The 72089-nt window shown below is 37.5% G+C and overlaps 3 protein-coding genes and 1 pseudogene across 9 annotated transcripts; 3 read left to right on the top strand and 1 right to left on the bottom strand.

The window, feature by feature from the left end:
• The first annotated feature begins 4525 nt into the window (after positions 1-4525).
• Positions 4526-29487, top strand: Znf317 (zinc finger protein 317). 7 transcript variants are annotated; one of them, XM_029481612.1, is made up of 11 exons: positions 4526-4703; positions 6842-6908; positions 8496-8596; positions 9130-9261; positions 11655-11831; positions 17486-17674; positions 18382-18521; positions 19023-19149; positions 20045-20143; positions 22120-22202; positions 23583-29486. In XM_029481612.1, exons 6-11 carry the CDS (start codon positions 17644-17646, stop codon positions 24924-24926), a joined length of 1824 nt encoding a protein of 607 aa, XP_029337472.1. In that variant the 5' UTR covers positions 4526-4703; positions 6842-6908; positions 8496-8596; positions 9130-9261; positions 11655-11831; positions 17486-17643; the 3' UTR covers positions 24927-29486. The 7 variants fall into 7 exon arrangements, with proteins under 7 accessions (XP_029337472.1, XP_029337476.1, XP_029337471.1 ...); XM_029481616.1 differs by lacking the exon at positions 9130-9261 and having other exon boundaries at positions 22120-22193; positions 23583-29487; XM_029481611.1 differs by lacking the exon at positions 9130-9261.
• A 3643-nt stretch (positions 29488-33130) lies between these two features.
• LOC110301454 (olfactory receptor 7D4-like) lies at positions 33131-34207 on the bottom strand. The gene has a single exon (XM_021171918.2). It carries the CDS (start codon positions 34202-34204, stop codon positions 33263-33265), a length of 942 nt encoding a protein of 313 aa, XP_021027577.1. The 5' UTR covers positions 34205-34207; the 3' UTR covers positions 33131-33262.
• Positions 34208-59554: 25347 nt separating this feature from the next.
• Positions 59555-60502, top strand: LOC110302467 (annotated as a pseudogene).
• Positions 60503-71045: 10543 nt separating this feature from the next.
• On the top strand, positions 71046-72017 carry LOC110302090 (olfactory receptor 7E24-like). Its single transcript, XM_021172867.1, has one exon. The coding sequence runs from the start codon at positions 71046-71048 to the stop codon at positions 72015-72017; it is 972 nt and encodes a 323-aa protein (XP_021028526.1).
• The last annotated feature ends 72 nt before the right edge of the window (positions 72018-72089 follow it).

Here is a 72089-nt window from a genome sequence, read left to right on the forward strand (position 1 = left end):
TTTTCATCTTCACTGATGCATAATAAATAAATATTCATACTGTCAGAAGAAATGGTTAATGGTAAATTATAAAACAAAATAATTTCTAAATTAGTATCTTTAAATTAAACAGTTCTGAACAGTAAGGGTTGATATAATTGTATGAAACGAAATATTTAAAAGGATGAATGAATGATGAATGTGGGCAGATACAGTTGCCATTGGAAACACTGGAGAGTTGTGGAAACAGTTCAGTAAAAACTTCTTAGAATTATGAGGGTAATGGTAGTGAGAACTCCTAGTAATGAAGGATACATAGTCTGAGGTAGCCGTTGTTTGTAGACAGCCAAGGCTACCCATGATAGGTTTGGTTACATTTGGTTGAGAAGGTTACTATCTAAAAACTGATGGTGAGGCCTCATGCTGAGAACAATATCCACACATCTCATTAAATGTTTAGAGGTCAAGCTGGTGTAGTCATGGACATTTCCCTATGTTCTAGTCTCTTTGTCATGAGAAGGTACTCTGCAGCCTATGGGGGAAAAAAAAAAAAACATGGACCCAAACCTTCCACCTACAATCTGTTCGGCCTGCAAAAGGTACTGGAGCAATGGTTGCTGCAGAACTCTTGGGAGTAGCCAACCAGTGTTTGGTTAACTCGAGGCCCACACCCATGCCCTACATCGCATAAATGACCAGGAACCAGAGACTGGGCATCTCAGAGATCTACAGTAGAACCAAACAAATCTTCCCACCTCCCAAATATCAATGAAATAATTCCTAATGATAGTATTCTATACTCACAGATCAGTGTCTTGCACAGTAGTTATCAGAGAGGCGTCCTCTAGCTGTGGGTGGGAGTGGCAATCTTGAGTGTGTACCACATTCTCTTTGTATATGCAATGACTGTTGACTTGTGGGTTTGTGGCGGCTCATAACTGTAGGAGCGAGTGAATCTCTGACTCCTGCCTGCACTTGGTACTTGTTTCCATCTATTGTGTTGTCTTTTCCAACCTCCTTCTAAGCACTTTTGCCTTATCTTATTGTACCTTTTTCATCCTGTTTGGCTGCTGTCTCTTAGAGGTCTACTCTTTTCTGAAAGGAAATGACAGGAGAGTAATCTAGAGTAGAAGAGAGCTTGGGGAGTTTGGAGGAGGGAGGAGTAGAAGGAGGGGAATCAGTGCCAATATTGCACTAGCACGTTTTTTTGTTTGTTTGTTTGTTTGTTTGTTTTGTTTTTTGTTTTTGGTCTTTTGAGACAGGGTTTCTCTGTATAACCCTGGCTGTCCTGGAACTCACTTTGTAGACCAGGCTGGCCTCGAACTCAGAAATCTGCCTGCCTCTGCCTCCCAAGTGCTGGGATTATAGGCTTGTGCCACCACCGCCCGGCCAGCACTAGCACATCTTGCAGGCAGGTCATTATTGTACATCAAAGGGCTTACAGCTTGGTTGGTGTTTCCCTTTCTCCTTTAGTAATGTGCAGACTACCTACCAGCCACAAGAGCACTAGTCAATAGGGATGAAGTCTCTAGGTAGGTACTGGTTTGACATTTCTGTGTTCAATGAATTGTGTAGGTGTTGTCTTCAGCAATTGGACCTTACCATCAGTTCATTAACACCCACCAATAACCTTGACAATAACCTTGGTTGTTTAGGGGTTCCAATGGGCCCCTATGGCTAAGAACAAGATTAAATGTAACCTATACACCAAAATAGAGGCTTGATTTGATGATGAAAGGTGTCTCATTGGGCCTCTATCTTTTGTTTTTATGGCAATTTCATTTACATGGCATATATATATGGAAGCCTTTACTATATGTTCCTTCAAATGGCACTTGGTTTTAGCTGTACTTCTCTTTTTTTCCATACTCACTTTATTCCCCTCTCTGAGTTTGAATCTCCTATTCCAAACCCCACCCCCACCCCCACCCCCCATCCTCATCCATGTACAATAGTGTATCTATCTCCTAGGGAGAACCATCTCTCCTTGCTTGACCCTTACTCTGTACCTATTCCCTGTGATCATATGAATTGTAGTCTGCTGACATCCATATATAAGGGAATATGTAATACATTTATTTTTGGTGGGTTGGGTTGTCTCATGTAGGATGATTAGCTCTAGCTCATTCATTTGCCTGTAAAATAATGAATGCATATTTTTAAACAGTGGAGTAGTATCCCATAGTATAAATGTACCACATTTTCTTTATCCATTCTTCTATCAAGGGACATTTATGCTATTTTCAACTTCTGGATATTATGAATAGATCATCAATAAATATGAATATAGTAGGATAAAGAATCCTTTGGATATATGTGCAAGTATGTTATAGCTAGGTCTTGAGCTAGCTCAATTCTCATCTTTCTGAGAAAATGGTACATTGAATTTCCACAATGGCTGTACAAGTTAGCATTGCCACCAGAAATGGAGGAGTGATTACCATACTCCACAGTTTTTATATTATAAACTTTGATTTGTTTCATCGACCTTAGCTATTCAGACAGGTGTAAGATGAAATTTCAAAATAGTTTTGATTTGCATTTCTCCGATTACTAAGGATGTTGAACATTGCTTTTTAATTTTTTCAGCCATTCATTCTTCCTTGTTTTTTAAATTCTCTGTTTAGAATTACTTTACCCACACTTTAATTGGGTATATAAGTTCTTGATGTTCAGAGTTTTCTCATTTTTAGTTTTATTTACTTATATAGTTCATATATGAGCCCACCATTGGATGTTTAAATAGCTAAATGATTTCCCATTCTATAATCTTCAACTTTCTCCAAATTATGTTCCTTGGCAATACAGAAGGTTTTCGGTTTCATGAGGTTCATTTATTAGTTGTTCTTATTGCTTGTGCTATGGTTGTTCTGTTCAGAAGTGTTCTCCCATATCAATGAATTCAAGAATAGTCTCAACTTTCTCTTCTGTCAGAGTCAGTGCATATGGACTTATATGCAGATCTTTAGTCTATTTGAAGTCAAGTTTTACACGTGGTTATATGTATGGATCTATTTGGCTTGTTCTACATACAGTCATCAAGTTTGACTAGCACCATTTGATGTGTCTTTTATCCAATGTGTATTTCTTTTTTCCTTACAAAAAGCCAGTTTTCCATAGTAGTGTGGATTTATGACTGAGTCTTGAGTTACATCCATCAATGTCGCTGGTTTTGTGCCAATTTCATGCTGTTTTTATTACTAGAGCTCTGTAGTATAATTGGAGTTTAGTGGTCATGATGCCAGCAGTTCTTTTACCATTCAGGGTTGTTTTTGCTGTAACAATTGTGTGTGTGTGTGTGTGTGTGTGTGTGTGTGTGTGTGTGTTTAAATGAAGCTGAAAATTGTCCTTTCAAATTTTGTGAAGAATTTGTTTAAAATTTGATGTGAATTTTACATTGAATCTAAAGTTTGTTTTTGGTAGGACTGTTATTTTTACACAGTTCTATTTGTTACTTACCTTAGTGTTGTGACAACATAAATAACAAGAAGTAACTTAAAATTAAAGAGTTATTTGGGCTTATAGTTTGAGAGGATACAGTCCATTCTGGTTGGGAAATCCTGGCAGTAGAGGATAAAGCAGCTTGTCGTATTGCATCTGCTGTTAAGCACTGAGCGAATACTATCAAAAATCAAATTAACTTAGGCAATTTTCAATATCCTCAGTTCATTTCATTGCCCATCCCTATATCTGTCTGAACAACCTTTATGAAATTCTTTAACATATATTATTAAGACATGAATAATCTCAATCAATCCTAAAAACTAACAATGCTATCAGATAGCAACACAGATACACAGCAGAGTTTTTGTCCTGCTTTTCTGCACGATATTAATCTATCACCCATCATATTTATTAAATGTCTTGATCTTTCACTCTTTTCATTCTACAACTAATAAAATCCCATGTGTGCAGTTCCATGGTAAAAATTTGTCTTTTGTCACACCCTCAGTTGGTGTTTCTGGGTCATGATCTTTGGTATTTGTTTGAGAACAAATTTGTCTGCGGCAAGAGTAGTTTTGTGTTGACATTGATTTTGAAATGAACAAGTTGATAAAGCTGCTATATTTGAGGTTAGGTTGGGTGTGTTTTCAGTATTTAAATACGTGTCTAAATATGTAAGTAAGGCAGTGTAGTTTTGGGGGTATAGGTATGGGTTATGGGTTATAGCGATTGCATACAGTATTTAAAGTAGGAAGAGTGATTGCTTACAGGTTGAAGATTTTAGAAAGAACAAGCTGACGACAGGCCCATAAGATGATGTGGGGCAATTAGAACTTGGAAAAAACCATTATGTATGTAGTCTACTTGAGCATCCTTGTCAAGGCGGTCCAACTTAAAAACTACATTTCCCATAAACCATTTCAATTGTAATTCTCATTTAGAAGCAATTAATTGGTTTCGCGAGAGTTCCTAGTTCACCAAGAATGCCCGGCTCATTAAGGTTATCAAACTCCATTTCCCAAGATGCACGCCGTGAAGGGTTCACGTTTTAAATGGCTTATGAAGTTTCGCGAGATTTCGAAGATGGACGTGAAATAGAAGCCATTACTTCGGGGAGCTAGTGGAAGTCACATGTGCGAAAGGATAGTTGGGGTTCCCTCTGTGTTTGGACCCTTCTGTTCCCCAAAGCGTTCTGAAGCATTCCGGGGCCTTGCGTGAACTTCTAGTTCTTCCGCCTTAGCCGCGGAGACTTCCGCTTCCTGGATTCCACCCTCAGTCTGGTAAGCCGGTGGTTCGTCACTTAACCCGTTAGCTCCTGGAAGCGGAGAGCTGTGGCCCGGATGAGGCCACCAGAAACCTTAGGAGGCGTGCCTTGAAGTTCCAATCCTGGCGCCCGAGGAGAGCTTGGATTGGAACACTTCGTTGGTGACAAAGGGGGGTTCTGCTGACCTGGTTTTAAAATATGTAGACCAGGATGTTCATGGGTGTCGGAATGACAGTGATTGCTCTTAGCATAGGTTTCTTTTTAAAACTGTCATTGATATGTGCACACTTTTTTCTTTTTGTTATTGTGAAACTTGCCTAATACCTTTTCTATTATGTTAAATCATCAGTTGCTTTATGCGTTTGTTGGCTGACAATCCTCATGTGAATAAATTACTTGTAAAAATAGTTGTAGTTTAATTTGAAAGTTAATCTAATTAAAAACTGCATTGGCTAATGTTCTACCTTGAACTTTTCCCATAATATTTTTCCATGCTTTTATATAAAGGCCACAACTTCAATAAACATATAATTAAAGATAGCAATAGCTATGTTTTTTTGCAGAGGCCAAATTTTTGTTTGTAGTCTACAAGGTGACATTGGTATCTGTAAATAATAAACATGACTTTAGAAGTTAGTGATGATGGTTACACAATAATGAGCATGCTAGGTGCCAGGGAAATTGTACACTTACATTTTAAATAAAATGGCAATTTTTATATTATGAAAAATATTAAAAAGATGACCATTTAGTGAATTTATAAGCTAGATTATGATGGGGATCATTCAAGGCTTGTGTGCTCTTGTTATAGTACATATTTTCTCTCCCCTATAGTGAAATATATGGATTTTACTGTTCCCCAAATACTATTATGTATTTTAATAAAATCATTTTCTACTGATACAAGTATCCCATCACATCAAGTATCTTAAACTCAAAGGGTAGTCACTTTACAGTAGTGTCACACCTTATATTTTAAAATGAGATGTAAAACCCAGGTGTTGCATTTCTCTCTCCAAGGTGTGTTGGATCTGTATTTTAGTCTTTAGAATATTGACATTTTTATGCCATTAAATTTATAGTTAATCTGCTTATATATCTGAGAACTTTGATTTTAAGTGTATTTTCTTTTTTTTTTTTCCTCTCAACCTTTTTTCTACTTTTTTAAAAAAAAATTATTAGGTATTTTCTTCATTTACATTTCAAATGCTATCCCAAAAGTCCCCTATACCCTCCCCTGCCCTGCTCCCCTACCCACCCACTCCCATTTCTTGGCTCTGGCGTTCCCCTGTACTGAGTCTTATAAAGTTTGAAAGACCAAGAGGCCTCTCTTCCCAATGCTGGCTGACTAGGCCATCTTGTGCTACATATGCAACTAGAGACACGAGCTCTGGGGGTACTGGTTAGTTCATATTGTTGTTCCTTACGTGTGTTTTCAATTACATTTTCTTCAAGCTGTTATACTTTATGAATTTGAGATCAAGATTATTTCTAAAATATATATTTCTACTAATTTATAATTTAGAACAGTATTTGGATGTTGTTCATAGGCAGTTCTGTCACCTGACTAAAATAAGTAAATATACTTCCTTTTAATTATACACATTTGTTGTATCCTGGTTTGGATGGAGACTTGAAATATCGGTAGTGAGTTTATCTAGCACAATCATAGATATCCCTGCTTTCCTTCTGACTCTAAGTAAAATTGGCTTCCCATATGCTGGAATTTTTTCTATTTTTATGTCAAGGAACTTGTCTTTTTCTGGAGGTGTTTTGTTTTTTGTTTGTTGTTTTTAATTTTGTTCATCTGTTTGTTTTTATCCTACTTTTCTTTTCCTTCTGTATTGCTGTAGCTGTACTCTTCTACTGTGTTTTCTTTTTTTTTCTGCTCTTTTTTCCCTGCTGTATTTCAGGTACTGATGAATTGAAATATCTTGTGCTTGACCAATATAATGCTGGTATATCGAGTGAATAAGCAAATAATGGAGTTTTGGTTTTTTGTTTTTTTTTCAAGCATAATGGAATTAGGACAATTGACTTTTCAATAGTAACTAAGTTTAGAAAGGACACATTCTCTTGACATTAGGAACTTCTTGCTGCGTTTGCTTTGTGTGTGTGTGTGTTTTACTGTTAAATTTTCCTTTTCTATTTCAGGCTCATGCCAGCCATCTTCCCAAAACATGTCAGAGGCTTTTTCCCTCTAAATTCTGGAATATTTTGGGTAAGGATATCACTGGACATGTTGGTAGACTCCTACAATTTCAGCACTTAGGAAGTAGATGTAGGAGAATCAGAAGTTCAAGGACAGGGTGTACTGTATGCATGTCTAGTTATAGGCCAACTTGGGATGCATAAGACCCTATCTGATAAGAACTAAAAAGGGGTCCATTAAGATGGCTCAGTGGATGAAATCATTTACAGAGCAGGTGTGACTTACCACTTGAGTACACACGTCAAATCCCATCACTCCTTTAAGGAAAATGGAAGGCTCACACAGTAGAATATGGATGAGAAGCAGGTGTATATGGGGGCGTGCAACTGTTCTAGAAAGCACAACATGGCAGAAATAACAGAGACCCTAAATCAACATGGTGGATATACAGACCTTGTTCTCAGTGGTTGCAACTTTGGATGGTCCTAGAACTTACTGTATAGACCTGGCTGGCCTCAAACTTAAAGATATCCCTGTGTGTCCCTCCCCACTGCCTCACCATGCTCAGTAAAGTATAGTTTGCCATATGATTATCATATATTATGGCTCCTTTGATATGTGTATTAATATAGAGGTTTCTTTTGACTGTCATTCCTCAACATCTTGTTGGAAGTAAATATCACCTACTAGCCCCTGAGACATGGCCTAGGTAGCAGAGGTGTATTGAAATATTTATATTGATTTACTGAGAATGCAACTCATGTTGTTTATAGCTAATAATGAAGAGAGAAATGGATCTAAATAGTAGTGGAATTGCAGAAGCTGTAATATATATTGCTTTGTATATGTTTGTATCCTGAGTTGAAATGAGTCCTACAAGGGCAAGCTCAATTAAAATGCTGCTTTGCTTGTAATAGTTGCAATTACATATGAATGCCCTGCCTGTCACTATGTTGTGAAGTCATATATGGAAATAAAGTTGAACATTGGAAGAATTCTAACACAGAAAAGGTGTTCCCAATAGACACTTTTGACACACAAAAACAAATTTGAATCATAAACTTGACAACTGAGGCATAACTTCTGCCCTTGTGAGAAGGAAGGCAGGGACTAGCATAAGTTCTACTGTGTTCCAGGTGCCAGTTCAGGGAAGCCCTTCTTAGGGCCAACACATGATACCTCCATGTCTATTTGGGTTAAGCACTCTAGTGCAAGGAACCTTAGTTGAACTTAATGGCCTCCTCATTCTGTTGCTCTCCAGCTGGGATAGTAGCGACTACTCCTTGCTAGCCAGTTGTTTTTCCATAGTCTGAATCCTAATGAGGAGAAGAATGTTTCTGAATACTAGGGGTATTGAGGAGACAAAATGCAGTGGGATAGTATTCACTGTGTTTCAAAGGTGAGTGCCGTAGAATCCAACATCTGGTTCCTCTGAAAACTGCATCCCACTTCATCAATGGTGCTGTCCCTCTGATTACCACTGTTTTATATTGTGTATCTTGCAGAAAACTTCAGAATTAGTATTCTTTATAGCTATTTCTAGATGTGCTTCCCACAGTTAGTCTTTGCTGCATCTGTATGTGAGACCACCAGTTTATCCAAAACTAATAGTCTCTGCACTGCATCTGCATACCTCTTGCTTTTCTGTTACTACAGAACACTGGACATATTCCACAGGTCTAACTTGGACATAGGGGCATCCTTTCAGCTTGAACTACCCGGGAAATTTGCGCCATGAAGTAAATGAGAGGCTTAAGGTACTGCACTACACTGTAAGGCTGTCTTAGCACCATGGTTGTTGTTCAAATCACAGAACCTTTGAGAATATTTCCAACCCTTCGAATTCTTTTTAGGTCTTTTCTGTGTAATGCTTGTGAGGCACTTGCTTCATAGACGCTATCTTGCTGTAAGAGTAAATGTGTATTGATTTCAGTTCATTTGTTACTTAACTCTCTGTTTACTTTTCTGTTATAAATTATCATTCCAACTTAAGGACAGTGAACAGAGCAGAGAAATTGAAGCCTTACTTGGAGTGTATCGCATGGTTAGAAACGTAGAAAAAGAACTAACCAAGTAAACTGGGTAGTTTGTGGAGGTATGACATCATGCTTTCATTTCTGTTGCTGTGACAAATTAACAAAAAGCCTCATAAAGGAAGAAAGACTTTGCAGGGAAGACACAAATGCAGCAGTGCAAGGCAGCTAGCCACGTGATATTGAGCTGAAAGAAATGAATGGATCCATGTTGCCTGCTTCCTATAACTCAGCAAATTTCTTATACCCTTACACAGCCCATGGCCCAGTCCATGAAGTCGTATTGTCACAGTGACCTGTGTCAATTAACACTTGAGCTAGTTTCCCTGTGCGTGACCACAGGCCTGTCTGGACTAGACAACTCTATTTCAATCGAGACTCTCTCCCAGGTAACTATTAGTTGTGGAAAGGTGACATTTTAAATTAGCCATTGTAGACAGTAATGTCTACTGGCCATTTTTTATGGATACTTGGAGTATCAGTAGCAAGAGGCTAGCTCTGACCACTTTTCTGTGAGCATTTGTAGGCAAAAGCATAGAAGAAAGAATGCATTGTTCCCCAAGTGCTCAAAATATGCATAGGTTTAAGTGATTCAGGAACCAAAATATATTTCTGGACAACTCAAATTGTTCCTTACTGTAGCAGATTGAATTTGAAATAATGTTGCTGGAATTAGGGTCAGACCCTGGATCTTACCAGCTTTGGCGGAGTAGGTTTGATCACTATTCTGAATAAGGCAATTAAAAGATGAAAGTGAAAATTAGGAAAAGGATATTCATTCAGGGAGTCCACAGTGGAAAAGTGTTGTAATGATTCTCCAAGTCCATGTGCTGGTGCTGACATTGAGGTTTCTGCTTAAGCAGAGGGGGAAAGTATATATAATTAGCAGTTCCAGTGAATGTGTGGTGTCTCCTGCAATATAGTCTGATAAATTATCATAAGCCTCAGAGTGACATGAGACTTCAACCTATTCTTTACCCAGTGAGATTCCTGGGTATATTTTATTTTCTGGATTGAATTGTTTCAGCAGTCTGGTAGCAAAGCGAAGGATATTGGCGGCCCTTTAGGCTATCTTCATTTCTGTGAGGATAATAACAGCAAGAATTGCAAGACTTTGTTTCATCCCTTCCTCTTTCTACCCATCCCTCCTCTTTATTGGGTGATTTTGAGGCTCAAACCCAGACCCACAGTCTGCTAGGCAAACATTCTGCTACTAAGCTCTATTGCTACCTTTAAATTCTGCTTTATTGATTATTCAGGTCCACATTTATCTACTTGTCATAAAATATAGCCTGTTATAATTTAGTAAGTGTATTAAGTGAATGTGTATGTGTGTGTGTGTGTGTAGTAGTAGTAGTAGTAGTAGATGAAAAAAGGCAAGGGTTTGCATAGTAATTGGAGTAGATAGTAATATTTCAAAAGTTTTAAATTTTAATAAAAATCCTAAAGAGAAGAGCCACCCAGACACAGATTGTAGGGAAGAACTTTGGAAGCAAGAGACAGCAAATGCCAAGACCCTAAGTTGTGTGCATTTCAGGGGTATGGAGCTCAGTGAAGTCATTGTGCATTAGCATAAGTGAATGACTGAGTAAGAGACTTAATTCTTGAGGAAAATTTGACACTTTCAGCATGTTTTCAGCAAAGATTTGATGTTACATATATTTTATAAACAAAGTTCATGGCAGCAAAGAATTTAGGAGCTTGATTTTGATTTAGGAAATTTAGGTTGATTAAGTGAGGGGTGATGTCTGTGATCAAAGCAATTATAATATAGATGCTGAGGAATAGCCAGAACTTTGAGTGTGTGAAGTGACAGGATTTGCCCATATGGATGGATGGAAAATGTAGGAAAGAAAGAGGAGGGGCAAGGTTGGTTATGCAATTTAAATAGCTCCATTTTTTCCTTTTCCTTTTTTTCCCCCTTTTTCCTCCTATGGCTATGTACATATGTGCACATGTCTGTGTATGGGTGTACTCATTCATATGTGTTTTAGGCAATAGGTTGCTGTTGGGTGTCAGCCAATTTGAGATAGGGTCTGGTATTAAATCCAGAGCTTGCTGTTTTGGCTAGACTGTCTGGCCAATAAGACTGTAAGATCCCAATATAGTCCTCTCTTCTTTTTTTCCTGTGATATGGTCATGGACTTGAGTTGCCATTGCCAGTGTTTTATTTGAGTAGTGAGATTTGAAATCATTTCCTTATGTGTGCATGGCAGGCATTTTACCCATTGTACCAGCCATTTATTTTAGAGTGCTGAAGATTAAAGCTAAAGCCTTTACTCATTCCAGGAAAGTTCCCTATCCTTGAATTACACCTTCTTATTTTTCATATTAGTAGGCTAGATATACAACTCTGTTCTGCTTTTAACCATCTATGACTCCAAAACTGTAATTTATCACCTTGGCAAGTCAAGTATTTTCCCTCAGGTGTAAGAAATACGTGCATAAGTAAAGGAGCTGCAAATCAAATGATTACAGAAGATAATTTCCCAACACTTAACCAAAGACTTAAACGTGTTTATAAATATTGGTCAAGCATCTTACTATCTAGAAATTCATTCAGTGGGGAAAAAAGTTATAGAATTTTAGCTGTAAGAAATTATTGGAGGTGTAGTTTTTCTATTTGTGAAAATAGAAGAGGGAAGAGGAGCTGTTGGGTAGTGTGGGGATGAGTAGATCCAAATTCTCAATTAATAAAATGTTACTAAAAATGAGAACCATCAAGGAAGTTTTATTTTATAAATACTTTTGTTGATTCTAATACTGCTCTGTTGCCTTTCAGACAAGATTGGGATCCAGTTACCAGTTATCCTTGTTGAGGAACCAAATCGGAGTTTCTACGAAGTTGCCTATGGCTGCTGGAGACAGGGGATTCTGTTAGACAGTAAGGAGGCAGATGTGCAATTGGTCACAGAGGGTTCCAGTCAGAATTCCTGAAGATCCTTCACAATGGTCACAGGTAGAGAGGCTCACAGTAGGTTCTGACAGCAAATGGGGATGCCATAGTCCCGGGGAAACTGCTGTTCAGGGGCAGCTTCGCATAATAACTCTTGTCCTTTGGTCCATGTACTGAGGTGCTATGTCATACTCCATACAGAAAAGAAAGGCTTGCTGGGTTTCTCCTCTGCCTCACTCCAAGTGTATATTGTGCCTCACTCCAAGTGTGTATATTGTTGGGTTTTCTTGAGAGTGCACATACACAAATACATCTTTGAGATTGCTCTCATTTGTCCTTCCATTTATTTGTTTAAAAATTTTCATTGATTCTTTGTGAATTTCACATCATTCACCCATATCCCACTCATGTCCCCAACCCTCTCTTGCACCCACCCTTACAAAGGAAAACAAAAGATAAAAAAATTAAGAGAAGAAAACTCTCTGGACGCTTCTGTGTGTCACTAGGTGTACCTTTTTGCCCAAATATCTTTACTTGCAAATGCTCACAGCAGTGACTCATTGTTCTGGTTCGAGGGCTCTGGCTTCTGCTATTCCATCAATACTAGAGATTCACAGGGCTCCTCTCAGATATCCTGCTGTTGCCTTGTGTCAGGGATCCTGCAGCTTTGGTTCTATAGGACTGGCCCCCTTCCTGTGCTCCAGTAGTTCATAGATGGAGTAGATGTTGGAGTGGCCCAACTCAAAAGTCCTGGATCTGGGCCTGGGTGGTGGCTGTGTTGTTCAGCCCACCAGCTCTCCTGAGCCTGTGTCACCAAGATCAACTCTCCAGCAGTACCCAGAAGAGAGGTAACCATCCTCCAACTCCCACCCCACCCTGCCCAGTGCTTCAGCTTGTGAGAGGCAGGGCTCCCTAAGTCACCAGGGTCATTTCTACTGTATTGTGCTCCTCAGGAGAGTTGCAGGGGGCCTGTTCTCCAGAGAGCGCGCTCTCTCTCTTTCTCTCTTTCTCTTTCTCTCTCTCTCTCTCTCTCTCTCTCCCTCCCTCCCTCCCACACACACAGTGTGTGTGTGTGTGTATACATGTGTTTATGTATTTATATGTACATATACATAGATATACATTTAACCATTACAGTAGATGTATATTAATTGGTACTCAGAACTCAATATTATGTCTGCCATATTTATTCTTGGTTACTCATTTACAATAGTTTTTATTTGTTTCTTTGTGTGTTTTAAGATGTCTCATTATAAGGTGGTTTGCAGTTCTCAATCCTCAAGCCTTCTGTGTATGAGGGGTTATTGGAATGTATTACCAAGCTTGGCTTCCTTGCTAAGTATTGATTGCCACTTAATGAATTATTGGAGAGTCCATGCATAATACTTTCTTTAATTTGTAAATATTGGCAAGTAATTTTTACAAGAAAATTTCTACAAAGAATCCAAACTACAATGCAATTTCCATAGCACACAAAAGCTACTAAGTATGAATGTGTTCCTTTTTATAATATCCTAAGATGAATCATATATGTGTGTGTATGTGTGTGTATGTGTGTGTGTATACACACATACACATACATATATGGTAGTAAATAGTGTGATTATGGATATGTAGATAATGGAGTACAATATATACTTTATGTATTTGTTAATATTAGGATTTACTCTTTTAAGTATTTCTTCCCATTTCTAGCTCATATCTTCAGATCTTCAACTATTCTTAAGTTTATACCTCTCTGTGTTTATCACTTTCTCCTCGGGGAATTGCAAGTGTTTACCCTTTAGGTAGATACTCCTCTCTGTCTCTATAAAGTATCAGAGTGAAATAAAGTTTACAATGATTACACAGGTATTGGGGGTAGGTGATGCTTCTCATGAATATGTGTAAAATTTTAAAAATCATATGTTTAGTGTGGGTGCCTTATAAAAAAAATAACAGGTTAATCTAGATTTATTTATTTATTTATTTATTGCCACTGTGGTATCAAATCAGTTAAGAAAGAATTAATGAAATTTAGGAAAATTTGATGGCAATGAGGTAGCTCAGGAGGTTAGGTAACTTGCATATGCCTGAAGATCTGAGTTGGATTCCTAGTGTCCACATGGAGGAAGGAAAAAACTACAATCCATATAATGAATAATATAGATAGATAGATAGATAGATAGATAGATAGATAGATAGATAGATGTAGTAAAAAGAAAGTACAAAAAGATTAAGTGTTTAAGCAAAGTAATTTGGTTGGCTTTTGCTCTGTTTTGATATATAGGTCCCAAAAAGAGGCCATAAATTTGAAAGAAAAATGGAGATTTAATAGGAGGAAATGTAGGGAGGGGGAAATGATACAAATACATTAATATTTCAAAAGAAATGAGCCAGGCGAGGTGGCGCACGTCTTTAATCCCAGCACTTGGGAGGCAGAGGCAGGCAGATTTCTGAGTTCCAGGACAGCCAGGGCTATACAGAGAAACCCTGTCTCTAAAAAACAAACAACAACAACAAACTAATATTTCAAAAAATTAAATTTAAATTCTAATACTCAATTACAATTGGACATATCATCAGATTAGCATGGTATATATCCAGAGGGAATGAATTCATGCTTAAGTCAGTATTTCTTGCAACATTTGTAGTAATTCTGAAAATGTCTAAAAGTTTTCCTTTTAGGTTTTGTAATGTGCAATCTTTTTTTTTTTCCCCCTGCTATGTCTAATTATTTTCCTGTGTACAGTAAACTGTAACACTTTGAACTACTGAGATAAAATGAGTAACTGGAGGTATATAGCTCAGCAGTAGAAACACTGGGCATTGCAGAGGAGTTTTGTTTGGCTCACAGCATCCTTGTGGCAGCTCACAGTTGTTTCTCCATTTCTAGAGGATATGACATTGTCTTTTGATCTCTACGTGCACCAGGAACACATATGATGCATACACATACACAGAGAAGACATAAAAATCAATCATTTTTTTAATTGAGATGAAATAAAACAAAACTTAGCCTTTAATGATCCTTCAGTGATGATCCATACATTCACAGTGCCCTTCATTACCCCTGTGTAACTCCTGAAGTTTTCTATAACTTCAAACTGAAGCTGAAAATCCCTTGAAGAATAACTCTTCAGTTATTTCCTCCATAGCCCCTGGCAGAAGCATTCTGCTTTTTGCCTCATGAATGACTTCTTGGACCTCATGGAAGTGAAATCACATACCTGCCCTTCTTCGTTTTGCTAATGTCTTTGAGCGCAATGTCTTCATTGTTTATTTATATGTATTGTAGCATATACCAGAACTTCATTCCTTTTAAGGCTGACTAAAATTCCATACATTTCTTTATCCATACTTGCTAACGTCTATCAGCTGTTTTCCCCTCCCTCTGTTTTCCTCTCAGTCCCTGCCCCTTCCTCTGTCTCTTTCCTTATCTGACTTGCTTTCTCTCCCTTCTCCTGCCTGCACTTCCTCAATATCTGGGACTACACACACAGTTACCTAAACCCTTGAAGGCTGTTGAAGTTAATGTTTATGTTAGTATTCTTGATATCTAATTCATCCATAAAGGTATTTTGATTTGTTTGTTGTTATTGATGATGTTGTTGTTGTTTTAACTTAAGACCATTTTTTGTGTCTATAATGAAAATAAAGATCAACTTACATTTTAAATTAAGAGTTTTAAAACCGTGATCATAATGGTTCTTTAATACTGAACTGTTTTGTGCCCTTATTGAAAATTGTTTTTCTACCCATACCAGATTTCTCCCTAGCTCTTTGTTTTGACTTTCCTGTGTATACTTTAGTCATTTTTCATACTGTGGAAGTCTGGAATTGTGACTTTGTGTGTGTATGTGTGTGTGTGTGTATGTGTGTGTGACTCAAATTTTAAGTTTGCTCACTTTTAAGCATTGTTCTTAGAGTTCTTAATATTTTGCAATCAATCTCAATCTCTCTCTCTCTCTCTCTCTCTCTCTCTCTCTCTCTCTCTCTCTTTCTCTCTCTCTCTCTACTAATAATTGTTAACTTTTTTCTCCTTTTTTTTCCCCCCATTTAGTGTTTGGTCATCTACTGCTAAGGTCTACCCTTAAGAGTAGTTTGTTTTTTCAGTGAGATACGATTGGAGAAAACTAATTTTCATATGTATGCAGTTACCAGTTGAAGATAGCTTCTGGGTTAGGGATTGGACTTATGTACACTTTCCCTTCCAGTTCTGTTTCCAGTTTATGGCTATTATGAATAGAGCAGCAGTGAACATGGTTGAACAAGTGTCTCTGTAGTAGGATGAAGCATCTTTTGGGTATAGATGGATCTCAAGATAGGTCTACTCCTAGCTTCCTGAGGAACCACCACATTGATTTCCATCATTGCTATACATGCTTGCATTCCCCCTGAGCAATGGTTGGGTCTTCCCCTTACTCACAACCTCGCCAGCATAAGCATTCATTTGTTTTATTGATCTTGGGCATTCTAGCTGGTGAATGGTGAAATCTTCAAGTAGTTTTGATTTACATTTCCCTGTTGACTAACAATGTTGAAAATTCTTTAAGTGCTTCTCAGCCATTTGTGTGTCCTCTTTTGAGAATTCTCTGTTTAGATCTGTACCCTACTTTTAAATTAGGTTGTTTTCTTGATGTCTGGGTTTTTTAAGTTCTTTATATAGTTTAGATATTAGCTCTCTATCAGAAATATAGTTGGCAAAAATTTTTTCCTATTCTGTGGCCTGCTCTTTTCTCCAAATGATGGTGTCCTTTGCCATAGAAACTTTTCAATTTCATGAGGTTCCATTGTTCTTTCTGGGTCTTCAATTCAATTCCATTGATCAGTCTGTCTATTATTGCTCTGTTATTGTTGTGTTCAGAAAGTTTTTTCTTATGCCAGTAAATTCAAACTATTCCCTATGTTCTCTTCCAGCAGATCTAGCCTTATGTCCAGGTCTTTGATCCATTTAGAGTTGAGTTTAGTATCTACCTGTTTGCCTTCTTCATGCAGCCATCAGGTTTGATCAGCACCATTAATTGAAGGCGCTATCTTTTTTCCTGATTTTTTTTTTTCCAAAAGATTAATTGCCCATTGGTGTATGGACTTATGACCGTATGTTAAATGTGATTTCATTTTTCAGCGTGCCTCTTGTAGCTATATTTCTGTAATACAAACTTGAGCATGGTAATACTTCCAGCAGTTTATTTTTCAGGATATTTTATATTCATAATCCAAATATACATACACATATGTGTGTGTGTGTGTGTGTGTATATATATTCAGAAACATGTGTGTGTGTGTATTTGGATATATATGTGTGTGTGTATATATGTATATATATATGTATATATATATATATATATATATTCAGAATCGTGTGTGTGTGTGTGTGTATGCTATTGTAGAAGATAACTGCTTTCCTCATTTCTTTCACAGACCATTAGTATTCTTGTATATAAAGGCTACTGATTTTTGTGTAGTGATTCTGTATCCTACTATTTTACTAAAAGTGTATATCAGCTGTAGGAGTTTCCTAATGGAGTTTTCAGGATCACTTACATATATAATCATAATATCTGTGATTAAAAATCCATAAACTCTTTTTCTGTATATATTCCTTTGTTCTCCATCAATTGTATTATTGTTCTATCTAAAACTTCAAGTACTATATTGAATAGGTTTGGATACAGTGACCAGTTTTGCCTTGTTCCTAATGTTAGTGGAAATGCTTTGTGTCTCTTTTCCTTTAGGTTGATAACCTGTCTGATTATGAGTCAAGAGGAAATGTCAGGAAACAAAATTCAGTGTTCTCCTCACTAAGTAAAAGACATAGCCTTTGAGGAATACCTTGTGGCAATTGTCCACTTAGGAATGCAGTGCTTCTTCAAGTACTCCCAGTGCCCCACAGATGGCTACCATCAGTCTATCTCCCACGTTTGGTAAGTTCTTATGTTCTTGCTGATAATAAATGAGCTTGTATGTTTCCTACCACTCGTAAGAAAAAGGAGATACATATACGTAAGCTGATGAGCCAGGATGAGTGAGCTGAACAGTGGTAGACTGTGTTATTGACTAAGGGCATGTGTGAGTTTGAGACAAAGAAGAGGATGTGTATAGCTGGCGTATATAGTGAAGAAGGTAAAGGTGAAGGCTAACCCTGGGTGATCTGTTGTTTTCATAAATTTGAGAAAGGCGCTTTACCTCTGAGGACTTCAGTTTCCTCACTCTGAAACAGGAAGTGTATAGAAGTTGAATATCCCTTATCTGAAATCAAAATCTGAAACTATGAGGCTAGCCATGATACCACTTGAGGAAAATTTTAAACTTTACATCCTAAAGACAGGTTAGTCAAAGTAACTATGTTATAAAAGTACCTAAAATGATCTTCAGCTAGGCGTGTTAACTGTGAAGCATAAATGAATCTTGTGTTTAAACATCAATATCATCCCTTAGATACAAAGATTCCACAACTTAATGGATCTAAGCAAGTTGTGTGTAGGATATATTGCTGCTCATGGTTGTGTGTCACCACCTGTCACTGTTCTTGTTTGTGAATATGGAGACGCTTGTGTGAGTGTTGGCACTTATCTGAGTATGCTTCCTGAGTGGGTAGATGGATCTCAAGGACTGTCTTTTCTTGCCTTAGCTCTGTCCTCCCTGGACTCTGCGGATAACCAGGAATCAGAATTCTCTCTTCCATCAAAATGTGATTCTTGTCAGCAGGATTTGGGTTTGTTTGCTTGCCATGCTCCAGAGCCTGATACACCAGCTCCTGTTTGTTCTCAGGTACATAAGATCACATGGCCCAAGGGTGGGACAAGTACGTTTTAGGACATCACCACCACCACTGTGTGTTAGAATTCTTGTAGATATTTATCCAGGTCAGTGAATGCCTGGTCAAGGAGCAGCACACCAAGGAAAGTCAGATGGCACTAATCATTATTACGGAAGTTAGAGGTTATTTGTGTAACAAGTGCTTCTTTGATGTTTGCATAGTGCTCAGAATCAACTTGTCGAGACAGAAAGGAAGTAAGGCTACAAGCTCTCAGCCACCCTAGACTTGGAAAGAAATTTTCTTCTTGTCGGTATTGTATTTGAAACAATGAGACAGGTTAAGGTCAACTCAGAAGAGACACTGTCTGGAATATCCTTCTAACACATATACAGAAACCTTCAGCAGACCATATCTGGAAAAAACCACATCATATCCCTTGTGTCCATATTCTGCCTCTGTTGTCTTCCTATGAGCTGATTTCTCATTGGCCTCAAATGTGTATGTTATTCCAGGAGTCTGTGACATTTCAAGATATTGCTGTGGACTTTACTGAGAAAGAGTGGCCCCTGCTAGATTCTTCCCAGAGAAAACTGTACAAAGATGTAATGCTGGAGAATTATAGCAATCTAAGTTCACTGGGTAAGGCTATCATTTTTCTCTCATCTATTCTGGGATAAAATGTTTTATATAGTAGTACTTGCTGTGACCCAAACCTAGATGGGGTTTGTACCAAATTTGAGAACAAGTAGAATTGGTACCTACCCTCATAGATTCTCTGGTAGTCCTGCCCATTTCTTTCAGCTCAGAGGCTTTTTTAAGTGTGTGACTGAGCTTAAACCATGATTGTCTGAAATAAAAGGTCCCCATTCTTGTCTACAGGGAATGCTCTGTGAAGTTACTGTAAAAGTATTATAACCAAAGGTCAAAGTCGTAGCAGTCACATGCAAAGGTGGATGTTGTTGTAGATAGCATGTGATATCCAAGCAATATGGGAGGTGGAAATAGGATAAGTGCTGGAGATTGTTAGACAACAGCCTGGCTCCAAGTTCAAGGAGAGACTTTTTCTCCAGGGAATAAAGTAGAGTTATAGATCAGGATGCCTGGTGACCACACATGCATACACACACACACACACACACACACACACACACAGAGAGAGAGAGAGAGAGAGAGAGAGAGATTTTATTAAAATTAATTTATTTAAAAAGTTTTCATTCATGTCTTGGAGGTGTAGCTCAGTCAGTAGTAGAGTGCTGTTCTAGATAACGCAAGGCCTTGACTTTCATTCCTAGCACTTAAAAAAAAAAAATCCAAATTCTTTTGGATGGCAAAATTGTGGGTTTGGTTTTTTTTGTTTTGTTTTGTTTTGTTTTTTAAGACTGTGTTCCTTAGAAAAGTGGCACTGCCATTTTCCTGCTCCTAAGTCCGCCTTAACCACGTACAGAAAACCCTGAAGACCAAATTGTTGACCGCAGTCTAATGGAAGGCTTGTTCTCTGCATGGTCCTCTTTCAACATGTGCCTTTTCCTATAAGTAGGTTATCAGGTTGGCAAACCCCGCCTCATCTCACACCTAGAGCAAGAAGAGGATCTGAGAATGGAGGAGAGAGGAATTCAGCAGGGTCCTTCTCCAGGTGAGTGAGCACTAGGCACAAAAGGGTAATTTGGGCTATCAGGTCTTTTTCAGTGATTTGAGTAGGGCTATACATTGCTACTTTCCTGTTTCTGTTACAAAATAACTTTGGTGTATATTTAGCCCACATTTGTATCAGTTCAAAGGGATTGGTGCCATTTTTCTGGTGTAGGCTGTGTCATAACATAACAGGTTGCATTTGTATAGTAGGTATAAAGTAACTTAAGGGAGAAAGAGTTTAGTTACATTTTCAAGCTAAAGTTCATCATGGCAGGAAAGACCTGGCAACAGGTAGGTAAAGTGACTGATAACTTGGTATGTGTCTTCCTGATGGAGAGAGAGAGAGAGAGAGAGACACAAATGCTGTACTCAGCTCACTTGTCCTTTATATTCAACATATGCCCCCATGTCCACCTACTCCATGGGATGCTGCAGCCTACATTTAGGATGGGTTTCCTGGGTCCAGCATGGCCTTCGTAGGGGTGGAATGACGTTGTTTCCACCCCTGGAACAGGGCTCACAGGACATAGGCCTCCAGAAGTATCAATGTCTGCAGTGGGTGTAAGGCTTCTTTGTATAATAATGTACGTATTTTCACGTTCCTTCAAGAGCTGTCCTCTCTGTTAATGTTTATGACTTCATGATAATCAGAGACAGCATGAGTCCAGGAGATGAAGGTGTGGCTAATGTCTCAGCAAAGTGGGAAATGTTGGGACCTTCAGGACAGCCCTTAAGGCTATGGGAAAGAACTCTAAATGAGTTTGAAAATACATAATTGCTCAACAATGCAAAAAATAAGAATGCAATATGAATTATATGAGGGGCTTCACAAGTCTAAAGGAACAAAGGCAGCTATACTATGAGCCAGTTTGTGAGAAAGATACAAAGACAGGCAGATTCCTGAGTTCAAAGTTAGCCTAGGACAACAAGGTTAGGCCCAAGTGTGGTAGAAGTAGTAATTTCAGGGCAGGTTCCCACCCAACTAGCTTTAAAAAGTGCTTAACAAAAGCAGACTGATCTCTGAATTCTTTTCAATGTCAAGAAAAATAATGTGTTCTTGCTGTCTCCTAAGAATCAAAGGACTGGGGTCATGGGATGCTGATTCATAAGGTAATAAAAAAGAAAACCTGGAGTAAATGACTGGATAGATACGTAAAATGGAAGACTGGACCTGTGTGCTGTAGGAGATGAGCTGTCCAGAGAATTTTTTTAGGACAGAGAGAACTGACACACGCACAAGCAAGCAGGGCATGGACAGTAACATCTTTTAAAATAGCAAGCAAGCAGAATATAGACAGAGAAATCTCCAGAGAGAAAACAGACTGGAAAAGCTGTATCAAGTAGAACACAGGTTATCAGCATAGATTTGACATCGTCATTCTTTTCTTCTCTCCTAGACATCCATTCTTTCAGAACCCTTCTTCAAGCTAAGGCTGGTCCTTGGCACTTCACAATAAGTCCCACCCCTTTAAAAGTTCTGCCACGTCACTGTCACTGGACCAGTTCTTTAGCATGTGGATTCTTTTTTTTTTTTTTTTNTTGGTTTTTCGAGACAGGGTTTCTCTGTGTAGCCCTGGCTGTCCTGGAACTCACTTTGTAGACCAGGCTGACCTCGAACTCAGAAATCCACCTGCTTCTGCCTCCCGAGTGCTGGGATTAAAGGCGTGCGCCACCACGCCCGGCTAGCATGTGGATTCTTGAATAAATACATTCAGTACATTAATATGGAAATATATCTGATAGCACTTGGAAATGAAGTGTTCTTTGTCTTACTATCCATCTGTTGTTTCAAAAACCCTTTAATCAGTAGATTTCATCTCTGTTAACTTAAATTTGACATTTACATTATTCATTTGTATGTTCCTTCTGCCTTGCATTTTCTTGCGAATCATGAGAATTTACATAGAAATTTACTTTTCATCCCCATCATCTTACTTTCTTTTGAATGTGTCAGATTTTCCAGTTTTTTTCTTTCAGATTGGGGAACTACATCTAAAGTCAAGTGGTCTATTCTTCTGGAAGATATTTTTGGGAAGGAAGCATCTGATGATGTAAGACTGGTAAGATTTCCTTAGGCTAAATCTGTTCTGTGTTGGAGAAACTCAATGCAGCTGCTAGTCAGCTCACTCAAGGACCAGTCAAGTGACATACACTAGAGGAAATAGGAGTTTCACAAGTGCTAAGTTACAGTTGTTCCTTGGTATCTGTGTTCCAGTGAGCTGAACTCGGTGGAATGCAGGTATCAAATTCTAAGACTACTTAGTTTCTTTATATAAAATGCCACTTTGTATTGTCTGCATAGAACCTGTACATAATCATTATGTTGCCCATAATACATAGTATAGTGTGGTATATAAAATGTGTAAATAGCTTTATTATTGTATTATCTAGCTAATAATGATAAAAGATTGCATATGTTTGACATAGATATAGGTATTTTTGTCTTTAAATTGTGACTGAGATTGCTGGAATCTTGAAATGGAACCATTGAGACCCACTATATTGTGAATTTGGGCAGGATCCCAGCCCCAGACACTCTTTAGAGTTCAGATAAGTAAATATTTCTATAATGCATGATGGGGTTTAATTTAGTTTTAAACAGTGAACAAAACTGCATGCCAAAAACCACTGTAGCACAGTGCACATAGATCCTTACAGCACAGCAGTCAATATTCTGCTTTTACTTTATTTTTAACTAGGCAAAACCTTGTATAACCCAGGCTAGCCTGGTACTCTAAATCTTGTTCTTTGCTTTTGCCTTCTGATTTGGTATTGCAAGTGAGTGCCTACAACCACTTCACTCCTTTTCTCTTTGATGAAGCTCAAATGAAACAGGAACAATGATATCATAGTTTGGGCTGTTATTGCTCTATAAAACACCAGGAGCAAAAGTAACTTTAAAGGGAAAGGTTTTATTTGGCTTAGACTTACACATCCATAGTCTGTCACTAAAGGAACTCAGGACAGGAACTCAAACAGAGTGGGAACCTGGAGGCAGGTACTGATTGGAGAGGCCATGGAGAGCTTCTACTTATTGCCTTCCTCAGTTTGCTTTCTTATAAGACCAGCCCAGGGATGGCCCCATCTACAATCGGCTATTCCCTTCCTCCATCAATCACTAATTAAGAAAATATACTACAGGCTTACCTAAAGCCCTGTCTGATAGAAGCATTTTGTTAACTGAATTTCTCTCTAAGATGAATTTAGCTTGTATCACTTCTCAGTTGTCATAAAACTATTCAGCACAGTTATAGTAATGTGTTTCTATTAGTGCTAATTTATTCAGAGATAAGATTTAAAGAAGCTGGGCTATATCCTAATGGTAAAGCCCATTGTTGTATATTTATCAGGCCTTCCTTTCAGCCATCAGCACCAAAACCATAAAATGAAATAAGGGGTGTTATAAATGTGAAAGTTAGCTCTCATCTCTTAACCAACAGGAAACATCTCATCTTTTGGAGACATCTTCTGAATTCAGCCACTTGTGTGAAGTCTTTGATATTGGCCCTCACCTTACTCAGCCAGTAGGAAGGCCCACAAGCAAGAGACCCTATCACCACCACAGCTGTGGAGCTGCTTTCAAGAACAGGATTCACCTGACTCAGCACATGAGCATGAATGATGGGAGAAAATTGCATAAATGTCACCAGTGCCAGAAAGCCTTCACCACCAGTGCTTCTCTTACAAGGCACCATAGAATTCACACTGGGGAGAAGCCTTATGAGTGCAGCAGCTGTGGAAAAGCCTTCAATGACCCTTCAGCTCTAAGGAGCCACACAAGAATTCACCTGAAAGAAAAGCCCTTTGACTGTAGTCAGTGTAGTAATGCCTTCCGGACGCTCTCGGCTCTGAAGATACACATGCGAGTTCACACTGGTGAAAGACCCTACAAATGTGAGGAGTGTGGCAAAGCCTATGGCAGGAGCTGCCATCTCATTGCCCACAAGCGAACACACACTGGAGAGAGGCCCTATGAATGCCAGGACTGTGGAAAAGCCTTCCAGCATCCCTCCCACCTGAAGGAACATGTCCGAAACCATACTGGGGAAAAGCCTTATGAGTGCACACAGTGTGGCAGAGCCTTCCGATGGAAGTCCAACTTCAATTTGCATAAGAAGAACCACATGGTGGAAAAAACCTATGAGTGCAAAGAATGTGGGAAATCCTTCAGTGACCTCCTATCAAGAAGGAAACACATGAGGATTCATATTGTAAAGAAGCCAGTTGAGTGTCATCAATGTGGGAAAGCCTTTCGAAACCAGTCCATCCTGAAAACACACATGAACTCTCACACTGGGGAGAAACCTTATGGCTGTGATCTCTGTGGCAAAGCCTTCAGTGCTAGTTCCAACCTCACTGCACACAGGAAGATTCACACTCAAGAGAGACACTATGAATGTACTTCCTGTGGCAAGGTCTTTGGTGATTACCTGTCACGAAGGAGGCACATGAGCATCCATCTTGTCAAGAAGCGGGTGGATTGTAGGCAGTGTGGAAAAGCCTTCAGGAATCAATCCACTCTGAAGACACACATGAGAAGCCACACAGGTGAGAAGCCATATGAGTGTGACCATTGTGGAAAAGCTTTCAGCATAGGATCCAACCTTAATGTACACCGGAGGATCCATACGGGGGAAAAGCCTTATGAGTGTCTGATTTGTGGAAAAGCCTTCAGTGACCATTCATCCCTTAGGAGTCATGTGAAAACCCACCGGGGGAGAAGCTCTTTACACCATCTGTGTGGGAAAGGTTTCAGTGAATACTCAAATGCAGAGGAAGCCTGACAAGCATAAGTAGTCATAAATCTTTCTTCCATGTAGAAAATGCAAAAGGCCACACGGCACTTCAAAGAAATCCAGTGTGTAGAAAGTTTGAGAACACCTGAGTTATTATGCAGCAATTGGGATCTCTGTGAAAACCTAGGGACTGGGAAGAGTTTGTATTGAGTAGCAAGAAACTGTCAACATATATCATGCTCCCAACCACACAAGAACTGAGCCAGAGTCTTCACCCTGAGCATTAGTGTAAAGTCAGCAATACTACGTGAGCACACCAGAGTGAATCTTAAAAAATGGAGAGCAAACTGGCCAGCTCTTTATTGTTGTTGGCTCACAAGCCAAGATGCTTCTCCTTTTTTTTTTTTTTTTTTTTTTTTTTTTTTTTNGAGACAGGGTTTNTCTGTATAGTCCTGGCTGTCCTGGAACTCACTTTGTAGACCAGGCTGGCCTCAAACTCAGAAATCCGCCTGCCTCTGCCCTTCGAGTGCTGGGATTAAAGGTGTGCGCCACCACTGCCTGGTGCTTTCTTCTTTTTAAAAAGAAAAATCTGGCAGGGGAAGTACATGGCACTCAAATTCTGATATACATGCTGTTTATAAAAATCTTCATTTAAGGTTTTGGTCAGTAGCTTTGGCTTTAAAGCTGTGGCAGTTTTGCTGTCCAGGGCACTTGTCAGTGTCTGGGTAGGTTTTAGTTCTGAGAGTGGAGGGAGATGTGTTACTGATACAGAAAGAGGACATCACAGATGCTATCAAATAGCCTATGATATACAGAAGTCTTCCATATCAAGGAATTATGTGTACTACTATAAAACTACTGAGGTTGAGAATAATCTCATGATTCCTGTGAACACTCACATGAGGAGAAATTTTTTGCAGCTTTTTAAAAGAAAAACTGCAATGCAGTTCTCTCTAAATGTATGAAAACGCATACTGATGATAACTCTATGAAAATGATTTTAGCCACAGTCCCTTGGTGTATGAATGTGAGGTTGAATTTACAAGTCTATTTTGATAACAACTGAGTCTAGCTCTTTAGTTTTCTTGACCTTTTTATTTTTAGGGTTAGGGTTCTCTGAATAACTCTTAGTCCTCATTATAAACAATTGAATATAGTATTTTTTTTTTTACTATAGCTTTGTAAATTATATCTTTATTTCACTTTAGTAACCTTATCCTGACCAGAGACATATTTAGAAATTTGTGATGTTCTGTACTAGATTATGTGGGTATTTTTGAGTACCTGTGTCATATTCATTGTGGTCAGGGCATGAAGCTTCCTAACAGATCCTTTAGTTGGTTTTGGCTTTCTATCCAAAAAACCAAAAGAATAACAAGGACCTATAGGATTTCCCATATCCATTTAAACTCCTTTTATAGCAGAAGAGTCACAGTTTTATCTGATTATCAAATAGTTCCACTATAAGAAATCTTTTTCAGTTTTTCATGCAACTTGCATTCTCTACATGCCATGACTCTGGCCGTTGACTCATAAATAGAGATATGTGTGTGGCATTCTGAGAAAAAGCTCTTGGGAAAAAATCTGATTTATGTTTTTTTAATTCATTTTGTGGCCCTGAAGATGAACACTGCAGTCTAAAGATGATAGAATAGAGAAGTCACAGTGATACTAGTCTATATTGTGGCTTTTGAAAGAGTACCTTGGAACTCAATTTATTAAATAGACTTTCTCTTCCCTGAGAAAACAATAAAATTGATTACAAGTTTACAATGAGACTGATATTTGTTTCCCTGTTTGCTTTATTGTTTGGAAGTGAGTTTCCTCTCCTGTTGGATGCTGTCCAAAACAGATAGACCTCTTTCTCTGAAAAGCTAATCACTGATAACTTTTTGTACAGATTTAATTGGTGTCCTCTTAGATACAGATTTTAAGTACTTTAAATCAAGTATTCATGTGACATTTCAAGTTGATGTGTTATGCTTTTGACAGCTGTGTATAGATACACTCCAGGTTACTGTAGGAGTACATCTTAATAAAGTACATCCCTTTAAACCTATCAGTCAGAAACAAAGTAGCAATCTCAATGCATCCTAAGACTTCTGGTATGTTTGTGCATGGGGATGGAGGCCAGAAGATATCTGATGTCATGTGTACATGAATCTACAATGTGCTTTTGGGTTTATAATACAAGCAGATATACATAGCAACATAATGATAAATGCTTTGAGGAAAGACAATATAAGGGTTAACATCTAAAGATCTAGAATGTTAAATCTCTGCTATGGGTAGTAGATAATGCCTGGCTGACTTGCCTTTTCAGGAAATGTTGTTACACAGAAGTCCTCAGGAAATAGCTGCATTTTAGCTTCATAGTCTTTTTAAATACACCAAGTAGGAAGAGGGCTTGTTATGCCTGTTGAATAATGGTATATATCTTTATTTTGCTATGACAGAGAAATTCCAGCTCCCTGTAATTCTATATTTGTTTCAATCTGTTGTTGCAGAGATTACAAAAGGTTTGCTTAACCATGTAAAACTTGGCTTTCCTTGCTGTTTTTAAAAGCACCCGAATCTATAATTCCCTTACCTTTTTCTGGTGCTAGAGATAGAACCCAGGGCTGTGGGCATACTGGGTAAGTACTGTACCCTCAAAAAACCAACCTTCAGTTTAAGCAATGTGTGGCCTTTTTAGTTTTGCATCGCCAACTATCTTGATTTCAGAATAAAAGCCAATATTAAAATGAATTTAGTGGGAATCTCAAATAAGTATGCAAACCTTTCAGACAAATTCTGACCTTGGACTTTGATAACAGTCTCCACTGAAATGATCTTTACTAAAATATGATAGGAAGAAAATGACAGACTTGGGTTTGTTTTGTGAGTTAATCTGGTCTCTATCAAAGAACTGTGCAAGAATGTCATTCACCATTTACATGAAAGGAAAAGATGGAGGCCCAGTCTACTAACTGGAAATGAAAGACAAGCAAGGTTCACAGTTGATCTTCATGTCCTTCAGTTAGTAGAGTATTTGGGCTACTGTGTGGTGGGCAGGAGTTTTAACACACAATTCTCTTTTGTCTGGAGTTCCTTTATGCCCTCTTCTCTACTGAACATTCTATCACAGTTCTTGAGTACACGTATCTGGGCAGATAATTGTTTCTCCCTGAATGACCCTCAGGAAGAAACATTTAGTGACCCTCAGTCAAAAGTTTACCTAAATTCATTAGTGAAAGAACTACTGTCACTTACTGGTTCTTGCCTAATGTTAGAGAAAAGAATGCATATCCCAGAGGCTTGACCTAATGAAAGAAAAAACTTTCTCAGCTTTTGTTTAATTAGGAGACTTGGGAGTGCAGTACTGCTTCTCCCTTGTGCCCAATTCTTCCCTTCCTCATATCAGTAAGGGTAGGCTAGGCTAATGAATTCTCATGGGTATATAAGTGGCTCAGGGCTCTTGCAGCTCATTGTTCTTCCCTGCCAATTCTCAAAACAAGGTACATGTTTGCTCAAGGGGGAACATCTAATTGAGGACTAATATAGTCTTGCTGTGTTTTTTTAATTCCTGAGACCTCTCCAGAATAACCCCTCTGCCTTGTGCAAAATTAGTCTCTTAGTCAAGCTGAACTTTTTGCTTCTCTTGGGACATTAGGATGAACACACACTGAAATTCTTTACACTTAGCTTTGGGGAAAGATAGTCTAATGAAGCATTGCCTTATCCTTAACTGAGTAAAGGGTAGGGAAAAAGATGCCAACAGGTTAACTCTGAGGAAGCACCCAGGAGACTCAACAGAGAAGATGTTGAACTTGGGGATGTCAGACCCATGGAAAGGTGATGAAAACATTGTGTGTAGAAGGCTTATTAAAATTAAAGAGAAATGGCTGAAGAATAAATATATTAAGCACTTTCCTAGCATGCATGTGTCTCTGGGTTCATTCACCAGTACTGGTGAAAACAAACAAAAACCAAGTCAATAATAGAAATAGTTGAATAAGTATGCCAGTGTTGAGGTTCATTCACCAGTACTGGTGAAAACAAAAAAGTCAACCAATAACAGAAAGAGTTAAATAAGTATCCCAGTGTTGAATGCACAGATACAGGAAGATTTTAAGGAAATCACATTATTGGTGTAAATAAGGAAAGAACTATAATGTAAAGCTGGAACGATGTGGGGGCTTGCACACCATATCAGTGTGCTAGTGCTAGTGTGGTCTCTGATTCTTAAGGTTTTGCTTAAGAGCTACAGAATATAACAAGCTACATTTGCTATTCAGATGTTTGTTTCTGTCAGTTTGTTTATACCCCATCAGTCATCCACTCACATGAATGACTGCAGAATGGATCTCTATTCAGTTCTGTGGAAGTAGTGTAGATAGAGGAAGGTTTTATTTTGTTTTCTTTTCTAAAGAAAGATCAACTTGTAGCTGAGGAGGAGAGGATGTTCATGAACTTTGGATCCTTTACCCTCACTTCTCAAGTCCCAAGGTGACAAGCCCAAGTTTATATGCCCAGTCACATAATGCTGAGATGTAACCCCAAGTTTCAAGCAGGCAGTAATCACTCTACCCCAGCTTGGTAGTAGCTATTCTTATTGCAGTCTACCTTAAACCATTTTGTTTACATTATAATGTAATTTAATACATAATGTATTATGTAATTACATTATATATATATATATATATATATATATTGACAAAAGCCAGCACAGAAGCATAATCTGCTTATACTCAATCAAATGGTAGGTTTGCCAGAGAACAATGGAACAATGGGGAGGAATAATAGGCAAATCACAAAACTTATGGAGACTATCTTAATAGTAGTCATGGTTTTATGGGTATAGAGATGTTAAAAACTTATGTGGAATTTCTTATATGCCAAAGGTATCTCAGTAAAATTATTCACTCTTACTTGGACATGCATAATGTAAACAAACTGGTTTATGGTAGACTGCGATGAGAATAGCTACTACAAAGCAGGATATATATATCTATATCTATATATATATGTTATTTTTCTAGTTTTGTACCTTTTAGGGGGGAGAGGGGCTCCTGAATACACAAATAGGTGGTTCTCTTTATCTATAGCTGTTTCTTGTGTCTTTTCTTGGGCTTTTTTCTGTTTTCTGTTTATTTGTTTTGTACTATTCCAATATTTTTATATTATTATATCATTTCTTATATGCCAGAATGTGGGTGGATTCAGATATGAGCACAGGCTGGAAGGAATACAGGGTGGGAAAATGATAATTAGAATATATTATATTTAAAATATTATTTCAATACAGGGTGAAATCTTTATTAGGACTTGTTACAAAACGTAGAATTTAGTTATAGGAGCATTTCCTTCATATGAGTGGAAGATAAGTATTGTTTTAGCCAGGCTTTTTAGAAAGTATAAGAGAATTATGTACCATAATTAAAGATTGGGGTTGCTGAGCAAACGTTTCTTCTAATGTTTAATCACTAATATTTGCCTCTAGTCAATTCCCATAATAGAAGAAGGCAAGACTGACTTTCAGATTAAGGGGGGAAGTGTAGGATGACAACATTTTTATTTCTTTGTCTGCCATTTTGTCCTGGTTCAGGAAAAGCAAAATTCTGCCTGAAGGTGGACAAGCTGGCTCTACATAACAAGGATTTGAAAAGAGTGGCACTGGTGTGTTTCAGAAGTAATTCTAGCAATATCTTTCTTGTATCAATGTTCCACTTGGTTAAGCTGACAGTTTCAGACCCTATTTCTCTTTAAATGACTCTGTTCAATGTGTAGTAGGGGACTGAGATATGAAAGAGGTTTACAGATAATTTCATATGTGGAATGTGTAACACTAAGGCCTACATATGCTGGTTAACTTTTTTTCCAAGGCTGGTATTCTTTTGTGCCAGAATTGTTCTTTTAGCCAGTGTTCTAACCAGAAGTAGTCATATGCTACTATTATTTTTTTTTATCTTAAGCTCTTAGATTCTAAAAGTGATTTCTCACTGGGAAGGCACATTAATTCTGTAACACTTTGACATTATTTCTGAATCTCAACCCTTCTCCAGGCAAGGATTCCTAACTAGAAGCCAATATTTTAATTTCTGTTTTGGATCTCTTGTTTGTACATCTTCTGAGCCTGTTTTTTGTTTTTGTTTTGTTTTGTTTTTCTAATTGTCCCTTTTCTTGGCTTCTGGTTCATGATAGATCAGTAGTTATTACCAAAGGAGATTTTATTCTGAGAGTACTCTAAAGATATTTTGGGTAAAGAGCCATGACTTAATGGGAGAAGAGCATATGTTAATGTCATAAAATGAATTGAGACTAAAAACTATGTAAATATCTAAATATCATAGAGTAATCCTCAGAGAAGCCTTCATCACATGGGAAAAGAATGTGATCTGGCCTCAAAATACCCATAGAGTTCATAAACCTTGTAGTATAGTAATAACTTCTAAAACAGAAAGTGAAAAATAATGGTGGCAATTCACTACTGATCCATGCTTATGAGGGTCTACAGCTTGGACACACCCTCCAACACACACCCCTCCAATTTCAAATCAGGTACCAATGCTAGAGATCTGTGTATAAAGGGTAAGGTATTATTGCACCGAATAAAACTCCTGAGGGCCAGTCAGTTTATGTCTTACTCTCAGGTGTTTCTTGTAGCGGGGTACAGCTTTCAGGAGTGGAAGGTTTGCCATTAGAACACACACCCCCCTTATTGACAAGGAAGAGGGGGATCAACAAATACTGTGTTTATACACACACACACACACAAATGCCTGCCACTTACCATGTGTCTGTATGTTAGTTATATAATGCTGATCCTCTATTCAATCCAGTAATTATTGCCAAGAGTCAGAATTTTTTTTTTTAATAAATGGTAAAGATACAAGTAAAACTTTTGAATTTGCCCAAGTCTAGTCTCACTTCTCATCAAATGGATGATTCAGCATTACTCAAGCCAACTCAAGGTAACTTTTTTAGTTTTGTGATCTAAGTTCCAGAGCATTCCCCTATGATTTTAAAGACATATGTAGAAGGTTCTTTCAGCTCATTGGTATAGGGGAATCCTTGTATGAGGCTCTTTAAGTTACACTTTTAAACATATTTTATTATTTGACAATTTCATACATTTGTAAATTATATCTTGATTAGACTATCCTCAACTCCTCTGTCGTAGTCACACCAAAAAATCCTCCCCTACATGTCTTCCACACACATGCAAATCTCTTTAAAAATAACGCATTGACTTCACATGGTATTACATACATGCCCATGCACATGGGGTCACCTAGACATGAGCAAAGTTTTAATGCCCGAACCACCAAAGAAAGATGAAAACTGCCCTGGCCACAACCCTCCATAATATGTCAATAGCTCTTAAATTTGGAGTAGAGACTCAAAAGTCCCTCCCCAATCCATGCTGGAATGTTAACTGGCTTGATCTTCTGTAGGTAATCACAGCTCTTGTAAGTTAATAAGTGCAAGGCAACTTCTGTTTCATGTTTGCGAAATGGAACCAAATGTGAAGATTTGAGAAAGTGTAGCTAGGCCAGGACAATATATTGAGCAAATTGTTTTGTATGTTTTATTTACTGCTATGAAGTTCAGGCTGACTTTGATTCCTGATTTTTCTGCCTCCACTTTTTGACTGGTAAGCAGTTTGTGCTTTTATTTCATATCTATTAGAACATGCTGATATATATGAATTTATATAATGTGTGTGTGTGTGTGTGTGTGTGTGAGAGAGAGAGAGAGAGAGAGAGAGAGAGAGAGAGAGAGAGAGAGAGAGAGAGAGAGACTTTTACTGGCACCAGCCACAGAATTTTATCTTAAAGCAAAATGCCAATGGGATTCTCTCTGTAGATGAGTAACAATCACTCTCTACTTTCTTATTTTGAAGCAAACTCAGGGACTATGTATACAATACACGGTATACAGAAGCCCTGCCACAGAGCTACACCATCCTGACTAATAATAATAACCAAAGCAAGCCTCAGTAAATATATTTTGTGGGAAAAAAGAAAAGTCATTTTGAGACATTTTTAATATAGTTTTTTTCCCTGACAAAGACCAAAGAAAACATCCAGCAAGCATTGTCATGGAGACAGTAACTTAAGGAGTTGAGCCAATGAGGTATATGTCATATATCTCTTTTTACTGGTTGTATTTTCTATCTTGTCCCTCGCCATTCTTGTAAGTATATATAGTTGAAATTATTTGCATAAGGAATCTAGTTACTGACTACTCATAATTCACTTTGTTGTTTCTATTCTATCTATTGTCTTAAAATATTTTATTCTTGTACTTCAGAGTAATATTTCTTCTCTGTGTCTTAAGAATATAAAAGAATGTAACTTGTGCTAAAATACTCTTATCATCACCCCTCTTGATTCTATTATCTACCGAAACCTGTCTCCTATGCTATGAAAAAATCTTCCAAGAGCCTGATTCAAGTCCTTGTTCCTCAGGCTGTAGATGAAAGGGTTTAGCATAGGAGTAACCACAGTATACATCACTGAGGCTATTGAACCCTCTCTGGATGTATAGGACATTTGAGAAGTAAGGTAGACCCCAAGGCCTGTGCCATAGAACAATGAGACCACTGAAAGATGAGAGCCACAAGTAGAAAAGGCTTTATACTTACCCCTAGCAGATGAAATGCCCACTATAGAGTTGATAATTTTAGAATATGAGAAAAGAATCCCAGACAGAGGAATAATACCTAGTAAACCAGTTACACAATAAACCAGGACATCATTGGCATATGTGTCTGAGCAGGCAAGCTTGAGAATCTGAGCAAGTTCACAGAAGTAGTGGGGTATTTCTGTTTTCTTACAGAAAGACACCCTCAAAAACATTAAAGTTTGCAACAATGAATAGGCCAGGCAGATTAGACAAGACAGTAGAAGTAGACTAACACACAAGTGAGGGCTCATGACAATCATGTAGTGCAAGGGGTGACATATGGCCACAAACCGGTCATACGCCATTACAGTCAGTAACAAACTATCCAATCCAGAAAAAAACATGAAAAAATACATCTGAGCAAGGCAGCCTTCATATGTTATGGATTTATTCTGTGTCTGGATGTTCACTAACATCTTGGGGACTGTGGTGGATATGAAGCAAATGTCTGTAAAAGATAGGTTAGAAAGAAAGAAATACATTGGAGTCTGGAGGTGGGCATCTGAGCTAATGATCAGGATGATAAGCATATTTCCTGTGATGCAGACCAGGTAAATGAAAAGGAACAGCCCAAATACAAGAGGCTGGATATCAGTTTCTTTTGAAAGTCCCAGAAGGATGAATATTGAAGTAGCTGTGATGTTTTCTTGCTCCATAAAATTTGCAGTCTTTACCTGGAAATAAGCAAACATAGTTACAATGAATGTATCATTCATTACAAAGTCATTCATGGAGTATTATATTTTATCACAGTTTTTGCTTGCTTTACAGCCCCAGACTGCTGTTTTCACCACTACCACAATGCCTTGTCCATTGCAACTTTCCTGGTTTACAGTAAATGATATCTTCTAAATAATTTCTGAGACAGAACCCGTTTTCATGAACATTTCCCCTCTGCTTTGTAGTAAATGCCTCTTAGAGTCCCAGGAAAATATAGGACAAGCAACTATTGGTTGTAGAATTTGAAAATATTTTATTAACTTGTGCTTTTGCCAGACTATCTTGTTTCATTTGATTCAAAGAAATATATTTTGAAAATTAGGAAATCTCACTATTGTTATGCAGAAGGTGTCAGTCCTCTCTAATTCATCTGTCTAACTACATCATAATATGCCTAACCCCAAAGATCAATTCAAAAGCTCCATCATACAGTTACATTTTCCTTGCATGTTTATATTATTCTTAATTTTTCTTATACTCAAGCAACTGTGTCTTCTTTATTTCATATTTCCTGCACTGCATATAATATTAAACAATGAATGCTATATTTCATGGATACCATAGACAACACATCAAAAGTATCTCATTTGCTTATCATGCACATGGCTTCACTTTGATCTTCAGCAATTTGAGAAGAAATACAAAATAAAACAAAAATTAAAATCTAAAACAAGAAAAACAGACAATCATGATAATACATTTTGCTAATTGCAGTACTGAAATAAATGAAGGAGGATCTCAGATATGAAGCAGCCTGGGCTTCTCATAGCTATATTTCCAAGAAAAATAAAAATGAAAAAGCCCTGAAATAGATTAGACAGACAGACAGACAGACAGATGTGTGTGTGTGTGTATGTATGTGAGATATGTATAATATATATCATACATACACATGTATATGTGGGGTGGAAATGTATGTGCATATTCTCCCACTGAAGCTATTCTTATTCACAAAACCTTTAGTAGGGCTAGAGATGTAGCTAGGTGTTATTGGGTACTCAGCATGTATATGACTTTGAGTTCAATCCTTAGCTCTGTAGAAACAAACAACAACCATAAACAACATATATACAATATATGTTATATATTATATGTAATATAATATTTCTTCTTTTGTAATAGATATTTTTCTTGTTCCTTAAAATCATAGTAAAACTACCATAATGTTTACATTATATTAATAGGTTATATGTCACCTAAAAGTTACTTAATATATACAGACAAGAGTATGAAATTTTAGAGAAATACTGTAGCACTTCATAGAAGGGACTTAAAGAGCCACAGATATAAAGTCATCGCATGTCTCCAAATACAGAAAAATGGCTATAAAATTACTTATTCTACAAATATCTGTTCAGTGAATGACAGTTCTACACTTCAGCTAGTTCCTTTCTACATTCAAAGTTGGAGGCAATTTTTACTTTGTTTTAAAATTTCATCTTCATTTATTTGATTTACATCTTGCTCACTACCCCTCCTCTTGATCACCTTCTCCAACAATCCCTCCCTTTGTCCTCTGAAAGGGTGGACCCCCTCTGGGTTCCTCACCACCACCCTGACATATCAGGTCGCTGCTGGGCTAGGAGTATCCTCTCCCACTGAGGCCATTATTATTCACAAAACACTTTAGTAGTGCTAGACATGTAGCTTATTATTTCTGGGTATTCAGCATGTGTATGGCTTTGAGTTCAATCCTTAACATCATAGAAGCAAGCAAACAAACAAACAACAAAACACATCACACAAACAAACAACAGAACCCATCCTGAAACCCTGTTTAGCCAAAAAGAGAGGTGAATATATTATGATTTTCAGTTGAGCATAAAGGGCATGACAGTGTATCTAAATTTATTTCATTTTGAAGGCTTTAGTTTATGATTAGATACTAATTTCTGGGTTGTGATGGAATTTCTCAGTATCAGTATGACTGTCTTCAATTTTATCCATAAATTATATAAGAATTTTCTTCCTTTGGATTAAAATGTCCTTTGCAACATTCATGGTCTTACTTTCAACCCTCATGAAGAACATTTCTCCTGATTGAGAAAGCCTTTAGATATTGGGTGGGATGTATATTGACACTTTATCTCTTCCTCCTTTTCTTAACTGTCTATTATTGGATTCACCAGTGCATGTCAGGCCATATAATAGGACTGTGGATAAAAAGGCAAGTGAGCAGGGACAATAATGGAGCAAAGACTGAAGGAAAGGCCATCCAGAGGCTTCCCCACTGTCTGATCTATTCCATTCACAGACACCAACCCCTGACATTATCGCTGACACCAAGATGTGCTTGCAGATAGAAGCCTGGTATGGCTTTCCTCTGAGAGGCTCTGCCAGCACCTGAATAAGACAGATGCATATACAGCCAATCAGTGGACTGAGCCTGGGGAATGAAATGGAAGAGTTAGGCAAATGGCAGAAGGAGCTGAAGGGGAGTGCAACCCCATATGAAGAACAACAGTACTAATTAACTGGATCCCTCAGAGCTCTGATGGACTAAACCACCAACCAAAGAGTAGATATGGACCAGTTAATGGCTCCCCGTACATATGTAGCAGATAATTTGGGAGGCTAAAGTGGGAGAATAACAAGTTTGAGCTTAGCCATAGACACTGTCTTAAAAAGAAGAATCTTTGGTGCTTTCTGTCTTTTTGAAGCTTTAAGAGATACAAATATAGTTTTTGACTTGCTTTCAGTAGTTCTGGTCAAGATCCATGTGAATCAGTTTAGCAATAAGATTCTTAACTATGTTAGGAACAGTAATTGTTCAATCTGAAGAAATTCCATATCAGCTTGTTCAAAATCCAAATTAAGATTGTTTTGAGATTCTTTCTCTTCCCCAGTAATATTGTCTACCACCAAGAAAGCAAATGTTCACAAAGAACATGAGGAAAGCAAAACCTTTAACTTAAGCATCTACTATGGACATCAGTGTGGAAGTTTCTCAACTAAATATGGAAAAACAATATATATCAGCTCCACTAGTTTTACATATACTTAAAAGTCTCTAGATTCCACCACCAAGATCTGTGTATACCAGTGCACATTTCTATTGTATTCATAATACCCAGGAAATAGAAGCAGACTCAGCATTTATCAACTGATTAAAGGAAAATGAAAATTTGCATTTGTGTACTAGAATTTTATTCATCATACAATTATTAAAAAATAGATGGAATTTGCAAAATATTGTTAAGTAATTAGATTTCCAAAGATATATTCCATGTTTCCCATGATCTTATCTGTGTATCCTAGATGTGTGTGTGTGTGTGTGTGCGCGTGCGCGAGTGCATTTTTGTATGGGTGTATGTTTGTAGAGGCCATAAATCTAGACAGGAATTCTTGAAAGGAAAAATATAAAGCTCTTAAAGGAAAGGAGTAATAAAATGCATGTCATATGAAAATAGAAGGCAAAATACTGGGAGTTTAAAGGCTTAAGTTACAGGAGAGATTGTGAAATGAAGAAATAGAGACTTGGATACTAGATATAACTTAAGTAAACAAACAAACAAACAAACAAACCCCACAAAATAACTACTTTATAAAGTAAGGAAAAATCCACTCAGTATCTTACAAACCTAGAATATCATAACAAAGTCATAGTACTTATCAACAATCTTCTCCTGGAGTTTCCACTTAGTTATCTAGAAAAAAAAAAAAAAACTTGATAATTTCAATTTTGTATACTACTACAATGCTGGAGATAGAACCGAGGAGAAGAACCTCACTACTGGGCTATATTCTTGTATTTCTACACTTTAAGCTACACTTTATGGATACTCACAATTAACAGGGAGGACCATTTCACTTCCATTGTTCTTTGAAGAGTGTAGGACTATGCTCACAAAAATGTCCCCTTGGGTAAATGCATTCAAATGAGTTTGTAAATAGAGTTTTAAAAAGAGGCCCTAAAACTTTGAGGAAAGTGAAAAGAATTGAGACCTCAAGAAAGAAATAAGGCAGTGGGGCATAGTAGAGCTTGGAGATTCCTGTACTGCTGTTTATTTGAATTCGGTGCAAGTTATCTATCTATCTCAATATGTCTTACAATCTATAAGGAATTTGCACATGTGGAAGCTTTGGTGACCTTCTTACCTTTGCTTTATCACTTTCTTTTCAAAGCTCTGACACCACCATGGAAATTCTGAAAACTGGACTTTTACTATCATTCCATTTTCTCAATGGAAAGCATTATGTGCCCAGCAGCAGAGAAGATTCTAGAAATTTCTGGGAGAAACTCATACCTGAACAAGGCTATTATCCCTTTACATAGTTACAGAGCTATTATTTGGAGAATTACTTATCTCATCTCTCATTAAATAAATCACTGTTTGATTGTATATTTCTATAGTTTCATACTTGGGAGCAAGGGAACTGATTTATTCTTCTACGTTTTCCCTGGGAGAGTAGAGTTTGAACCAAATAGAAGATTCACCTTCTCCAGTGGCTCAGTCCAGTTCAATTAGACTTTTTCTTCTTAATTTTCTTCTTGCATATGGCCTCTGGAGTACCTGTTTCCCTTAGGAATAGCTCATTCATTCTGGCTCTAGAATCTCTACAATGCTAACCATTTAAAAAAAAAGAAAAAATAATAACTTTGACATCAAGATCCTAATGAGTTCTGTAAGAAACCTAAGAATGTATGTATATATATATATATATATATATATATATATATATATATATATATATATAGTGTTTAAATTATAATATATATATATTGTTTAAATTATAATAAACATCAAACAGATTTTTTTTAAATTTAATTGAATCTACCAGTGAATTCAGAATAAAGGACAGACACTGAATGTTTATACACAATGAAAACAAATGTGTTAAAGTTTTTTTGTGACAAAGTTTTTAAATAAAGGAAGAAAGATTATGTAGTATTCTTTCTGTAGTTTCTGCTCTTGGCTAGCTGACAATTGCTTTTATGCTATCGTGCAGCTCCATAGAATGATAAAAGACTTATAGGAAGCAAGTTGTTCACTTCCTGCCAGAAAAAAAAAAAAAAAGAGAAGGTAACTTGGAGAGTGTAAAATACCTTTACAAGGTCTACCCAAACAGCTCACTTTCCCAATCATGTCTTATATTCTATAGTTTCTACAAACTGGCAGTATTTTTCTTAATTATGCACATACCCATAAATCAACCAGTTGATAAACTCAGAATCTTTATAATCTGGAGACTTCCAGAATGCCCCATATCTGGCTATTCAATTAGGGCTCAAATCTTAAAACCTTGAGCTTTGCGGGATGATTAAGATCCAAGCAACAAAAATACAAATTTTATAAATTTCTGAATTCTAGTTCTTAATGTGGAATTTGGTGACATTCTGTGCTTTGTTGATGTCATTTCATAAATGACACCTTCTATTTCCCCTTTATAGGTACAGATTGAATTTTTTAATGTTAGTGTCATTTGAAAAGTGATAGCTGCTTTTAAAAATTATTGAAAATATTTTTAATGCACTACATTCTAGCTATAGTTGTTAAGCTGGAATGCCTGTTTACTCATGTACAAGTTGGGAAACCCCATCTACCATCCTTCTCTCAACTCCACCGGAATAAAGAAAACTCTCTAACTCAAACAGAGAACACTCTGGGCTAGCATGTCATCAGCATTCATCATTTCCACATTTTCAGCAACTCACACAAGAGTGCCTAAACAGGGGGTTAGTTTTTGACCATGGATGGGCACAGTACCAGCTCCTAACAGACACATCAACTACTCGCCCAACCTCTATAAAACCCTTTCTTCTTAGCCCATATGGGCAACTTCATTGACCTCCACCTGCAAGATTGGTGAGCCCACCAGAAAACTGGTTCCTAATAAACCCGCTTTATTTACTTTGAATCTGGTATAAGCTGGCCTCTATCTAAGAAACTGAGGGAAAGAAAAATCCTATCAATAAATAAATACTCTGGTCCCAAATCCTCCCTCTTACTACCTGCCTCCCTGACAATAAGGAACTACCCATTTCTGCCACATTTTAGAAAACCATCAGGCATCTAAGGTATAATAATAAATAATATAATTAATATAATATGATATAATTAATATAATAAATCAATATAAATAATATGATCAAACAAAAACAATCATAATAGGACAAAAACAGAAGTTAAAGGGCCAAAGAATGAGCAGAAGAAACACATAAAGACACAGAGTCACACACTTGCAAACACAGGAATCTCACACACACAAAACACACACACACACAGAGAGAGAGAGAGAGAGAGAGAGAGAGAGAGAGAGAGAGAGAGAGAGAGAGAGAGAACTAGAAGGCATAATACATACATAAAGGACCTTGGGGAAGGGGGCAGAAAAAGTAAAACCTTGAGAAAATATTATGAAATAAAGAACCTCCGAGCTGGGCGTGGCAGCACACACCTTTAATCTCAGCACTCGGGAAGGCCAGCCTGGTCTACAAAGTGAGTTCCAGGACAGCCAGGGCTATACAGAGAAACCCTGTCTTGAAAAAACAAAAAAAAAAACAAAAAAAACAAAAAACAAACAAACAAACAAAAACCCTCCAAAGATGTCCTAGTCATCATTTCTTGTTGCTGTAAAGAAACATTATGGTCTAAAACAATGTGAGGAGGAAAGAAATTACTTGGCTTACACTTTCACATCATATACTCCAGCACTGAAAGAACTCAGGACAGGAACTCAAATCAGGCAGGAACCTGGAGGGAAAAGATGCTAACTGGCTCATTCCCAATGTATTGCTCAGATGGCTTCCTCATAGAACCCAGAACCACCAGCCCAGGAATAGTAATACCCACAATGGACTTCCTCAGCCATTCACTAGTTAAGATGTCTTATGCTGGGAAGTGGTGGTGTATGTCTTTAATCCCAGCACTTGGGAGGCAGAGGCAGGCAGATTTCTGAGTTCACGGCCAGCCTGGTCTACAGAGTGAGTTTCAGGACAGCCAGAGTTATACAGAGAAATCCTGCCTCGAAAAACCAAAAAGAAGAAGAAGAAGAAGAAGAAGAAGAAGAAGAAGAAGAAGAAGAAGAAGAAGAAGAAGAAGAAGAAGAAGAAGNAAAAAGAAGAAGAAGAAGAAGAAGAAGAAGAAGAAGAAGAAGAAGAAGAAGAAGAAGAAGAAGAAGAAGAAGAAGAAGAAGAAGAAGAAGAAGAAGAAGTCATATACCTTGAACTTATGGAGTCATTTTCTTATTTGAGGTTCCCTCCATTCACATAACTCTAGGTTGTGTCAAGTTGTTATAAAACTAACCAGAATAAATGATCCCTTGGAAAGTTGATATTCAAATACATCACTGTTAAGCCACAACTTTTCTTTCCTTGTTCATCCCAAAGATCACTCATTAATATTAACACCACAACATAAAATATTTTTAAACTTAAAAATTCTCAGAGTCTTTACAAACTCAAACACTTTAACTTCATTTTAAAAGTGCAAAATATTTTGTAAAACCTAAGATCATTTAAAAAATTTAGTCTCTCTGAAAGGCTTTGTGTCACCATTTCACTAGCATACATTGAAGGCAGGACAGAATTGTAGATGACTTGGTGCTTATCTTTCTCTTGTGGAGTAGTTTCCCATATTAAGAACATGGCCCATATGAGGTGAAAGTTCTAGGTAGATATCAGCTTAACTTACCCTGTTGTATAGGTATTGTCTTCAGCAATATGGCCTTGCTCTTAGTCTATTGAGAGCAACCTATATATGTGGCAAAAGCTTGGATACTTGTGGGATTACATGGGAGACATTTGGCCAGCAACAGAATTAGATGTAATTCATTTTCAGTACTGGAAACTTCTTTTGGAAACAAAAGATAACAAGTTGGGGGTATTTATCCCCTATTATTTGGTGATTTCATTTATTTTGCATATATATGTATTGCCATTCCACTGCAAAAACAGAGAAGATATTTGGTCAACCATGTTCATTACTGCTCTATTGCTAATACCCAGGAATTGGAAACACCTTATATATTCTCAATAGATGGATGGATAAGGAAAGTGATATATATATATATAATCTATTCTATTTCTGCTGAAGAGGGAGATCTATTCCTTTTACCTGGACCCTTGTTCATTATGTAATCTCTTTAGTTCAATGTTTTGTAGGTTCCTTATCATTGACTTAAATGGTACTACTACATATAAATGAATACATACAATATTTATTGTTCCTGGTCTGGTTACTTCACTCAGGATGGATTTTCCCCCCCTTGTTCCATCCATTAACCTGTGACTTTTATAATTTTTTTCCTTTTTCTTTTCTTTTTTTCAATCTTTTATTTTTTTATTTATTTAACACTCCAAATTATATTCCTCTTCTGGTCTACCCTCCCACTGTTCCACACCCCTACTTTCTCCCCATCTCCTGTCTCCACAAGGATGTCCCCAACCCCCAACCCCACCCGACCCCACCCCACCCCACCCCACCCCACCAGACCACTAAGCTCCCTGGGGCCTATATTCTCTTGAGGGTTGGGTGCATCTTCTCTGACTGAACCCAGTCCTGGCAGTCTTCTGTATATGTGTTGGGGGCCTCGTATCAGCTGATGTATGCTGCCAGGTTAGTGGTCCAGTGTTTGAGAGATGTCAGGGGTCCAGGTTAATTGAGACTGCTGGTTCTCCTACAGGATCTCCCTCCTCCTCAGCTTCTTCTAGCTTTTCCCTAATTCAACTAGAGATCAGCAGCTTCTGTGCACTGGTTGGGTGTAAACATCTGCATCTGACTCTTTAAGCTGCTTGTTGGGTCTTTTGGAGGGTAGTCATGATAGGTTCCTTTTTTGTGACGAGAACATAGCCTCAGTAATAGGGTCTTTCAGGCCTTGGGGCCTCTCCTTGAGCCAGATCCCAATTTGGGTCTGCTACTGGACCTTCTTTTCCTCAGGCTCTTCTCTGTTTCCATCCATGCAATTCTTTCAGACAGGAACAATTATGGGTCAGAGATTTGACTGTGGAAAGGCAACACCATCCCTCACTTGATGCCCTGTTATTCTGCTGGAGATTGAGTCTACAAGTTCCTTCTTCCCACTGTATGGCATTTCATCTAAGGTCACTCCCTTTGAATCCTAAGAGTCTCTTGCTTCCCAGGTCTCTGTTGCATTCTGGAGCCCTCACCCCCACCCCTACCCCCAGCCCAACCTCCTATCTCCTGAGGTTGCTTGTTTCCATTCTTTCTGCTAAGGTTCCAGAGACAGTATCCAAATGAACAAAATCAGAAATGAAAATGGAGGCATAACAACAGAAATGGAAGAAATTTTAAAAATCATCACATTCTACTAAAAAAGCCTATACTCCACAAAACTGGAAAAATATAGATGAAATAGGTGGTTTTGTAGACAGATATTACATACCAAAGTTAAATCAAGAGTGGGTAAACTGTCTAAACAGGCCCACACCACATGAAGAAATGGAAGAAATCATTAAAAACCTTCCAACCAAATATAGCCCAGGACCAGATGGATTTAATGCAGAATTCTACCAGAACTTCAAAGAAGACATGATAATAATATTCTTCAAACTATTCCATAAAATATAAACAAAACGAACACTACCTAATTGATTCTATGAAGCCACTATTACTCTGATACCTAAACCATACAATGGCCCAAACAAAAAGGAGGACTGCAGACCAATCTCATTTTTCAATATCGATGCAAAAATACTCAATAAAATACTTGTAAACCAAATCCAAGAACACATCAAAACCATAATTAACTACAATCAAGTAGGATTCATTCCGGGGATGCAAGGTTGGTTCAATATACAAAAATCCATTAACAATCCACTATACAAACAAACTCAAAGAAAAAAATACATACGATTAACTCCTTAGATGCAGAAAAATCATTTAACAAAATACAACATCCTTTTAATGTTAAAAGTATTGGAGTGATCAGGAATTCAAGGCCCATAACTAAACATAATAAAAGCAATTTATGGCAAACAAACAGCCAATATCAAATTAAATGAAGACATACTTGAAGCAATCCCATGAAAATTGGGATAAGACAAGAATTCCTACTCTCCTCATATCTCTTCAACATAGTACTCGAAGTGCTAGCTACAACAAGACAACAAAGAGATCAAGGGGATATAAATTGGCACAGAAGAAATAAAGGTATTATTTGTAGATGACATGATAGTATATATAAGTGACCCCAAAATTCTACCAGAGAACTTCTCCAGCTGCTAAACAACTTCAGCAAAGTGGCTGGATATAAAATTAACTCCAATAAATCAGTAACTTCCTTTATACAAATGATAAAAACTCTGAGAAAGAAATTAAGGAAACAACTACCTTCACAATAGCCACAGATAATATAAAACATCTTAGGGTAACTCTAATCAAGCAAGTGAAAGACTTGCATGACAATAACTTGAAGTCTCTCAAGAAAGAAACCAAAGAAGATCTCAGAAAATGGAGAGATCTCTCATGCTCATGTATTGACAGAATTATTATAGTAAAAAAATAGTCATCCTACCAAAGGCAATCTACATATTCAATGCAATCCCAATCAAAATCCTAACACAGTTCTATAAAGACATGGAAAAAGAGAAAATCACTCTGCAGGACCCAGAATATCATAAAACTTGAAAAAAGTTGGAAAATGAGAAAATCCCACTGTAGGACTCAGAATTACGAAAAAAAACTCGAAAAACATGGAAAAAGAGAAAATCACTCTGCAGGACCCAGAATATCATAAAACTTGAAAAAAGTTGGAAAATGAGAAAATCCCACTGTAGGACTCAGAATTACGAAAAAAAACTCGAAAAACATGGAAAAAGAGAAAATCTCAACTTCATCTAGAAAGGCAAAAAACAAAAACAAAAAAACAAAAACAAAAACAACCACAAAAAAACAGGATAGTGAAAATAATCCTTAACAACAAAACAACAGCTTGGGGAATCACCAGGCCTGAACTCATGCTTTACTACAGAGTAATAGTGATAAAAACTACACAGTATTGGTACAGAGACAGACACATATATCAATGGAATAGAACTGAGGACCACAAAATAAAAACACATGTATGGACACTTGATCTTTGACAAAGAAGGCAAAAATATACAATCGAAAAAAGAAAGCATCTTCAATAAATGGTCCAGATCTAACTGGCTGTCTGTATGTAGAAAAATGAAAATAGACCTATATTTGTCACCATGCACAAAGCTCAAGTCCAAGTGGATCAAGGACCTCAACACAAAACCAGATACACTGAATCTAATAGAAAAGAAAGTGGGAAAGAACCTTGAACATATTGGCACAGGGAGAAATTTCCTAAACAGAACTCCAATGGTTCATCTCTAAGATTAAGAGTTGTTAAATGGGACCTCATAAAACTGGAAAGCTTCTGTAAGTCAAAGGACATAGTCAATAAGTCAAATTGGCAACCTACAGATTAGGGAAACATCTTCTTTAAACCCCACATCTGAGAGAGGGCTGGTGTCCAAAACATATAAATAACTCAAGAAGCTAACCACCAACAAAATCAAACAACCCAATCAAAAAATGAGATATAGAACTAAACCGAGAATTCACAACAGAGGAATCTCAAATGGCTGAGAAGCACCTAAAGAAATGTTCAAAGTCCTAAGTGATCAGAGAAATGCAAATAAAAATGACCTTGAGATTCCACCTTACACCAATCAGAATGACTAAGATCAAAACCTCAGGTAAAAACATATGTTGGTGAGGATGTGGAGAAAGAGGAACACTTCTCCTCTGCTCTTGGAAAAGTAAACTGGTACAACCACTCTGGAAATCAATCTGGAGGTTCCTCAGAAAATTGGAAATTGATCTACCTGAAGAACCAGCTATTTCACTCTTGGGAATATACCCAAAAGATGCCCCACCATGCCACAGGGGCACATGTTCCACTATGTTCATAGCAGCCTTATTTGTGATAGCCAGAATCTGGAAACAACCCAGATATCCTATGATAGTAGAATGATACAGAAAATGTGATTTACTTACACAATGGAATACTACTCAGTTATTAAAAATGAAGACATCATGAGTGTTTCAGCAAATTGATGGAGCTAGAAAATATCATTGTGAGTGAGGTAACTCAGAGCCAAAAGTACATGCATAGTATGTACTCACTAGTAAGTGAATATTAGCCAAAAAACAAACAAATATGTACATAATACCCAAAATACAGTCCACTGAACTCAAAAAGCTCAATAAGCCAAAGGGTCCAAGTAAGGACACCTCAGTCCCACTTGGGAGGGAGAGAAATGTAATCACAAGGTTGGAGAGAGAGAGGGAGAGAACTGGGAGGGGAAGTGTATGTGAGGCAGGGGTGGAAGAGAGGAACTTCATCTGGTATTGGGTGAGGAGAAAGGATTTTATTTTCTTTACTGGCTGAGTAATATACATTTGTATAACTGTAACATATTTTCACAATCTATATCTATATCTATATCTATATCTATATCTATATCTCTATCTCTATCTCTATCTCTATCTCTATCTCTATCTCTATCTCTATCTCTATCTCTATCTCTATCTCTATCTCTATCTCTATCTCTATCTNTCTATCTCTATCTCTATATCTATATCTATATCTATATCTATATCTATATCTATATCTATATCTATATCTATATCTATATCTATATATATATATATATATATATATATATACATAGGATGTTTCTAATTCCTGGCTTTAAGCAATAAAGTAACAATGGATGTGGTTGACCAAATGTCTCTAGTGGAATAGGCTTATGCCCAAGAGTGGTATAGCTGGATTTATAGGTAGATCAATTCCTATATTAGTATAGAGCTAGCAAAGTGATTTTTCTAAAGGTTATACAAGTTTTCAGTCTAATCAGCAATGGTTGACTATTCGATTCATTCTACATCCTCAGCAACATGAACAATGATTTGTTTTATTGGCCATTCTGAGTGTATGATGAAATCACAAAGTAATACTAATTTGCATTTACCTAATGGCTAATGTTGTTGACTTATATCTTAAATGCTTATGATCCATTTGAGCTTCCTTCTTTGAGAATATCTCTTTAGGATTATACCCCACTTTTACAATTTGGTTTCTTGTTTTTATCATGTACAATTTGGGTCTTTATATAGTTTGGATTTTATAGCTTTCTATAAAATATGGAGTTTGTAAACATATTTTCACGTTCTGTAGCCCCCCTCCTTTCCTGGAATGGTCAGATAGGATCTAGGCTGTTGTTTCAATTTTCTTATATTTTTTGAAACTTGCTCTGTCTCCCCTTGTGTGGCCAATATTGGAGAAATTCCCATAAGCTTATTGAGAAGAAGTTATACTCTTTTGTGTTTGAGTAGTGTTCTGTAAATATCTATTACATCCTTTAGGTCTGTGATAAAAATTAGCTCCAACATTTATATTTTCAGTTTTTGTCTGGATGACCAGTGTTTTGGTGAATATGTAGTATTGAAATCACACACTCTCCATGTGTGAGAGTCAATATGTAATTTAAGATGTATGAACTTGCGTGCCTTTGTATGGGTATGTATATATCAAGAATTGTAATATCCTCTTGGTGGATTTTTCCTTTCATGAGTATGTAGTCTTCTAATTGGTTGTGTTTTGAATTCTATTTATGCAGATATTAAAATGACTATACTAGTTTCCTTCTTAGGTGTATTCGCTTATTGGCTTATAATATCTTTTTTCCATAATTTTACCTTGACGTAATGTCTATCTTTGACATCAGTGTGTTTCCTGGATGCAGTAAAAATACGGATTTTATTTTTGAATCCAATGCGTTGGGGATTGGAAAACCTTGCTGTTAAGAGTTATCAGTGAGCAGTATTTGTTAATTCTTGTTATTTTTTTGTTGTGGTGTGTGCTTGTTCTTATTTGATGTGCTTGCTTGGCATTATATGTCCCTTTTGTTTTCTTAGGTGTGGTTAACCTGTTTACATTGTAGGTTTTCTTCTCATGCTTTCTGTAGGTCTGGATGTATAGATGATGATTGAATTTTAGTTTTTATCATGGAATGACTTTCTTTATCCTTATCTTGTGATTGAAATTTTTTCTAGGAATGATAGTCAGGGATAATATTTGAGGTCTCCTGAAGTTTGTAGAACATTCATCCAGCCTTTCTGGTTTATAAGAGTTTCCATTGATAAGTAAGATGTTAGGCTACTAGGTTTGCATATATGTTTGTTGTTTTTTATTTCTTTGCAACTTTTTTTCATTAATTAACTTATTTCTTCAATTTACAACCTTATTGCTGCCCCCTCCTGTTCCCTCCTCACGTAGTCCCCCAACCACTCCTTTCTATGAGACAGTGTGGCTACCACTGGGTATCTCCCCAACCCAGAGCACAAAGTTTTGTGTAGAGTTAACCAATCATCCCTTACTGAGTCAACAGAAGGCAGCCCAATTAGGGGAAAGGATTTCACAGACAGACAAAAATTTTAGGGACATTCCTGTTCCAGTTGTTTGAAACCCACATGAAGAATGAGCTGAATGTCTGTTACATGTGTGCTAGAGTCCTAGACCCAGACACTGTATGCTACTTGTTTGGTGGTCCAGTCTCTGAGAGCACTAAGGGCCTAGCTTAGTTAACACTTTGGGGCCCTCAATCCTTCCCCCAACTCATCTATAAGAGTGCCCAAGCTCCATCCTATGTTTGGATATGGGTTTGTGTATTTGTTCCAGCCAGTTCCTGGAGGAAGCCTCTGAGAGGACAGTCATACTAGGCTGCTGTCTGCAAGCATAACAGAACATCATTAACAGAGTCAGTGTTGATGCTTGCTGATGGGATGGGTCTCTATGAATTTTGTATTTTGATTATTGTATACCACAGGGAATTTCTTTTCAGTCTAGTCTGCTTGCTGTTCTGTATGTTTATTCATAAGCATTTTGTTCTTTAGTTTAGGTAGAATTTACTGCTTGATTTTGTTGAAAATATTTGCTGTGGTTTTGTAATTTATATTCCTTCCTCTATTTCTGTTACTTGTAGATTTGCTCTTTTCATAGTGTCTCAGATTTTCTGGATGTGTTGTGTCTGGATTTTTAAAAAAATTATTATATATTTTCTCCTGTCCACACTTTCCCACAATATGCCAAATATAGCCCAGGTCTCATGTCCAGAAGTAGAAAGAGCATTGTGAAAATGATTGGCTTTCCAAAATCTGTTTATAGATTCAATGCGACCTTAATCAAAATCCCTATCTCAATCTTCACAAAAACAGATAATATCTCCCCTAAAACACATATAGAATCATAAATGATTCCAGATGCCCAAACCAATCTGCATAGGAGGGAGATGAAGAAATTTCTATTCTATATGCTAAGATATATTACTGAGCCATAAAATCAAAATCATCATAATATTGGCACAATAAGACATGTAGAATAATTATGCAAATCAAGTATGAGTATATGTATCTCAGTCCAGAATTATTAGCAATGATTCCAACATCATATGCAGGAGGGGAAAGAGCCTTGTCAGTAAATGGTGATGGAAAAACTGGATTTCCAGATGCAAATGAATGAAATTATACCTCTGTCTATTACATTACATAAAAATAACTCCAAATTGAAAGAGGAACACTTCTCCATTGCTGGTGGGATTGCAAGCTGGTACAACCACTCTGGAAATCAGTCTGGCAGTTCTTCAGAAAATTGGACATATTACTACTGGAAGACCCAGCAATATATTCTGATCATATACCCAGAAGATGCTCCAACTTGTAATAAGGACACATGCTCCACTATGTTCATAGCAGCCTTATTTATAATAGCCAGAAGTTGGAAAGAACCCAGATGTCCCTCAACAAAGGAATGGACACAGAAAATGTGGTACATTTACACAATGGAGTACTACTCAGAAATTAAAAGCAAACTCATCCATTGATGGTGGGATTGCAAGCTGGTACAACCACTCTGGAAATCAGTCTGAAGTTCCTCAGAAAATTGGACATAGAACTACCTGAGGACACAGCTATATCACTCCTGGGTCTATACCCAAATTATTCTCTAACATAGCAATGATACATGTGCTACTATGTTCATAGTAGCCTTATTTATAATAGCCAGAAGCTGGAAAGAACTCAGATATCCTTCAACAGAGGAATGGATACAGAGAATGTTGTACATTTACACAATGGTGCACTACTTAGCTATTAAAAACAATTACTTCATGAAATTCTTAGGCAAATGGATGGAACTAGAAAATATCATCCTGAGTAATGTAACCCAATCACAAAAGAACATATGTGGTATGTACTCACTGAGAAGTGAATAATAGCCCAAAAGCTCAGAATACCCAAGATACAATTCATAGACCACATGAAGCTCAAGAAGAAAAAAAGACCAAAGTGTGGGTGTGTCGGTCCTTCTTAGATGTAGAACAAAATACTTCCAGGAGCAAATACAGAGACAAAGTGTTGAGCAGAGACTGAAGGACAGGCCATGCAGAGACTGCCACACATGGGGATCCATTCCATATACAGTCATCAAATGCAGATACTATTGTGGATGACAAGAAGTACATGCTGAAAGGAGCCTGATATAACTGTCTCGTAAGAGGCTCTGACAGAGTCTGTCAAATACAAAGGCAGTTGCATACAGCCAACCATTGAACAGAGCACGGGATCCCCAATGGTGGAGTTAGAGAAAGGGCTGAAAGGAGCTGAAGGTGTTTGCAACTCCATAGGAAAAGCAATAATATCAACCAACTAGACCCCTGACCCTCAGAGCTTCCAGAAACTAAACCACCAACCAAGGAGTATACATGGAGGAACCATGGATCCAGCTTTATATATAACAGAGGATGGCTTTGTCAGGTAGTAATGGAAGGAGAGACCCTTGGTCCTGTGAAGGCTTAATGCCCTAGTGTAGGTGAATATGAGGGCATGGGGCTGGGAGTGGGTGGGTTGGGGAACATCCTCATAGAAGCAGGTGGACAGCAAATTGGATAGGGGTGTTTTGGGGGGAAAATGGCAAAGGGGATAACATTTGAAATGTAAACAAATAAAATATCCAATAAATAATGGCTGTTTTGATATCCAATACAAAAAATAAATAAATAAGATTATATCTAATGAATCTAATGAAGAACCCAGACCAAAAAAGACAATCATTGCATAATCTTTTATCTAAGTCTTATAGCACAAAATATTCAAATGTGAGAACATATTCTGGAGAAACTGACCAAACCTGGAAATTAAATGTGGCTCTTACCAGAGTAGTAGTTTTGGGTAGCTACAAAGAAGGAAAGAGTAGTATACAAGAGACCTGATTAGGGAAAGGAAATGTGGGCTATCTCTTTAAATACTGAAGATTTATGGAGGAAGGTTAAAAAAAATGGAAAGGATATTTGAAATTTTATTAAACAAAACACTTTTTTTTTGTCGAGACAGGGTTTATCTGTATAGCCCTGGCTGTCCTGGAACTCTCTCTGTAGATCAGGCTGGCCTCAAACTCAGAAATCTGCCTGCCTCTGCCTTCCAAATGCTGGGATTAAAGGCATGCATCACAAAACACTTTTAATTATATAATTAATTGTATAAAACTTCTAATACACACACAATTCTGTATATATATACATATATACATATATTCATATATGTAATATATACATATATCCATATATATACAGAATTTTGTGTGTGTGGATAGATAGATAGATAGATAGATAGATAGATAGATAGATAGATAGATAGATAGGGAATACATTCTTACCTGGGCTAAGAATTTTCCCTTAAAGAGCCAAAACTGCCTTAAAAAATCCCTAATAGGAGATATGAGAATCCTTCATTTCAGCTGATAAGGCTTATTCAAGACATCAGAAACTGTAAGGCAGCCCCAAATTAATGTTTTTCTTTATAAGAGTTTCTGTGGTCAAATTTTTTCCTCACAGCAATTAAATGGTAACTAGGACTGACACCAAGCAAGTCATTTGGTAGATTATCAGCAAAGCTGCCTAGTATGTTGGGTTTTATACATTAGAAAATATTGAAAATTACCCTGGAGCTCCATTGTCTGACCATTTAAAGGCCAGTGTTCATTACGCCTGCCCAACAGTAACCAACCAGATTAGATCCCTCACTCCCATACCTCTGCCTTTCCCCAAGGGCATGCCTAGGTACCCCCAGTTACTTGCACCCTATCACTTGATGTCCATTGTCTGGTCACTGCTCTGCCAGCTTCCATCAGGCAAGCCAAACAAGGAACATTTATGCCACCCCAACAAAGAATAACAAAGTCAGGCCCCTTCCCCCATATTTCCTGGCTAATCACCTGGGAAATACCCAGATGCCCTAAGCTACCTGTGGGTTGTCCTCACAAGCTTCATTGTCTAGTCACCACTCTGCCCGTCTCCATCAAGACAACTGAACAACAAACATCTAGGCCTACAAGTAAGACCTGATACACCAAGAACATCCACTCCCAAGCTGCCCAACAGGAATGTGCTGCATTGTAAACATTCAGAATAGGACTAACTTACCAATACATGCTACAACAAGAACATCCAGCCAGGGACAATCAGATGGTGAGAGGCCATAATAAGGACACAAACATGAAGATCTAGGGTAACTTGGCACATTCAGGGTAAAGCTGTCCCATTTCAGCAAACCCGGGATATTCTAACACAACTGAAGCAAAAGAAATCCAAACTTATAATCATGACTACAAGAATTAATGATTATTGGTCATTAATATTTTTCAAACCAATAGACACATTTCCCCAATAAAAAGACACAGACTAACAGAATGGATTCTTCATTCTGTTGCATACAAGATACATATCTCAGCAACAAGGTAGAAATTACTTCAGAGTAAAGGGCTATACAATTTTTTCCAAAGCAAACAGACAAAAGCCGAAAGCTGGGGTGGCCATTCTAATATCAAATGAGACAGACTTTCAATCAAAAGTAATAAAAACAGATGGGGAAGGACACTTCATACTCATCAAAGAACTAGATCCACCCAGATGACATCTCAACTCTGAACATCAATGTCCCAAACACAAGACCTCTACTTCCATAGAAGAAACATCACTAAAACTTAATCAACACATTGGACCCCAAACATTTTAATAGTGGCAGATTTCAGCATCCCACTCTCACCAATGGACAGGTTATTATGACAGAAACTAAATAAAGAAAGGAGACTAACAGGGGTTATTAGTCAAACTGATCTAAAAGATTTCTACAGAACCTTTCACTCAAACTGAAAATAATATACCTTCTCAGACCTCATGGAAACTTCTCTAAAATTAACCATATAATCAGTTTCAAAGTAAGTCTCACAGATATAATAAAAATAATTCCATGTATCTTATCATACCAACAGGATGAAAGCTGAACTTCAGCAACAACAGAAATAAAAGAAAGCCAACAAATTCATGGAAATTGAACAACTCTGTACTCAATGGTCACTGGTTCAGGGAGGAAATAAAAAAGAAATCAATTTCTAAGGTATCAATAGCAATGAAGACACAACATATCTAAACATATAGAACACAATAAAAGCAGTCCTAAGAGTAAAGTTATATAACTAAATGTCTTCATGAAGAAATTAAAGAGCTCTTAAACTAGCAATTTAAAGGTACACTTGCAAGCTCTAGGAGGAAAAGAAGCAAGCACATCAAAGAAGGTAGAGGGCAGGAAATAATTAAGCTCAGGGCTGAAATCCATCAATTAGAAACAAAGAGTCAATAAAACCAAATAATCAATAAAACTTAGAGAAAGTCAGAAAGATAAACCTTTACCCAAATTAATTAAAAGGCATGGAGCCAGTATCTACATTACCAAAATCAGAAATTAAAGAATAGACACTGAGGAAACTCAAAGAATCCTTAGTGTTTTTTTTTTTTTTCAACAGTCTGTGCTGAATACTCTAAAAAAAAAAAAAAATGGGTGATTTTCTAAATATATCCCACTCACTAAGTTAAATCAAGGTCAAGTTAAACTAGAGAAATATTCCTATATCCCCTAAAGAAATAGAAGCAATAATTAAAACTCTCCCACCTCACTCTCCCAAGAACATCCAAGGCCCAGATGGTTTTAGCACAGAATTCTACCAGACTTTCAAAAAAGTACTAGTACCAATATTCCTTAAGCTCTTCCCAAAAATAGAAATGGAAGGAACATTGTCAAAGTCATTCTATGAACCCACAGTCACTCTAATACCTAAACCACCACACAAATACTCAACAAAGAAAGACAACTCCATACTGTTTTATGAACAATAATACAAAAATACTCAATAAAATACTCATACTGAATCCAATAACACATTAAAAACATTTTCCATCACAATCAAGTAGGTGTTATCCCAGGGATGCAGGGATGGTTCAGTATATGAAAATCCATCAATATAATCACTGGAGGCTTAAATATGCTTTGACAAAACCCAGTATCCCTTCAAAATAAAAGTCTTGGAGAGATTAGGAATATGAGGTGTATACCTAAAGGTTATTAAAGCAAGCCAAGCAAGCAAATCGCCAGCATTAAAAAAAATGGAGAGGAATTTAAAGCAATTCCATTAAAATCCAGAACAAGACAAGGCTGACCACTTTCTCCATATGTATTGAACATAGTACTTGACATTCTAGGTAGATCAATAAGGCAATTAAAGGACCTCAAGGAGACAAAAATTGGAAGAGACGAATGTTGCTGGAATTTCTAACCCTAATAAGCCCATGTTAAATATACACAATTCAGTTACTATAATTATAAGCCAAATGCCTAGATTGGACAGAACTAGCACTATGCTAACTTATTCCCCAGTTCTAAGACTCATTGCCATATGTAGTTTCTCCTAACCACACAATTCTGGTCTATCATGGCATCTCTTCTTCTTCCTCCCTCCTCTCTTTCCCTCTGCCATTCTCTTCCTTCTTTCCATGTGTTTGTCCTCCCTACTTTAGAACCTCCAATCTCATCTTTTCCCTCCACTGCCCAATCATAGGCTGTAGCATTTTATTGATCAACTACAATGTAGAGAAAGGTTCACATAGTATATATGAGTACATATATACTTCTTGTATCTGGAAACTCCTCTTGAGGAAGCAGTATGAACATCAGAATACAAATAGCATCAGGACAATCAACTATAGAAGAAGTCAAAGTATTGATGTTGCAAAAGATATGATAATATACATAAGTAACAGTGCAGCTCAAGGATACTTATCGGAGGCCTGTCACACTAAGACCATTGAAGTTTACCCCATCTCAATACCTACTACAATAAAATTATCCAGGGACCAAATCTGTCCAGATAGCTAAAGGCCCCTCAAAAGAACTAAATCAGAAAAAGCAACATCAATATGACACATCCAAAGCACAGATACCCACTATAGAAAGCTGTGGATATCCTAACACAACCAAAACATAAGAAAATTACCTGAAACCCAATCTTATAAAGATGATAGAAGCTTTTAAAGAGGAAATAAACAAATCCCTTAAACACATATAAGAAAATACAATTAAACAGTTAAAGGAAATAAATAAAACTGTGTAAGACCTGAAAGTGGAAATAGAAGCAATAAAGAAAACATAAACTGAGGAAAACCTGGAGATGGAAAAACTAGGGACAAGAATAAGAACAACAGAAGCAAGCATCAGCAGCAGAATATAGGAGATTGAAGAGAAAATTTGAGGCATAGAAGATACAGTAGAAGAAATTCATACATCAATCAAAGAAAATGTTAAATATAAAAATTTCCTGACATAAAACATGTAGGTAATTTGGTATAACATGAAAAGACCTAACCTAAGAATAATAGCAATATTAGAAGGTGAAGAGACTCACTCAAAGTCCCAGAAAATATTCTCAATAAAAAAAAATCATAGAAGAAAACTTTCCCAACCTAAAGAAAGTAATGCCTATAAATATACAAGAAGATTATTGAACACCAATTAGATTGGACTACAAAAAAAAATCCTCCTATCAAATAATAATCAAATGCAAAGTCTACAGAACAAAGAAAGAATATTAAATGTGACAAGGGGTGAAGGCAAAGTAACAAACAAAGGTAGACCAATCACAGTCACACCTGACTTCTCAACAAAGATTCTAAATTCTAGAAGGGCCTAGGTATATATCTTGAAAACCTCCAAACATAATAGGTGCCAACCTAGGCTACTATACGCAGAAAAACTCTCAATCATCATAGATGGAGAAAACAAGATATTTCAAGACAAATCCAAATTCAAACAATGTCTATCCACAAATCTATCCCTACACAATATACTAGAGGGAAATCTCCAGCCCAAGGAGAATTACTATATCCAAGAAAACAGAAAATAAATAATTCTATATCAACAAAAACAAGGAAAGCACACACATACAACCACTAACATCAAAATAGCAGGCAATAACATTCGCTGGTTATTTTTAAATTATTTTTATTAATTTATTTTTTACACTCCATATTTTCCCCCTTGTCCATTCATCCTCCAAGTGTTCCACATCCCATACCTCCTCCCCACACACTTGTCTACACCCCAACCCCACCTGACCTCTAAACTCCATGGAACATCCAGTCTCTTGAGGGTTAAGTGCAATATCTCTGAATGAACACAGATGCAGCAGTCCTCTACTCTATGTGAGTTGGGGGCCTCATATCAGCTATTGTATGCTACCTGGTTGGTGTTCCAGTGTCTGAGAGTTAATCTGATCTCCAGTTAATTGAGACTGCTAGTCCTCCTACAGGATTGCCCTTCTGCTCAGCTTCTTTAAGCATTTCCTAATTCAACAACAGGGTTCATCTTCTTCTGTCCATTGGTTGTGTGCAAATATCTGCACCTGAGTCTTTCAGCTGCTTGTTGTGTCTTTTGGAGTGCAGTCTTGATAGGTGCTTTTTTGTGGGTGCTCCATAGCCTTAGTAACAGTGTCAGGCATTGGGACCTTGCCTTGAGCTAGATTCCACTTTGGCCCTGTCACTGGACCTTCTTTTCCACAAGCTTCTCTCCATTTTCATTCCTGTAATTCTTTCAGACAGGAAAAATTATGGGACATATTTGTAGGCTGAAAACCCCATCCCTCACTTGATGTCCTGTCTTCCTGCTGAAGGTGGACTTTCTAAGTTCCCTCTTCCTACTGTCTGGCATTTCATTTAAGGTCCCTCCCTTTGAGTCCTGAGAGTCTTTCACCTCCCAGGTCTCTGTTGCATTCTGAAGGATCCCTCCTTCCTCCTATCTCCTGAGGTTGCCTGTTTCCATTCTTTCTGCTGGCCCTCAGTGCTTCATGGCTAATATCAAAAATATATAAATAACTCAAGAAGTTAAACACCAAAAAACCAAACAATCCAATCAAAAAATGGGGTATAGAACTAAATCAAGTATTCACAACAGAGGAATCTCAAATGGCTGAGAAGCACCTAAAGAAATGTTCAAAGTCTTAGGTGGTCAGAGAAATGCAAATCAAAATGACCCTGAGATTCCATCCTTACACGAATCAGAATGACTAAGATCAAAACCTCAGGTGAAAACATATGTTGATGAGGATGTGGAGAAAGAGGAACACTCCTCCACTGCTCTTAAAATTGTAAACTGGTACAACCACTCTGGAAATCAATCTGGAGGTTCCTCAGAAAATTGAAAATTGATCTACCTGAGGAACCAGCTATTTTACTCTTGGGAATATACCCAAAAGATGCCCCACCATACCACAGGCGCATGTGTTCCACAATGTCCATAGTGGCCTTATTTGTGATAGCCAGAAGCTGGAAACAACTGAGATGTCCCATGACAGAAGAATGGATACAGAAAATGTGGTTCATTTACAAAATGGAATACTACTCAGCTATTAAGAATGAAGACATCTTGAGTTTTGCAGGTAAATGGATGGAAATAGAAAATTTCATCCTGAGTGACATAACTCAGATCCAAAAGTACATGCATAGTATGTACTCTCTAGTAAGTGGATATTAGCCACAAAAAACCCCACACAATATCCAAGATAGATTCTATAAAACTCAGAAAGGTCAATAAGCTGGAGTGCCTGAATGAGTCCTCAATCCCACTTGTGAGAGAGAAGAAAGCTGTCATAAGTGGGGATGGAGGAAAAGACCTAGGAGGGAAAATGGACAGGGTAGGAGGGAATGGGCAGGGAGAGGGGAACCTAATCTGGTATTCCATGAGGGGAAAGGACCCAGCTATACCACTTCTGGGCACATAACCAGAAGATGCCCCAACATATAATAAAGACTCATGATCCACTATGTTCATAGCAGCCTTATTTACAATAGCCAGGTGTGGGGCAATGGGCTATGCACAGACAGCCTGGACTCCAGTCAAGCTGAGATCTTGAAGTCTGGTAGGACCTGATGGGTGGTAATTTCCATCTACATGGGACAGTAGACATTCAGCCATGTCTCCTGGAACCCTGGCAGTTTGTCAAGAGACCCTCACAAAGACCACAGAGACCACCATAGTTGCAAAACACATGAGGATTTTATTTATCCAACATGTTGGGGAACCCCCTCTCAGCACACAGGCCAGAAGAGAGACCCAGAACAAAGAAAGAACACACTTTTTATACTTTTGTAAGGGGCAGATTTAGGCACCAAGGTAGTTGGTTCGTTTTAATTGGTGTAGCAAATAACCTTTATAGGCATTGGTTGATTTGTATAGGGTGACTCCTATTTTGTCTGTCCTTGTGGTTTTTAGTGTGAGGCAGGGGAGAGGAATTGTTAATCTTGTTCTGGCAGCTGTAAGCTTAGTCATTTTGACTGTTAAACTATGTTTTATATTTGTTTAGTCAGCCAACATTTTTATCTGGCTCTGCACTTGGCCTGCTAGTACAGTTTGGAAAGTCCCTTTGAAGGGGGAAGGTACTGGTAGTCTTGGATTTATTTTGGATATTACAGGCCCATGCTTTTTGGGAATGGGGAGGCTCCCTTTTTTGGAGTTAATCTTCTTTATAAATAAGCTGTAAATCACATGCAGAAGGAACTTCAATCTTTAGAGTCTGTGCAAACAGCAACATGGAATATGAACTGCAGATATAGGCTATAACCAGGATGAAGGAGATAAAATAGAAAAAGAAAGCCAGGGCAGTGCCTGGCACCAGTCCAGAGGTGGTCACTTCTTCCGGGGCATGCGCACTGAATTCAGGTCAGCTGCTGCCACCCGGACTGCAATTGAGACCTTCCAGGAAAAGCTGGGCCCCGTCTCCACAGCCAACCAAGGGCAGCGGGCTCTGCCCGGCGCTGCTTTCTGCAACCTGGCCATCAGCCCCACGTTGCCAGCCAAGAGGGGCAAAGAGGACAAGGGGTCGGGGCTTCCTCCAGGGACCTTGGCTGCCTGGATTTCCAGGAGCTGGAAATTGACATTGAGTCTAGGTTGAGGATGGAAGGTGTAGAGCTGAAGGAAGAATGGCAGGATGAAGATTTTCTAATATCTTTACCAGAAGATGACAGCATTGAAGCAGATACACTAGATGTAACTGAACCAGACAGACAACCTGGCTCACTAGAAGTTAATGGAAACAAAGTACGGAAGAAACTGATGGCCCCAGACATCCGCCTGACCCTGGATCCTGGTGAAGACTCTCTGGTCGGATGACTTGGATGAAGCTGGAGAAGTTGACCTGGAAGGCTTAGACACCCCATCAGAGAACAGTGATGAGTTTGAGTGGGAAGATGATCTTCCCAATCCCAAAACTGCTGAAGTCATTACGGAAGGCTCGATTACTAAATACACAGCCACAGAAGAAAAGAAAGATGGACGCCGTTGGTGCATGTTCAGGACTGGAGAGCAGGACCACAGAGTGGACATGAAGGCAATCGAACCCTAGTTATTAGCCATGGAGGCTATGATGGGGATGGCTTAAATGCCATTGTTGTATTTGCTGTCTGTTTCATGCCTGAGAGTGCTCAGCCTAACTATAGATATTTGATGGAAAATCTCTTTAAATATGGTATTGTCACTTTAGAGCTGTTGATAGCAGAGAACTACATGATCATTTACTTAAATGGTGCGACAACTCAAAGAAAAATGCCCAGTCTGGGATGGCTCAGGAGATGCTACCAGCAGATTGATAGACGATTAAGGAAAAACCTAAAGTCTCTAATCATATGCACCCTTCTTAGTTTATCCGAGCACTTCTGGCTGTTACAAGACCATTTATCAGTTCAAAATTTGGTCAGAAAATTAAATACTTCTATAATTTGGCAGAATGGTGGAACTGTTCCCATGGAGTATGTTGGCATACCAGAGTGCATCAAACAATTTGATCAAGAGCTTAATAGAAAACAAGAACCATCAAAAAGTGAGCAGTAAGTTCCTCGTCCAGCCCAGACAACAAAGAGCACCAGGGAGGCAGGGCTGTAGTCCACTCTTTGCTCAAGGGTTTATGTAATCTGTTACAAAGTTTACTTGACTTCTTTCCAAATGGACTCTTGTACAAGGAACTGTTCATTGCTGTCATGGTTTCCAACTCTTGAATTTAGCTCTTTAATAACTTTGATGATTGTAATCATTTTATATTGCTAAATAGCAAAAAACTACACTTTATATAAAGCAATTTTTACATTTGTTTATTGATATGCATCTTCAGTAAAGTATATATATATATGTATATATATATATATATATATATACATGTGTATATATATATTATATATATGACAAAGGAAAGAAATATATATTTTTATGTTGGGGCAATAATTTTTAGTGTGTACCTATCTCATGGATGAATATATACAAGTAAATAAGACCATGATTTTAAATGTAAAGTGCATGTATGACTTTGTTTTTGTAATTGGGATAAATTTCCTGGGTAACTTAGGCTGGGTTGTCCTAAAGCAGGGACAGGTAAACTGACACCAAGAAATACCTAAGGTCATGCATGTGGTCGAGATAATAGTAGCAGCCTGAGCTTCTCCTCCCTGAAAGCACATTGTTTCTTTATGTGGTGGAAGGGCAAGTGGTTGAACAACTTGCTTTCCTCTCTAAAGATGTATTTTAAAAGCTAGTATTTAGGGTTTATATATTTGTATGTAAGGGACATTTTACTTTACCCAAAGTTAGAACTGTTGTAAAAAGAAAGAAAGAAAGCTCTTAAGATGTGTTCAGTAATGTGACATAAGTTGTGTCATGTGTGTGAAGCTGTGAGGGGTTGCAGAGGCTTCCATGAGTATTTATGATCATCTCTGTCTGTAGAGCAGATGGAATGCTATTGCAGGGCTCTCCCAGTGGGGCACTTTACCAGAGGACTTCCTTGTCAGCTGTTGGAGCACAATGGGGTTTGGCCTAAGCAGATGGGTGTTCATGTTGCTGTTGGATGGTGTACAGTGCTGTACTGAATAGATTCTGTAAGGATTGAAGTGCTGCTGCTGTGCACTCAGGATGACATTTGCTGGATATAAGCCTTCATTTCATGTGGTTATGTACTTTGACTGATCATTGAAATAAATATTATTTGTGCCTCAAGAAAGAAAGGAAGAAAGAAAAGAAAGAAAGAAAAAAAGAAAGAAAGAAAGAAAGAAAGAAAGAAAGAAAGAAAGAAAGAAAGAAAGAAAGAAAGAAAGAAAGAGGAAGGAGGGAGGGAGGGAGGGAGGNAGGAAGGAAGGAAGGAAGGAAGGAAGGAAGGAAGGAAGGAAGGAAGGAAGGAAGGAAGGAAGGAAGGAGACCATGACTTTTGCAATGGAGGTAGCAGATGCAGCTGGAGGGCTTCAGAGAATAAGTTGGAAAGCCCGTAATGTTCAAAAATTGTGCTTAGCCTTTTGATAACTATCTGAAAAGCGATAATAAAAGAAAATGGTAATGTCTAAGGATGTAAAATGCTGTCTGATTGAAGCTCTGGCAAGTCTGCATGAAGGAAATAATTTCTAGCAAGGATATGTATATTTCCTCACTAAGGAGTGAATTAGTCCTCTTCCCTACTTAGTATATCCTCAGCTGAACATATTTCTTTGGTGTAGGGAGAGTGCTTATGGAATTCACGTGAAGTATTTGACAGGACCATTTGAATCATGTTTTAAAGAGCAGAAAGAGTTATATGTTTTTGGGCAGTTTAGAATATCAATGTGCCTCAACATTGTTTCTGTACCTCCAACTTTTCATATTGTAGTTTCAATACCAAAGAGGTGTATCTCTTTTTGGTGTTACACGAAACACAAGAGATGGAGTCTTGACAATCAGGTATGGATTCATCCATCAATGTTAACCAAGGCTATTAATGTGTGTCTACTATCAAAACCATCATTGAGAAAAAAATTATTTGTAACATCAAATGTCAGGAACCAGGGCTGGTATCAATAGAGTGCTTCAGTTATTAAACAGGATACTTATGATAGTACAGTTGAACTTGTCCAAAATTTTCAATTAGTCACAACCCAGAGAAGAATGTTTACAGGGACAATTTGTCTCACAGGTTATCTGCTTACCCTGAAGAAAATAATTCCAAGACAGAGTTATACATCTTCACATAGCCTTCATAACTTCCTCAACTTCCTCTTTCCAAAGCACATCTACTACCCCTCCCTATAGAGTGACTGAGCCAGCTTTTAGCTTTTTGAGGCTTCCATATTTCCCATTGTAGAGAGGCAGCCTTGCATTGCATATGCAAATAAACACTGTCATCTATTAAGTTCAGAATATAGCTTCTTCTTTTTGTCTTTTTTATGGTGCCTCAGAAAATTGAATAGATAAAATGGATTATGGGGTAAATGTGACACTACTGAGATTTAGGTCTTGTATTGAAATCCTGGAATCCAAATAGTAAAAGGAGAGAATACACTTTGGCAAGTTGTTTTCTGTTATGAACATGTCTGAATAGCATTTTGTTGCGAGCCGTCCAGCGGCTCACAGGGACAGGTACACCTGAATAGCAGGCCAGCACTGAAAGAGAGAGAAACTAGGCGAGAGGAAGATGGAACCAAGACAGTGTTCTGATCAAGGTTCAAATTTTTAATGGCAGACACGCTTTATAAAAGGGGGGGGGGTGAATAGCACCAGGGACTCTCAGCAGGTAGTAGTATCTTGAAGAGAAACAGTGGCAGTGGCAGAACAATTGAGTGATCTAGGGAGGAAGGCTCCACCCTAGATAATTGCAAGGTCAAGTTCTGGCTTAGCCTGCTATGGGAGGCTACAGCATTTGACAAGAAAAACAAAAGAAATAAGTAAACAAAATATACAGGAAGACACATAAAACTATGAATAAAGTAAGTAAATATCTATCTATATATCTATCTATGTATCTATCTATGTATCTATCTATCTATTTACAAGGTCAGGAACCATTTTTATACTCAAGTTCTAATCTACTAAAGGACAAACTTTGATACATCTTTGCTCATTGTAATGCTGAATGCATTATTCATCACTTTACTTGCAGGTTCCAAAGAAGCTATAGACTAGACTCACTCAGCACTTATCACATGGATCCCTTCCCTACACCTCTCCATCCCAATGGCAGGGCTTTGCTTTGCTTTCCTTTCCCTAGTTTCTCATAGATATAGAAACTTGATTTTGGCTATGTGCATTCTTGGCTCCTGGCTTGTCTTGGCTTCTTTTCTCAGCTCTCCTTTTCTTCCCACTCTTGGTCCTACTTCCTGTTAATTTTTCTCTCACTCTCTTACCAGTCAGTTTCTTCACTCATGGCCTGGTTCAGCCTCTACCTTTCTAGATGCCTGTGGCTAAATTCTCCCTCATATCTACAATAAAATCCTTCTCCTCAACCATATCAAGGAGTGCTCATATCTCATTTTCATTCACTCGTTGCTCTAAACATTTACTCCCTTCCAAGGTATTCCTTTGCTGTGATNGTTACCACCTGGATTATGTTACAATCAGAATAGCAGGTGTGTGAAAAGAGAGTCCATCAATCAAGGAATGCAAAGCCTCATCTCAGCTCATACTACACCCTTGCAGTCTTAAAAGTCTCTGAGCCATTAGACATTCTACATTAGGTTTTAATTTTAAATTACAGTGCTTAAAAGGCTTATGCATCCTTCACTGTCATCCTTAAATATATTTCTCATCCTGGACTCAGGTTAAATTTTGGAAAATGAAAAAGACAGGAGGCTGCATCTCTGATGGTGTAGGCATGAAAGAGGACACAGCAATGATTTTTCTAGAATCATTTTAATTAACTAGTGTTGTTTAGTTTTGAATAGTTATTACTTATGGTCATCATACCCACCTAGTAGAATTATGCTTTGTTTACAAAGAGAACTTTATGTTAGGCCATAGTTAGGAGAGTCATGACGTAATGATGATTGTTACCCTGTGATGCCCACTTGAGTTATCCATATGAGAAATGTTCTCTGAAATAGAAATGGGCCTAAAGTCTAAAAGTCTCAATTTGTTATAGAATCAGACCCAACAGGATAAGTATAAGACATTGTCTTGGGAATGGGACTTAATGGCTTGTCAATCCTGATTAACAAACTTCTGCATCTAGGCATTCTTTTTGTTTTTTATTTTTTGTTGTTGTTTGTTTGTTTTCTTTTGTTTTTTTGAGACAGGGTTTCTCTGTGTAGCCCTGGCTGTCCTGGAACTCACTTTGTAGACTAGGCTGTCCTGGAACTCAGAAATCTGCCTGCCTCTGCCTCCCAAGTGCTGGAATTAAAGGCGTGCACCACCACCACCTGGCACATCTTGGCATTCTTATTGATGCATGGGCCAATTGGATTATACTTCCTGCTTGATTTATCCTTATCTTATTTCCGGTGGTGTGGAATGCAGCAGCCTAATGTATATATATTTTAGGTCAAAAAGTAGAGTCCCCAAAATGTCAACGCTGGTAACAATGTAATAAAAAAGAAAGCCTAGGACCAGGTAAACATACAGACTGTTGTTGGATAAACAGAAGACGTGACTTCAGCACTCTTTAAAAGTCTCATACAGTCAATGTCTGATATTATAATTTGGGTTCCTTTTAACTAGGACTTCACTTAGTATGTTCCCCAACATACTATACATATGAGTCATTTATCTCAGTCAACTGCGTCTAGTTTCAGTTAATTGTAGAGCTTTTTATCAACTTAAAGACTCCCACCCTACATTCTGACTTATAATAACCACTTGCTTTTTCACCATTGTGCTTCTCTAAATCCCCTGAGAGATATCCATAGCAGTTTGATTCCGAGTAACACTTTATTTCTACACATGGAGGGTCCATTTAGTGGTTTCACCATGCATTTGCTTACAAAAGCAAATAAATAATATCTTATATTCAGGGCATTAGCTTGAGCCCAAACTGTTTTAACACTAAAAAGCTTTTTTTTTTTTTCTTATTTTTCCTGAGTATATTGGGTTATTTCTCACAGAGGAATAGAATATCTTTAGAATAGAGCTAGTAGACTCTCCACTGTGTGTTTTATATACTCCTGGTAGGAAAAATAAATACTTTTACTTTTGCTGTCAAGATGTCTCTTCAATAGGATGGATTCATGTCCCCTGAAAAGTTAATGATCACCAGAATTAACAAAATGATATTATTTATTATTTTTAAAAGCAAAGCAACAGAAGGGAGAATGAAAATGTGAAAAATTTTCAAACTTGACATTTACAGAAAAAGAAGAAGGTGCTGAAACTTTTGTTTCCCCAGAGGTATAGGATAATGCTTTCGCATACGATAATGTGTTAAAAATACAGAAAAAGTCAATGCCATGCTTAACTTTTCTGCTCCTACATTTTAGATCTCAGTCTCAGTTTGGAAGTCATATAGTATTTGATCCCAGTTCTCACGACAAATGATTGTGTTTTATATCACATGTTCCTGTTGTACAACCACTCAAAACGTCTCAATTTTAGCCTTTCATATATATATAAAATTTGTGTCTGTGTATTTTATATGTGTTCATGTGGGACTTTGAAAGGCAGCCTGTTCTCTTGTTGAGCTAAGTTTAAACCCTGGAGACCCAGCAGTTTAATCTGCAAGGAACAGAAGGCTTGTTTGTGGCTCCTGACAGGAAGCCCCAGCTCCATAATTCTGTGGTCTTCAGTCTTGTAGTCTGTCTGGACTCCACCCCCACAGTTACCTGGCAACAGCAAGGTAGCCCAGCCCACTATAAAAAAAGCTGCTTTCTCTCTCCTCATTCTCTTATACTCTTACCTCTTATTCTCTTGCTCTTATTCTTGCTCCCTTGCTCTCCCTCTTTCTGCCTTCCCTTCTTCCTATCTCCATGTGGCCATGACCAGCCTCTGCTTCTCTACTCTCTCCCTCTCTCTGCCTTTCTACAATAAACACCTTAAAACCAAGGACCATCTCTGCTCATCTAAACCCACCCTGCTGGAGCAATGGAGTTTGTCTTTCACTAACAAACTGGGCATTTAACCTCCCTACAGGAGGTCTGCCTGTGCACCAGCCATGGCCACCAGCCAAACCAACCTGACCACTGAGTAAGATGCCTGAGCTAGTCAGACTCTCTCCCCTCTACAGTAACCTGCCAGAGCTCTCTCCCCCTACCATTTTCCCTTCAGCCTCCAGGCCAGAGTCTGCCCAAGGGTATGTTCTCCTCAATGTACACTGGCATCTGGGATGTCTGAGATGAGAATCCGTTGTTCTTGGCCTCCATTGCTGCCCATGGACCTCAGAACAGGCTCTTCCATGATGCTCAGCAGTCTGTGGTGCCCAAGAGTTGGAGCCCAACTTAGGCAGTTCCATGGGGACCCCAGATTGTGCCATTTCCTCACCCCTGGAGCAGGATCTGTGGCTTCTCACAGTCCAGTGCCCACCCAGTAGTTCCACAGGGTCCACAGCACAGACAAGAAATGAGATTGCTTCAATGAAAGCATATGCTGTACTGTCAGGTGCTTAATAGAAAAACTTATGTCTCAAGAAATCAAGAAAATTGTTTGATCCTTAAGAAAATGAATCTTTGTAATATCATGCAAACTTGATTGTAATATTTCTAGGCAATGATTGTGACAGTTACAGCCATCTATGTTTTTGAATTTCTACATCTTTAAGCCCCCCTGATATGTTTATACAGTTTATTTGACTTCAGGTATATTTTGAAATATATGTATATACAAATATGCATGTAACAACTATTAATAAATAGGAGGCAATAAACTTGAAAGAGAGAAATGAAGTGTATATGGAAGTTTTGGAGAGAGCAAAGACAAGATAAAAATGATATAATTATATTATAATCACAAAAGTGAAAGAAAAAATAAGTCACTGCCTACAATATAGACATATATAATTGAAAGTAAAGGTAGAACCTGAAATGGCATGTAAAATACATGTAAAATAGTGAAAAACATGCATCTTCATAGCATAAAATCAGAAACTCAAGTACATGGCTGTTGAATGAATCAAACCAAATTTCTTCTCACAGATATTAACTGAAAAAAAATAGAAATTTTATCTGATACTTCATATGGAACACATGATTCTCTATAAAGCACATTAATCATTCAATAAAATTGCATATATCAAACCTCATACTGTCTCATTTAATTGAAAGTATGTGCTTTGGTTTTCTAATATTTCTACAACCTGGAAGTCAAAAGAGTTACAGTTAAGATTCTCCCTGAGATAGGAAGGGTTTTACTTTTCCCAGAATATTCACTTTTCCATTTCTCTTCTACATGAGTATTAATAGATCCTTAGAGACTTGAATAGCTTAATGGATAATTATTGGCTCTGTGAATTGAGCCTCAAACTCATAAATACATACTCTGTGTTTCTGCTCAAGATTTTAGCAGATCTGATCCAGAATATGTTTTCTTCTTCTCAAATTCATCAGCTGCTTGAGAAGGGTCATGATTTATTGTCTTCCTACCAGTCCAGAACACAGATCCTGGGCCATCATCACACACACAAGACGAGTGTAAAAGTGTATCAGTCAATTTGGTCATCTTTGAATGGAAATAATTTACATCCTTAGTAAGCGCTAATCTATGCAAGAAACAAATGAGAGACAGCAGTGCATTTATTGTTGGCACCAGAAAGGTAAAGATATTTGGTGTTGGTTAACCAAAGACAAAATACATCAATAAGCAAAGTTTTATGTCATTGTGCAATCAAGTTTACTTTATTAGTTAAGCATATGTATATTCATTAGTTAATATGAGAGCTCTCATACTGTTTAGTTTTTTATCCATTAGGATTTTAACTTATTAAGAATATTTTCAACCATAAAATGAAAGTGATATCTTTCTGAACTATCTGCTATTGATTAAAAAATATCATGAGCTTGAATATATGAAGGTAGAGATGAAAATGATCATAAGGACCAAATATCAAGAACCAGTGATTGGGGCAATGTACAACACATGGGATTATATTATTTATCAAACTGAGATAGGAATATTTAGTTTAAGATGAGTCTAGTATCCTGAAATATGAAGGCAAAGTTTCTATATAGCCAGAAATTGTAGGAAAATAAAAGAAAAAATGAGTGAGTAGAGAAACATTTACCCAGAGCTTCCAAATATCAAATCATGTATTTCATTGAAGTTGTACCTTTATATATATATAACTATTTCCCTATAAAATATATTTATGCATTATCATCATGTTAATTTGAGATAAGAATTATATTTTATATAACTTATTGTGATATTTTTAATTCTTGAGATTTAAATTTAATTCCAATATTCCTCCCTTTTTTTCCTTCCTTCCAAACCCCCACAAAAGCCCTCTCAATTCTTCAAATTAAAGAGCACTATTTTCAATAATGATTGTTGCATATATATACATACATATACCTAAATGTTTACTGTTCACTCTCTTACATTGTTATTTGTACAAATGTTTCTATGGTTTATTATTCTTTTTGAAAATTTTAAAATGCCTTGCATTCTAACAGTGTGATAGTAGTTTGAATACAGTTGGTCAGATTGCATCCCCTGTATAACCAAGAGCCATCTATTCTACCAATTGAACCTTAAATTTCTCTTGCCCTAATCACTGGAAAACTCCTACACATTTTATTTTCTACTCTGTGTCACTAATATAACATGTAGTAGAGCTGTATGTGCCTTTTTCCTTTCAGCTATTATAAGAATGGCCCTCAGATAAGGTGAAGTAGGAGCAGGCAATCAGGATGTTAAAATCGAATAACACAAACCAAATCTGTAGCTTGTCCTCATTTGTTAATTTACCTACACTGTTTACTGCAGCATTTATTCTTGATCCCTTCTCCAAAATACACACACAAACTTCAATGCAAGAAAAACAATAAAATCACAGTTTGAGGTTCTATACTGAGGAAATAGGAAACTGTTAGAGGGATGTGAATAGATGATTCACTGGGTGAGATATTTGTTGTACACAATGAGGATCTGAGTTTAATTACCAGCATCCATAAAAGGGCATGGTGGGGTGTTTCTGTAATCTTCACACTGTGTGAGTAGGATTTCACTATCAGCCAATGTAATCCATGTAAGATCTAGGATCAGTAAGCTCAGGATCAATATATGCCTTAAAATATAAGATGGATAGTAACAAAAGTTGACCTCTTACCAACTCAAATTTTTCACATGAGTGGACACTTACTTTCATCACCACCCTAGAAATGTCTGAATTTACTTTGAAATTTCTAATTATATCTCAAAACATATGCCAAAAGAGGATGTAGGCTCCCATGTTGTTGAAGTTACAGGCTGTTGTAAACTATCTAATGTGAATGGTGGGAACAAAACTTCAGTCCCCTTTAAGAGAAGGAAGTGGATTTTAGCTGCTGATCCAACTCTCCATGTCTGATTTCAGCTTGTGTACTCAAAATATAAATCCAAGGAAATAATCTTAGGCACTTTTAAAAGATTAAATATATATAACTTCTTTATAGATTTCTTTCATTAAAATGATATTTTCCGAAGGCAATTAGGTAAAAGGCATGTTCTTCTTTGTATGTAAAATTTTGTTAGATTGATTTTTACTCTTTTTTGAGTAATTATTTGAAATATTTTTCTTTTCTATTATGCTTTTGCCTATTAACATATATTATTGTCTCAGAAGCCATTGTAGAATGGGTTGTAAGAATCTGCCCAACTGAGAAATGTAACTAAATTTGCATTTTGTCTATTTTGTGATTATTATCACAGTATACAAGACAGAGAAGCTTTATTAAAAATTGTGTATGGAGGTCACAGTTTTGTAATCTACATGTTCAATATATACAGCACTGGCTTTGATGATGGCGTCTTTGTGAATAGCTGAAATACAAATGTATTGGAGAGGAAGTGATAATTTGTTACAAGAGAAATTGAGAGAGGTTAGAGTTTCTTAATATCTCCAGGGCATCTCTTGCTTAATGTACTGCTCACATTACTTCTCTTGTCCTTTATTTCTTCTCTTCTCTTTTTCTTTTTCTTTCTTTTTCTTTCTCTCTTTCTGTCTTTCTGTCTTTCTGTCTTTCTGTCTTTCTCTTTCTCATTTTCTTTGTTTCGCTTTCATTCCTCTCCTTTCCTCTCCTCTCATTTCTTCACTTCCCTTCTCTTCTTCATTCACATCCCTTCCTCTATCTTCCCTTTCCGTTCTCCTTCCTTCCTTCCTTCCTTCCTTCATTCCTTTCTTCCTTCCTTCCTTCCTTCTTTCCATCCTTCATTTCTCCTTTATTACTTTACTATTTCCCCTAACTTTCTCTGACATGTTTTCTGATGGAAACAAATTTAGATTATTGCCTTTAACTGACAAGGGCTGTACCACTTATTTCTATTCAAATCATGAATTTCCCTTCTTCAATGTTTCAAGTATCTACCAAACAGAAAACAAAGCTCATAGCCCCAGAACCTTTTCCTGAGTAAATAGGTAATATCTAAACATGAACAGTTCTCATGTATGAATGGTTTCTTATGAATTGCTGATTTACAAACATATAGGCATGTAGACACTTACATCTCTACTGCTTAGTTCTCTACAATGGTCTTTTTTTTTTTTCTTTTCAAAAGATGTCCTAGCCTTATGGAACCATATAATTCAACAGGAACCTTGGAATTCATTCTCCTTGGACTCTCAGAGGACCCTGAACTGAAGCTCATCTTATTTGCACTATTCCTGCTCATATACCTGCTCACTGTGCTTGGAAATCTTCTGATCATCTTGGCCATCAGCTCTGATTCTCACCTCCACAGACCAATGTACTTCTTCCTCTACAACCTTTCATTGTCTGACATGGGCTTCAGCAGCACCACCATCCCCAAAATGCTGATAAACTTGCATACCCATAACAGATCCATAATTTATGCTGAATGCCTAACTCAGGTATCTTTCTTTATTCTATTTGGGTGTATGGACAGTGTTCTACTGGCAGTGATGGCATATGACAGATGGGTAGCCATTTGTCACCCTCTACACTACCAAGTCATTCTGAATCCTCGTCTGTGTAGATATTTGGTTGTAATGTCATTTTGTATCAGTCTCATTGATTCACAGGTNCACTGCTTTATGGTGTCACAACTAACATTTTGTACTAATATAGAAATCCCTCATTTCTTCTGTGATGTTCCAGAACTTGTAAAACTTGCTTGTTCTAACACTACTATCAGTGACGTAGTCATATTTCTTTTAGGCATCATTCTTGGTTTCTTCCCTGCCTCAGGAATATTTTACTCCTACTATAAAATTACTTCTTCTATTTTAAGAGTTCCATCACTGTTAGGGAAATATAAAGCCTTCTCTACCTGTGGATCTCACCTGTCAGTTGTTTGCCTATTTTATGGAACAGGTATAGGAGTGTACCTCAGTTCAACAGTTTCTAGTTCTTCCAGGGTAAGTATGGTGGCTTCGGTAATGTATACAATGGTGGTTCCCATGATGAACCCCTTCATTTACAGCCTGAGGAACAGGGACATCAAGAAAGCCCTCTGGAAAATTGTCCTTCAGATAACATAATTTAACTACCTGCATGATCCCTTAATATATCGATTTTTTAAGTGAGTCACATAACTAATTGTGGTGGCATTT

This window comes from Mus caroli, chromosome 9, assembly GCF_900094665.2.
Source record: "Mus caroli chromosome 9, CAROLI_EIJ_v1.1, whole genome shotgun sequence".
Lineage (NCBI taxonomy): Eukaryota > Metazoa > Chordata > Mammalia > Rodentia > Muridae > Mus > Mus caroli.

Excerpts from the sequence above, each read along its gene's own strand:
- LOC110301454 (XM_021171918.2), bottom strand. The coding sequence starts at position 34,204 with ATGGAGCAAGAAAACATCACAGCTACTTCAATATTCATCCTTCTGGGA.
- Znf317 (XM_029481612.1), top strand. The coding sequence starts at position 17,644 with ATGGCTACCATCAGTCTATCTCCCACGTTTG. Across the intron at positions 17,675-18,381 it reads CAGTCTATCTCCCACGTTTG|CTCTGTCCTCCCTGGACTCT; the intron begins GTAAGTTCTTAT and ends TTCTTGCCTTAG. Across the intron at positions 18,522-19,022 it reads CAGCTCCTGTTTGTTCTCAG|GAGTCTGTGACATTTCAAGA; the intron begins GTACATAAGATC and ends ATGTTATTCCAG.